The 72,089-nt window shown below is 35.7% G+C and overlaps 4 protein-coding genes and 1 long non-coding RNA gene across 18 annotated transcripts; 3 read left to right on the top strand and 2 right to left on the bottom strand.

The window, feature by feature from the left end:
* The first annotated feature begins 24,058 nt into the window (after nt 1-24,058).
* On the top strand, nt 24,059-28,366 carry LOC107775662 (uncharacterized). 4 transcript variants are annotated; one of them, XM_016595412.2, is made up of 3 exons: nt 24,059-24,206; nt 25,448-26,308; nt 27,672-28,366. In XM_016595412.2, exons 2-3 carry the CDS (start codon nt 25,566-25,568, stop codon nt 28,153-28,155), a joined length of 1,227 nt encoding a protein of 408 aa, XP_016450898.2. In that variant the 5' UTR covers nt 24,059-24,206; nt 25,448-25,565; the 3' UTR covers nt 28,156-28,366. The 4 variants fall into 4 exon arrangements, with proteins under 4 accessions (XP_016450898.2, XP_016450901.2, XP_016450900.2 ...); XM_016595415.2 differs by lacking the exon at nt 24,059-24,206 and adding an exon at nt 24,246-24,282; XM_016595414.2 differs by lacking the exon at nt 24,059-24,206 and adding an exon at nt 24,298-24,708.
* Nucleotides 28,367-29,835: 1,469 nt separating this feature from the next.
* Nucleotides 29,836-36,774, top strand: LOC107775659 (uncharacterized). The gene is made up of 10 exons (XM_016595411.2): nt 29,836-30,154; nt 30,252-30,429; nt 30,676-30,758; nt 31,139-31,239; nt 34,128-34,223; nt 34,454-34,507; nt 34,610-34,758; nt 34,892-35,009; nt 35,973-36,060; nt 36,265-36,774. The coding sequence occupies exons 1-10, from the start codon at nt 30,037-30,039 to the stop codon at nt 36,453-36,455; spliced, it is 1,176 nt and encodes a 391-aa protein (XP_016450897.1). The 5' UTR covers nt 29,836-30,036; the 3' UTR covers nt 36,456-36,774.
* LOC107775660 (uncharacterized) lies at nt 32,034-38,460 on the bottom strand. 6 transcript variants are annotated; one of them, XR_012707053.1, is made up of 6 exons: nt 38,217-38,457; nt 37,409-37,531; nt 34,584-34,768; nt 34,025-34,194; nt 33,661-33,905; nt 32,034-32,539 (listed from the first exon to the last, which is right to left on the bottom strand). It is a non-coding gene; the product is annotated as an uncharacterized LOC107775660 (long non-coding RNA). The 6 variants fall into 6 exon arrangements; XR_012707052.1 differs by having other exon boundaries at nt 33,661-33,864; nt 38,217-38,454; XR_012707051.1 differs by having other exon boundaries at nt 33,661-34,194; nt 38,203-38,460.
* A 752-nt stretch (nt 38,461-39,212) lies between these two features.
* On the top strand, nt 39,213-41,096 carry LOC107775663 (uncharacterized). Of its 2 annotated transcripts, XM_075248596.1 has the most exons (5): nt 39,219-39,364; nt 39,830-40,030; nt 40,541-40,613; nt 40,700-40,755; nt 40,850-41,096. In XM_075248596.1, the coding sequence occupies exons 2-5, from the start codon at nt 39,957-39,959 to the stop codon at nt 40,959-40,961; spliced, it is 315 nt and encodes a 104-aa protein (XP_075104697.1). In that variant the 5' UTR covers nt 39,219-39,364; nt 39,830-39,956; the 3' UTR covers nt 40,962-41,096. The 2 variants fall into 2 exon arrangements, with proteins under 2 accessions (XP_016450902.2, XP_075104697.1); XM_016595416.2 differs by lacking the exon at nt 39,830-40,030 and having other exon boundaries at nt 39,213-39,364.
* Nucleotides 41,097-41,546: 450 nt separating this feature from the next.
* Nucleotides 41,547-45,506, bottom strand: LOC107775658 (protein ABIL2). Of its 5 annotated transcripts, none has more exons than XM_016595407.1 (10): nt 44,987-45,506; nt 44,258-44,388; nt 43,922-44,004; nt 43,683-43,833; nt 42,950-43,049; nt 42,747-42,839; nt 42,611-42,653; nt 42,440-42,528; nt 42,167-42,312; nt 41,547-41,994 (listed from the first exon to the last, which is right to left on the bottom strand). In XM_016595407.1, the coding sequence occupies exons 2-10, from the start codon at nt 44,360-44,362 to the stop codon at nt 41,830-41,832; spliced, it is 975 nt and encodes a 324-aa protein (XP_016450893.1). In that variant the 5' UTR covers nt 44,363-44,388; nt 44,987-45,506; the 3' UTR covers nt 41,547-41,829. The 5 variants fall into 5 exon arrangements, with proteins under 5 accessions (XP_016450893.1, XP_016450896.1, XP_016450894.1 ...); XM_016595410.1 differs by having other exon boundaries at nt 42,167-42,309; XM_016595408.2 differs by having other exon boundaries at nt 44,998-45,398.
* Between the last annotated feature and the right edge of the window lie 26,583 nt (nt 45,507-72,089).

Genomic DNA, 72,089 nt, shown 5'->3' with positions numbered 1-72,089 from the left:
TATTTGTTTCCTATTATTTTGTATATTATATTGCACAGGTTATTAGACTAGTGAGTGTCTTGACTGTACCTCGTCTCTACTCCATTGAGGTTAGTCTTGATACTTACTAGGCACCGCTGTGGTGTGCTTACTCTACACTTATGCACATTTTTGTGCAGAGCCAGGTATTGAAGATAACGGACTTGAGTAGAGTTAAAGCGGGATCGTAAGGATTCAAGGTAGAGCTGCTTGGTCGTAGCAGTTCCTTGGAGTCCTTTCATTTCATTGTACTGTTAACTTGTAATCAAACAGTATTGTATATTCGTTCCTCGTGATCATTCTATATATTCAGTTAGAGTTCGTGACTCAATACTACCAGTCTTGGGAGGTTGTATATTGTAATTATTTCCGCTGTTAGTTTTGGTTACTTATTTAATTTTAAAAAAATGGCCTAAAAATGCAATGGAAATCGGCTTACCTAGTCTTAGAGACTAGGTGCCATCACGACTCCTGTGATTGGATTTTGGGTCGTGACACTATTACTTATAGTAAGTTCTAGAATGCTCGTAAATTGTGACTCCAAATCCGGGTGGTAGTAGTTAATACAGATTTATGATATTCCGCACTTGTTATATTTCATCGTAGTTAATTATTGCTAATTACTGAGCGGAAATAAGGAATTAGTAAATAATTCTCTAACGTTGGCTTGCCTAGTAAGTGAAATGTTAGGCGCCATCACGGTCCCGTCGGTGAAAAATTTCGGGGTCGTGACATGAAGTACATGTTATTTTTAAAAACGAAATTGAAATATTGAGACACCATACAATAGAAATTATTATATTTTAAACATATTTAAAAAGTACATTAAATTAGTTTGATCAAAATAATAGGTTTTTTATTTCAAGATCACAAAGAAGAGGCAATTAATGTGTAAATTAAAAAATTTAGTAGTTGCCTTATGTACTCTTTTTGGACTAATCGTGGGAAAATATATTCTTTTATCTAGCATTAATTAGGAATCATGTGTCTCAATTACAAGCTATGGTATTAACCACTATGTCAGAGGGTATTTATTATTTAGGTTGCTAGTTAATGTGAAAAATATTAATAGCTATTATCAACTCAAGTAATTCCTTTTTAAAAAAATATTTTATCAAAAATATTATCGTGAAGTTTCAATGTTCTGGCATCGATAAATCTATATGGGTGATAGCTATAGCATGTAATTGAAAATAAATATCAAGCTAGAAAAATGCGTGACTAATATTATCCATCATAATTTAGCTAAAGGAAATAAAAGTGTTACTCAACATAATCTTTTTATCCTGATAATAATCATATTTGCTTATAGAGGATGGTGCGAGAACGTAAAATTATTCCTAATAAAATTTCAAATATAAAAGTATATGAGGACTTTTATAAAGCAGATCTCTTCCTTCCTTTATTCAAGAATTTACTTTTAAAAAAACTATTTGATAAATCTTATAATGAAAACATCTACTGTATAATTTTAAAAAATTATATTCATTGGTGTGAGGTACACGCGCAACGCGAGTACTCTATGACTAGTTATTATAAAAGTAGGAACCCAAAAGTTAAAAGTTGAATTACTGAATTACCCTTTTAAATAACCCAAATACCTTATTTAGGTATCTAAAATTAATATTAAATAATATTTAAATAAAGAAAAGAAAATTTAATTTAAAGTGCCCATTCTAAAAGTTGTGTGTTCTTTTATAGAGTAACTACAAATATTGTATCCCTTCTAAATTAATAAAACAACAAATTTATTTAAAGGGGTGTAATCCTTCAAATAATTAATCACTAATGTAACTACCGTTTACTATTTTCTAGTATTTGAATTGGATTCAATCGTTGCTACTGCTAAATTACCAAACCACCCTTTTTAAAAATACCCTATTTATTAAAAAAAATTAATTGAAGAGGTGTAATTTATTTTGAACCATTGCTACCATTGGCTAAGTTTTTAAAGTAAAGAAACGAATTTTAACCAAATAATTACAACATCTTATTTAAATTATAACCCAAAGGAGACTCGAGAAGACAAGATTTCGGACACAGAAGCTCCAAATCAAATGAATTATCAGCAAGATTCTAGGTAATTACTCTTTCTTTTATTCTTGAAGAGAAACATATATAAATTTAAGAACAACTAACAAGATCTGTAAATGGTGCAAGACTCTAAGGTGTTCTCCTCGTGTTTACTTTTACATTAGTTTTAAAATTATACTAAGTATAAGTGCTTGATTTTTTAATAAATATGTTTAGTATTACTGAACGATATACATAAATAATTATGAAAAAAATAACTAAAATAAGATATTATTGCACAAACATTAATATATTATCTGACAAAGGTATGTAAAGATTTGTTTTTTAGCTCCAATTAATAGATTTTGTAAAACTTTCATTACATAATGTATTAGTGAGTAACATTACATTAGTTTTTTAATATTAGAATAATATGAAAAGGTTTTAGACAATCTATTCTTTCACACCATATTTATCTTGATATTAAATATTCATATTTAATTTTTATACACACTATAAAGTTGAGCTCTATTTTATAATTCAACTAAATAAATAGAATATATAAGATGACAGTAATAAGAATAAAACGGATAAACATCCGGAGATCAAGTTGGAATTATTTCTAACATGCTTTTAATGCGAAACATTAATTGGCGGTTAATAGTGACATTTAAATATAATAAATCCCTTGTAAGAAGTTGAACATAAAAATCTTATAATTAAGATCAAAGAAATAGAATGATGTTATAAAATAAAAGCAATTTAGTAAAACATGAACAAGAAATGTTGTTATGAAATAAAAGCAATTTAGTAAAACATGAACAAGAAATGGAGATAGAGAGAAGGAAGGGATTTTCTTTTTCAATTGTGTATATATTCTTATTTATTACAAGGCCTTTATATAGGCATGAAAAGTGAAGAAAAATATGTCATTGAATATGTCATTAATCATAGAAATATGTCATTGAATATGTCATTAAGCATGTGAGACCATAATTTGATTTTTCTTATAACACTCCCCCTTGGATGTCCATAGATAATGTGTCTCGTTAAAACTTTATTAGAAAAAAAACCCTATGGGAAAAAATTCCAGTGAAGGAAAAAGAGTACACATGTCTAGAAATACGCCTTTTGGTTGCCTCGTTAAAAATCTTGCAAGAAAAACCTAGTGGGACAAAACCTTGTAAAGGAAAAAGAGTACAACGTATATTAACTCCCCCTGATGAGAGCATCAATTCACATCCTTGAACCTTCGCATCCCAATCTTGTACATTAGCTTCTTGAAGGTTGACGTCGGTAGAGATTTGATAAACAAATCAACCATACTATCATTTGTCACGACCCAAAATTCCACCACAGACGTCGTGATGGCACATAGTCTCTAAGACTAGGTAAGCCGATTTTTAATTACCTTTTGAATCCATTTTTTTGTAACTAACAACGGAAATAATTACAATATACAACCTCCCAAGACTGGTAGTACTGAGTCACGAACTCTAACTGAATATATGAAATGATCACGAAGACCGAATATACAATACTGTTTGATTACAAATTAACAGTACAATGAAATGAAAAGACTCCAAGGGACTGCGACGGCCAAGCAGCTCTATCTTGAATCTTTACGATCGCGCTTTAACTCTGCTCAAGTCCGATTGAACAAAAATGTACAAAAGCGTAGAGTGAGCACACCACAGCGGTGCCCAGTAAGTATCAAGACTAACCTTAATGGAGTAGAGACGAGGTACAGTCAAGACACTCACTAGTCTAATACCCCGAGCAATATAGCAGTATACAATAGTACTGAAAAATAACTAGCAATGATAACAACAACTCAACCAGTGATATAATAACAAGGCAACAAGAACATCATAATTATTGCTCATGCGAATAAGGAACACAAGTACAATCAATAAGTCAAGTCCTTCAAATATAAATCCTTCACATATTATTCTTTAAGATAAATATCTTTCGAATATACTTCTTTCAAATAAATATATTTTCAAGTAAAAGTCACTATGTGACACCTCATTTCAAATCATAAAAATTACGGGTCTCACCCACTTTCATATTTTTCACGACACCTCGTGCCCATGTCTCTATCACCATCACACGGACAACTCACATGTCAATAATAAAATCATCATATTTTTTCCCGGCATCTCATGCCCATATTATTTTCATAACTGTACGGACAACTTACGTACCAAAATATCAATGTATATAAAATCGGCAAGATCAATTAATTTTCAATAAAGTAAGGTTAAAATATTTAAATCAAGTAAGAAATCAACAAAATGATAAGTTTATTTTAGAAATCATTTGAGAGAGGAAAAATGACATTTCCTTTAAAATAAAGCATCAGATAAACTACTGATTTGGATATAAAATTTATTAAATTAAACATACTGAAAATTTTCTTTTATTTAAAACAACTCAATCATCAAAGACAAGTACCACTCAAAAATACAAATCCTCAAAGTCTCGTACGAAAAAGTCAAGGTCAACACAATACATCAAGAAATACAAAACACTTAATATTAAGTCAAATAATACATCACAAAAATACAAGAATTTACAAATTACGGAAAAAATAAAATAACCAAGGGCAAGTGCAAACATAGTCCCGAAGTAAGTGCTCAATAGGGGATCTCCTGAGGTACCGCCTCGTAGTCCTAAAATAAATATGCAACAACAATAATGCCCCCAGGCCATCACAAATCAATCCCCCGACATAGCCCCCCTTGTCTCACCACGTGTGCAATAGGAAAGTAAATGCCCTCATTGTCTCGCCACAAGTGCATAATAATGTTCCCACCTTATCTCGCCACATGCGCAAACCCACATACATACACACATATATCCACATGCGAAAATCGATATATATATATATATATAGCCCGCCTTGTCACGCCGCATGTGCATAAATCAATAGTAATAATAGCACGACAGAAACCTCGTGCAAACACCCGAACATAACTCCCATAATATAATGTGCCAATATCACATCTCATAAACTGCACCTCAAGTGTTCAAATATTACAACATAGCATAGATTGCACATCAAATGCTCAATTATTATAACTTATCACAGATTGCCCATCAAGTGCTCAAATATTACAACTTATCACAAATTGCACATCAAGTGCTCAAATATTACAAATTATCACATATTGCACATCAAGTGCTCAAATATTACAACTTATCACAAAAATCAACAATACCTTATTTTCCACAATAAGGAGCCCATGGCTCGACCATAATGTGCACAAAGAATCTTAACAAAATATCCGGAAGTGAATGGCTCAACAAAATAATATTTCACATAAAAATTAAGGTGGCAATCTCACCAAATTATCATGTAAAAATAATTTCAACAAACAAGGATCTAGGCATGACAAATAGAGGATTTAATGAGTGCCAATAATTTCCAATTTAATACATAAGGGCGTCTAAGGATTTTTTTAATCAATGAAATTTACACATATAAACCAAATACGTACTCGTCACCTCGCGTACATGGTTTTCAATTACACAAATTGCACATAAGACTCAATGCCTAAGGGGTAATTTCCCCCGCTCGAGGTTAAGCAAGACACTTACCTTTTTGAAGTTAGGTCGATATTCCAAAATAGCCTTCTTGCTTGAATTGACCTCCGTACATCCCAAATCTATCCAAATTAATTATATAACTTCATTAAAATTTATCGAAAATAATTCCGGATAATAATACGTCGACTTAAAAATTTATTCCAAAGAGACAACAAAAGTCAACGCGGGACATGCCCCTCGAAACCCGGCAAAATTTTTATGAAATCCGAACACCCATTCCGATACGAGTTCAACCATTCCAATTTTATCGAATTCTAATAACAACTCTACCTCCAAATCTTAAATTTTCGGTTTTGGAAGATTTTACAAAAATCTTGATTTTCTTCCATTAAATCCGAATTAAATGATGGATTCAAAGGCTTAATCAAGAAAATTAATCAAAACTGGATACAAATCACTTACCCCAAACACCCACGCAAGAATCTCTCCGAAAATCTCCTTCTACCGAGCTCCCAACTAGATTTTGAGTTATGAACTCAAACCCCCATTTTGGGACTTTTAATTTTGCACAGAAGTTCCTTCATCGCGTTCGCGACCATAACTTCACGTTCACGAAGCACAAAAAAATGTGCTGCCCTGTCACGACCCCACATTCCTTCCGTAGTAGGTCGTGATGTCACATAGTCTCTAAGACTAGGTAAGCCTATCAATGCGGAATAATCATAAATATCTGAAATAAATAAACCACAATTCAAATAATTACAACTCCCAAAACCCGGTAGAAATAAATTACAAACTTCTAAAAATTTATTCTCAATGTCTAAAGAAAAGTAAGGAAACAACATACAAATGATAGAAGGGGACTCCGGAGTCTGCGGACGCTGGCAGATATACCTCGAAGTCTCCATGCGCAGGTAATTTACTGACGTCTAGACTGGTAAGAAGTACCTGGATCTGCACAAAAAGATGTGCAGAAGTGTAGTATGAGTAAACCACAGCGGTACCCAGTAAGTGTCAAGCCTAATCTCGGTAGAGTAGTGATGAGGTCAGGTCAGGCCCTACTCGAGAATAGATAATGACAGGGAAAAATGTTAAAACAGTTTAATAAGATAAAATGATAATGAAAATAAATCAATTAGTATGTCACATTTAATTACACCAAATAATGGAAAATAAATACCTCGTGGAAACAAAATAAAATTTCTTTTCAACTTTAAGAAAATCACAAAAACAATCAAAGGCAACTACGGCCATAAATCAATATCAACAAGGGCACTACCGAGGTACCGCCTCGTAGTCCCAAATCATAATTAAATTCACAATATCTCATTTTTTATCTCACCGGGGGAGCCTTCACAATTTATTTTAAAGAAAATACTTTTCTCGAAATAGCATCTCGCGTTTTAGCCATCCTTATTACACTGCATGACTTCTAGTAGTTCCCCCTACTAGCCACGCGTATCAAGCCATCCTTATCTCACCGCATGCGTTTCAATACCCAAACCTTATACCACCGCATGCGTATCAATATCACAATATATCACAATTTGCACCTCAAGTGCTCAAATAATTTAACGTGCCAACATAATTCAACAACAATATTTTTCAAAATAAAGAGCTCACGGCTCATGCCAAAATAAGTCATCAATAATATGTTTCCACAATAAAGAGCTCACGGCTCCATCACAATGAGTACAAAAATCTTGCACAAATATTCAGGAATAAATAATTCAGCAAAATAATATTTTAAAATTTTTAATACGTTGCTTCAATACCAAATTTAAAATGTCAAATATTTCATATTAATAATATTTAAATTTAAGAAAATCAATTTCAAATAATGCACAGAATAAAAGGAACCAAGTTTTAACTATACAGGTAAAATAATTAGCAGGAAAAGGTCAAGCAAATTTAAAGTATACAAATCAAATCAATGATGGAAAATATAACAAGATTTAATATTTTAATTAATATGCAACAATGATCTTCACAATTTAGTCTGTGTACACATTCGTCACCTCGTGTACACGACTTTCATCACATTACAATTAATACCAATCCTAGGAGAAATTTGTCCCACACAAGGTTAGACAAGTCACTTACCTCGACTTGCTCCAATTTAACCAAGTAGTATGCTTTTTCCTCGATTTTTCGATTCCGGTCGACTCCTATCTAGTCATAATTAATTCGATACAGTCAACAAAACTTATAGAATTAATTCTGTAAGGAAATACTACATTTTTCAATAAAAATCCGAAACTAACTCAAAAATGGCCCGTGGGGCCCACGTCTCGGAATCCGGCGAAAGTTACGAAATATGAACGCTCATTCAACCACAAGTCTAACCATACCAAAATGACTAAATTCCAATAACCGTTCGACCATCAAATCCTCAAATCTATCCAAGAGGGTTTTCAAATTTTTCCAACTTAAATCATCAATTAAATGTTAAAAACAGTGATAGATTCGGGTAATCTAACAAAGATTGAGTTAAGAACACTTACCCCAACGTTTTCTCTGAAAATCTCTCAAAAATCGCCTCAATCTGAGCTCCATTCTACCTAGGCTTTTACTCATCGCGATCGCGAACATCCACACGCGATCGCGAAGCAAAAATTACCACTGCCCAAATTAACTCAAAGCGATCGCGTATATCCTCACGAGGTCGCAGAGCACAGAATTCCCAGCTCTACGCGATCGCAGTCCTCTTCACGTGTTCGTGAGTCACAATGTCTTAAAGCTACGCGATCGCATCCCGCTTCACGCGATCGCGATGCACAAAACTTAGCAGCCCTCAATTAACTTTACGTGATCGCAAACAATGCCACGCGATCGCGATGCACATCTTGCCAAACCTATGCGATTGCGGATTGACCTCACGCGATCGCGAAGAACAAAATTAAGACTGCCTGAACTAAGCCTATGCGATCGCGTCCCAATCTTCGCGATCGCGAAGAAGGTTTAAAATACCAGAAATCAGCAGCTACCAGCAGTGCCAAAATGAAGGAAAATATTCTGAATACCATCTGAAACACGCTCGAGCCCCTCGTGACCTCAACCAAATATATCAATAAGTCCTAAAACACCATACGTACTTAATCGAGTCTTCAAATCACATCCAACAACACTAAAAACACGAATCACTCATAGATTCAAGCCTAATGAACTTTGAAACTTTCAATTTCTACAAACAACATCGGAACCTATCAAATCAAATCCGATTGACCTCAAATTTTGTACGCAAGTCATAAATGACATAACAAGGCTATGAAAATTTTCAGAAATGGATTCCGACTTTGATATCAAAAAGTCAACTCCCCGGTCAAACTTCCAAACTTAAATTCCTATTTTAGCCATTTCAAGCCTAGTTTCACTACGGACCTCCAATTAAAATTCCGATCACGCTCCTAAGTCCAAAATCACCATACAGAACTGTTGGAATCATCAAAATTCTATTCCGAAGTCGTTTGCACATAATTCGACATCCGATCACTATTTCAACTTAAACTTTTTATTTTTCATCAAAATTCCATATCTCGGGCTAGGGACCTCGAAATTTGATTCCGGGCATACGCCCAAGTCCCAAATCATGATATGGACCTACTAGAACTGTCAAAATGCTGATCCGAGTCTGTTTGCTCAAAACGTTGACCAAAGTCAACTAAGTTGAGTTTTAAAGCTCAAATTCACATTTCTTTTCCATTTTTCACATAAAACATTTTCGGAAAATTGTACGAACTGCGCACGCAAGTCGAAGAATGATAAATAGTACTTTACGAGGTCTTAGAACACATAATTAATTATTAAATTTAAAGATGACATTTTGGGTCATCACATTCTCCACCTCTAAAATAAACGTTCGTCCTCTAACGGAGTTAGAAAAAGTACCTGAGCTAGTGAATAAGTGTGGATAACAACAACGCATATTATACTCGGTCTCCCAAGTTGCCTCTTCGACCGGATGACCCCTCCACTGAACCTTCACGGAAGCAATGTTCTTTAACCTCAGCTTTCGAACCTGCCTATCCAAAATGGCCACTGGTTCCTCAACATAAGATAGATCCATGTCCAACTGAACCGAACTGAAGTCTAACACATGAGACGGATCGCCGTGATATTTCCGAAGCATAGAAACATGGAATACCGGATGAACTGCAGAGAGACTAGGTGGCAGTGCAAGTTTGTAAGCCACCTCTCCAACTCTGTCAAGAATCTCAAAAGGCCCAATATACCTAGGGCTCAAACCCGGAGCAATACCCGCTCACCAACCATGAATGCAACATCACGAACCTTCCGATTTGCATAACTCTTCTGTCTAGATTAGGCTGTATGAAATCGATCCTGAATCAACTTAACCTTTTCCAAGGCATCCTGAACCAAGTATGTACCCAATAGTGTAGCCTCGCCCGGTTCGAACCAACCCACTAGAGATCGGCACCGCCTACCATACAAGGCCTCATACTAAGCCATCTGAATGCTTGACTGGTAACTGTTGTTGTAAGCAAACTCCGCAAGTGGTAAGAATTGATCACAAGCACCCCCAAAATCTATCACACATATACTCAACTCTACCCATCCGTCTGAGGGTGAAATGATGTACTCAACTCTACCCGAGTACCCAACTCACGCTGTACTGCCCTCCAAAACCATGAGGTAAACTATGTACCCCGGTCAGAGATGATAGATACTGGTACACCGTGAAGTCTTACAATCTCGCGAATTAATACCTGAGCCAGCTGCTCTGAAGAGTAAGTAGTAATCACAGGAATGGAATGAGCTGATTTGGTCAGCCTATCCACAATCACCCAAACTGTATCAAACTTTCGTTGAGTCCGTGGGAGCCCAACAATGAAATCCATAGTGATCCTCTCCCATTTCCATTCTGGAATCTCTAACTTATGAAGTAATCCACCCGGTCGCTGATGCTCATATTTCACCAAGATACATACCCCACTATGTCTTTCTTTATCCACCTCCACCAATAGTATTGTCTCAAGTCCTGATACATCTTTGCAGCACCCGGATGAATGGAGTACCGCGAACTGTGAGCCTCCTGGAGAATCAACTCACGCAAGCCATCTACATTGGGTACACAGAGCCTGCCCTGCATCCGTAGTACACTGTCATCTCCAATAGCGACTTCCTTGGCATCACCGTGCTGAACTGTATCCTTAAGGACAAGCAAATGAGGGTCATCATATTGACGCTCCCTGATATGATCATAAAGAGAAGACTGAGAAACCACACAAGCTAAAATTCGGCTCGGCTCGGAAACATCCAACAAACTGGTTGGCTAAGGCCTGAACATCCAACGCTACTCTCTGCTACCGGTAAATATGCTAAGCTGCCCAAACTCGCTGCCTTATGACTCAAGGCATCGGCCACTACGTTGGCCTTCCCATGATGATAGAGAATGGTGATATCATAATCCTTAAGCAACTCCAACCATCTCCGCTGCAGCAAATTAAGATCCTTTTGTTTAAACAGATGTTGTAGATTCCGGTGATCGGTGTAGATTTCACAATGGACATCGTACAAATAATGCCGCCAAATTTTTAAGGCATGAACAATAGCTGCTAACTCCAGGTCATGTACAAGATAATTCTTCTCATGCACCTTTAACTGTCTGGACACGTAGGCAATCACCCTACCATCTTGCATCAACATTGCGCCGAGACCAATACGCGACGCGTCATAATACACAGTATAAGACCATGTACCTATAGGTAATACCAATACTGGGGTTGTAGTCAAAGTTGTCTTGAGCTTTTGAAAGCTCTCCTCACATTCCTAGGTCCACCTGAACGGAGCACCCTTCTGGGTTAATTTGGTCATAGATGCAGCAATAGAAGAGAAACCCTTTACAAATCGGCGATAATACCCTGCCAAACCAAGAAAACTCCAAATTTCCGTAACTGAGGACGGTCTGGACCAATTTTACACTACTTAAATCTTCTTCGGATCTACCTTGATCCCCTCACATGAAACTATATGACCCAAAAATCCCACCGAATCAAGCCAGAATTCACACTTTGAGAATTTTGCATATAACTTCTTTTCTCTCAAAATCTGAAACAAAATCCTCAGGTGTTTTTCATGATCTTCCCGACTCCGAGAATACACCAGAATGACGTCAATAAACACAATGACGAAAGAATCAAGATAGGGCTAAAATACGCTATTCATTAAGTGCATAAATGTTGTTGGGGCGTTAGTCAGCCCAAAAGATATCACAAGGAACTCGTAATGACCGTACCGAGTCCTGAAAGCAGTCTTTGGGATATCTGGCTCCCGAATCTTCAATTAATGATAGCCTGAATGTAAGTCGATCTTAGAGAATACTCTAGCACCCTGGAGCTGATCAAATAGGTCATCAATACGTGGCAATGGATACATGTTCTTCACGGTAACCTTGTTCAGCTGGCGGTAATCAATACACATCTGCATAGAACCATCCTTCTTCTTCACAAATAAGACAGGAGCACCCCAAGGTGATACACTAGGACAAATGAAACCGTTATCAAGCAATTCCTGTAACTGTTCTTTTAATTCTTTCAACTCTGTTGGGCCATACGGTATGGTGGAATAGAAATGGGCTGAGTGCCCGGTAATAAATTAATGCCAAAATCAATATCCCTGTCGGGTGGCATACCCGGAAGATCCGCTGGAAATACATCGGAAAAATCCCTTACTATAGGAACTGACTCTACGGTAGGAGTATCAATACTAACATCTCTTACATAGGCCAGATATGCATCACACTCCTTCTCAACCATTCGTTGAACTTTAAGAAATGAAACAACCCTGCTAGGAACATGATCCGGGGTACCTCTCCACTCTAACCGTAGTAGACCTAGCATAGCCAACGTCACTGTCTTGGCATAACAATCAAGAATAGCGTGATAGGGCGACAACCAGTCCATACCTAAAATAATATCGAAATCCACCATACTGAGCAATAATAAATTAGCTCTGGTCTCAAAACCACTGATAACAATTAAACACGACTGATACACATGGTCCATAATAATAGATTCACCCACGGGTGTAGATACATAAATATAAAAACTCAAGGAATCATGTGATACGCCCAAATACGGGGTAAAATAAGATGACACATAAGAATAAGTGGAGCCTGGATCAAATAAGACTGATGCATCTCTATGACAGACCGGAATAATACCTGTGATAACAGAATCGGATGCAACGATATCTGTCCTAGCAGGAAGGACATAATATCTGGCTTGGCCTCCCCCTCTAGGGTGACCTCTACCTGCCCGACCTCCACATCTAGCTGGCTGTGCAGGTGGAGTGGCAACTAGTGCAGTAATCATGACCTAAGAAGCTTGAGGACCCTGTGGAATAGGTGGGGCCTGAGAAATCTGTGGAGGTGCACCCCTCCTAAATATGGGGCAATCTCTCATAATATGACGAGTGTCACCACACTCAAAACAAGCCCTCAGAGGACGTGGCTGCTGGGACTGGCTCGGGCCTGATCGACTAGACTGCCAGCTGAAAGCACCCCGTATAGGAGGTATATAAGACACTGGTGGTGCATAATATGGAACCTGAGGTCTGGGATTAGTCAGAATACCACTGGAAGCTGGAAGTACTAAATGAATAGGACGGCTCACATAAGCACTACCATGGCGGGCTGCAACTGGGGCACGAGAATTATTATATGTGCAAGAATCATCGGGGTCTCTTAGCTTCCCTCTCTTCCCTCTCCCGAGTCCGCATACCTTCCAATCTCCTAGAAATTGACACCACCTGTTGGTATGTGATGTCCATCTCTAGCTCTCGGGCTATACTGTATCTGATACTAGGGTGAAGACCCTCAATAAATCTGCGAACCCGCTCTCAAACAGTAGCAACTAAGGTTGGTGCATGCCTAGCCAAATCACTGAATCGGACCGGATATTCTGACACAGTCATAGAACCTTGGCTCAACTGCTCAAACTCTACACGCCATGCATCTCTAAGACTCTGAGGAACATACTCCCTTAAGAACATATCTGAAAATTGAGTCCAAGTAAGTGAAGCTTCCTCAGCCGGACTATCCAACTCATATGCCCGCCACCACTAGTAGGCTACTCCTCTAAACTGGAATGCCGTGAAAGAAACCCCACTGGAATCCACAATACCCATAGTACGAAGGATACGGTGACATTCCTCCAGAAAGCCGTGAGCATCCTCTGAAGCTAAACCACTGAAAGTGGGAGGGTGGTACTTCTTATACCTATCGAGCCTGAGTTGCTCCCCCTCTGAAACTGCTGTCCTAATCTCAGGCCGAACTGGGACAATTGGCTGCACAGGTATAACCTCTGGGGAATGGTCAACTTGGGCCCGTGGCTCTGGAGTACGGGCAGCGGGAGTCTGCGCTCCTCCCCCAGCCTGAGATGTGTCAGGAGCAAGTGGAATTAATCTTGCCTGAGCTAAAGTGCCAAACATGCTCAAAAACTGGGCTAGAGTCTCCTGAAGTGCAGGAGTAATAACAGGCGTCTCAGGTGCCTGCTCTCCAACTAGAGCTACTGGTGGCTCTGGTGCAGCAGCTCGTGCAGGTGCTCTGGCTACACCACGTGGTCTTCCTCGGCCTCTAACTCGGCCTCTGCCCCGTCCCCGGCCTCTTGCGGCTCCAACAGGAGGCGCGAGTGTCTGATCATCAGATCCAGTTGCACGTGTCCTCACCATCTATGAGAGAATAAAAAGACAATTATTTAGAACTTTGAAATCAACAAAGGCGCACGATAAGGAATCAAAGAAGTGAATATTTCCTAACAGTTCCATAGCCTCTCAAATATAAGTACATACGTCTCCATACCGATCCGCAAGACTCTACTAAACCTGCTTGTGACTCATAATACCTATGAACCTAGTGCTCTGATACCAATTTGTCACGACCCCAGATTCCCTCCGTAGTAGGTAGTGATGGCACCTAGTCTCTAAGACTAGGTAAGCCTATTAATACGGAATAAAATATCTAAAATAAATAAACCACAATTCAAATAATTACAACTCCCAAAACCCGGTAGAAATAAGTCACAAGCTTCTAAAAATTTATTCTCAATATCTCTATGTATCAAGGTCTAAGGAAAAGTAAGAAAACAACATAAAAATGATAGAAGGGGACTTCGGAGTCTGCGGACGCTTGCAGATATACCTCGAACTCTCCGTGCGCATGTAACTCACTGACGTCTAGACTTGTAAGATATACCTCGATCTGCACAAAAAGATGTGCAGAAGCGTAGTATGAGTATACCACAGCGGTACCCAGTAAGTGCCAAGCCTAACCTCGGTAGAGTAGTGACGAGGTCAGGTCAGGCCCTACTCGAGAATAGATAATGACAGGGGAAAATGTTTAAACAGTTTAATAAGATAAAATGATAATGGAAATGAATCAATTAGTATGTCACATTTAATTACACCAAATAATGGCAAATAAATACCTCATGGAAACAAAATAAAATTTCTTTTCAACTTTAAGAAAATCACAATAAAAATCAAAGGCAACTACGGCCATAAATCAATATCAACAAGGGCACTACCGAGGTACCGCCTCGTAGTCCCAAATCATAATTAAATTCACAATATCTCATTTCCTTATCTCACCGCGGGAGCCTTCATAACTTATTTTAAAGAAAATAATTTTCCCAAAATAGCATCCCGCGTTTTAGCCATCCTTATTACACCGCATGACTTCAAGTAGTTCCCCCTACTAGCCACGCGTATCAAGTCACCCTTATCTCACTGTATGAGTTTCAATACCCAAACCTCATACCACCGCATGCGTATCAATATCACAATATATCACAATTTGCACCTCAAGTGCTCAAATAATTTAACGTGCCAACATAATTCAACAACAATGTTTTCCAAAATAAAGAACTCACGGCTCATGCCAAAATAAGTCATCAATAATATGTTTCCACAATAAAGAGCTCACGGCTCCATCACAATGAGTACAAAAATCTTACACAAATATTCAGGAATAAATAATTCAGCAAAATAATATTTTAAAATCTTTAATACGTTGCTTCAATACCAAATATAAAATGTCAAATATTTCATATTAATAATATTTAAATTTAATAAAATCAATTTCAAATAATGCACAGAATAAAAGGAATCGAGTTTCAACTAAACAGGAAAAATAATTAGCAAGAAAAGGTCAAGCAAATTTAAAGTATACAAATCAAATCAATGATGAAAAATATAACAAGATTTAATAAATTAATTAATATGTAACAGTGATCTTCACAATTTAGTCCGTGTACACACTCGTCACCTCATGTACACGACTTTCATCACATTACAATTAATACCAATCCTAGGGAAAATTTGCCCCACACAAGGTTAGACAAGTCACTTACTTAGACTTGCTCCAATTTAACCAAGTAGTATGCTTTTTCCTCGATTTTCCGATTTCGGTCGACTCGTATCTAGTCATAATTAATGCGATACAGTCAACAAAACTTATAGAATTAATTCTGTAAGAAAATACTATATTTTTCAATAAAAATCCGAAATTAACTCAAAAAGGGCTTGTGGGGCCCACGTCACGAAATCCGGTGAAAGTTATGAAATATGAATGCCCATTCAACCACGAGTCTAACCATACCAAAATGACTAAATTCCAATAACAGTTCGACCCTCAAATCCTCAAATTTATCCAAGAGGGTTTTTAAATTTTTCCAACTTAAATCATCAATTAAATGTTAAAAACAGTGATAGGTTCGGGTAATCTAACAAAGATTGAGTTAAGAACACTTACCCCAATGTTTTCTCTGAAAATCTCTCAAAAATTGCCTCAATCCGAGCTCCATTCTGCCCAGGCTTTTACTCATCGCGATCGCGAACATCCACACGCGATCGCGAAGCAAAAATTACCACTGCCCAAATTAACTCTACGCGATCGCGTATATCCTCACGCGGTCGCAGAGCACAGAATTCCCAGCTCTACGCGATCGCAGTCCTCTTCACGCGTTCGTGAGTCACAATGTCTTAAAGCTACGCGATCGCAAACAATGCCACGCGATCGCGATGCATATCTTGCCAAACCTATGCGATCGTGGTTGACCTCACGCGATCGCGAAGAACAAAATTAACACTGCCTCAACTAAGCCTATGCGATCGCATCCCAATCTTCGCGATCGCGAAGAAGGTTTAAAATACCAGAAATCAGCAGCTACCAACAGTGCCAAAATGAAGGAAAATACTCCGAATACCATCCAAAACAGGCCCATGCCCCTCGGGACCTCAACCAAATATACCAACAAGTCCTAAAACACCATACAGACTTAGTCGAGTCTTCAAATCACATCCAACAATAGGGCTGCTTATCGGGCAGATTGGGCGGTTATTTACTTTTAACGGTTTGGCTTATCGGTTATCGGCTTTTAAATGTATAATCCGCTAGCCACCCAATAAGATATCGGGCAGATTGGTATCGGTTTAGCTCTTATCGGGTGGTTTATCGAATTATTTGTTGACCGCTGTGACTTAAAATAAAATTCCTATGCTCAGCAGACTATATTCCAGTCTATAGAATATAGCACCTAAGAAGAGAGATAAATAGAAGAAATATAGAGCTACATTCCAGCGTATTTCCCAGTAGAATCATCTCTGGGGATGAGCCTATTAACAACTTATAACTATCAGAAGAAATAGAAGAAAATACTGAGTATAACACATGACATCAAAATTATCTAATAGTAACTAACTGGAATAGTAAATTATAACTAAATGTCTAATAGTAAATTAGTAATAGATAGAGTACCGGTGTGATATATATATATATATATATATATATATATATATATATATATATATATATATATATATATATATATATTCTTAACGGGTTAACGGATTATCCGTTAAGAAAATTGAATAATCCGCCCCCAAATCGATAAGCCGTTAATAAAAAAAATTCAATCCGTTCCCCGTCCGTTAAATCGTTAAACCGATACCAATAAGCCATTAAGCTTCGATTTCGGTTCGATTTTCGGTTTCGATTCGGTTTTGAACACCCCTATCCAACAATACTAAAAACACGAATCACTCATAGATTCAAGCCTAATGAACTTTGAAACTTTTAATTTCTACTAACAACACCGGATCCTATCAAATCAAGTCCGATTGACCTCAAATTTTATAGGCAAGTCATAAATGACATAACGAGGCTATGAAAATTTTCAGAAATGGATTCCGACTCTGATATCAAAAAGTCAACTCCCCGGTCAAACTTCCAAACTTAAATTTCTATTTTAGCCATTTCAAGCCTAGTTTCACTACGGACTTCCAATTAAAATTTCAATCACGCTCCTAAGTCCAAAATCACCATACGGAGCTGTTGGAATCATCAAAATTCTATTCCGGGGCCGTTTGCACATAATTCGACATCCGGTCACTATTTGAACTTAAATTTTTTATTTTTCATCAAAATTCTATATCTCGGGCTAGGGACCTCGGAATTTGATTCTGGGCATATGCCCAAGTCCCAAATCACGATACGGACCTACCAGAACTGTCAAAATACTGATCCAAGTCCGTTTGCTCAAAACTTTGACCAAAGTCAACTCAATTGAGTTTTAAAGCTCAAATTCACATTTTGTTTTTCACATAAAAACTTTTCGAAAAATTTTACGGAATGCGCACGCAAGTCGAAGAATGATAAATAGTGCTTTACGAGCTCTTACAACACATAATTAATTATTAAATTTAAAGATGACATTTTGGGTCATCACATGCCTAGATTCCTTCTCCGCGTTCGCGATATCCTCATCGCGTTCGCGATGCCTTCCGACCTCTGCCTTACGCATTCATGAGACACGAGTCGCGTTCGCAAACTCCTCGTCACATTCACGATGACCAGCTGACCAACTCCTTCGCGTTCGCGTTCGCGAAGGCCAAACGACCCCAAACCCCAATCTTCCTTTCTTCTTCGCGTTCGCGTTGCCTGGGCCGCGTTCGTGAAGGCTTGCCCTACTCCTTCTTCTCATTCGCGTCAACAGCTTCGCGTTCTAGAAGGCCAAACCATCAGTCCCTCAAATTCCTCTTCGCGAACGCGGGACTCCCTTCGCGTTCGTGAAGAAGGAAACCAAACTTCAGCAACAACAGTCCAAACAGCTCCAATTTGGTCCGAAACTACCCCGAACCCCTCGGGACCCCGTCCAATCACACCAACATGTCCCATAACATATTACGAACCTGCTCAAAGCCTCAAATCACATTAAACAACATCGAAATGACGATTCGCACCCCAAATCAAAATTTATGAACTTTGAACTTTCAAAATTCTATAACTTGTGCCGAAATACATCATATCAATCCGGAATGACTTCAAATTTTGCACACAAGTCATAAATGACATAACAGACCTATTCAAATTTCCAGAATCGGATTCCGACCTTGATATTAAAAAGTCACCCCCCTCCCCCAACCCCCGGGTCAAACTTTCCAAAAATTCAACTTTCGGCATTTCAAGCTTAATTCCACTACGGACCTCCAAATAATTTTCCGAACACGCTCCTAAGTACAAAATCACCATATGGAGCTATTGACATCATCAAAATTCCACTCCGGAGTCATTTTCTCAGAAGTCAACTCTTCGGTCAACTCTTTCCATATTAAGGATTGTTCTTTTAATTTAATTCCGAATCTTTAGTAAATCAAATTCGACCACACCCTCGGGTCATAATACCAATTGCGAAGCTGCTCGAAACCTTAAGTCACTAAACGGGGTGTAAATTCTTAAAACGACAAGTCGGGTCGTTACATCATTTGAACGAATCTGTTGCACATTGATATCGCCATTATTTTGAAGATCATGTATGAAAAATAACTTTGGTGAAATGTTCTTTGTCCTATCTCCTTCTATGAATCCTCCATTCAATTGGGCTATGTATGTTGTATTGTCTTCATACAAAATTGTGGGTAGTTTATCATACTTCAAACCATATTTGTCTCTAATAAGATGTATTATAGACCTCAACCATACACATTCTCGACTTACTTCATGAATAAAAATTATCTCAGCATGATTAGATGAAGTAGACATGATTGATTTCTTAGTCAATCGCCAAGATATGGCAGTGCCTCCCCATGTAAACATATTTCCATAAAATAATCTCATACCGATAGTCCCTTTTAGATACCGCAATATGTGTTTGACTCCATTCCAATGTCTCCTTGTAGGAGCAGAGCTATATCTTGCTAAGACATTAACTAAAAAAGTTATGTCATGCCTTGTAGTGTTAGAAAGATACATTAGTGCACCAATTGCACTAAGATATGGTACTTTAGGACCAAGAAGCTCTTCATTATTTTCACGAGGTCAGAATGAATCTTTATTTATATCGAGTGATCTCACAACCACCGGGGTACTCAATGGATGTGCTTTATCCATATAGAATCGCTTTAAAATCTTTTCAGTGTATGCTGATTGATGGATAAAAATTCCATCTTTCATATACTCAATTTTTATACCAAGACAAATTTTTGTCTTTCCAAGATCTTTCATTTCAAATTCTTTCTTAAACAATCTACTGCTTTAGGAAGCTCCCCAAGAGTTCCAATGATATTTAAATCATCAACATACACGACGGTTATAACAAATTCAGATCCACATTTTTTATAAAGACACAAGGACAAATTAAATCATCCGTATATCTTTCTTTCAACAGGTACTCGCTCAGGTGATTATACCACATGCGCCCTGATTGTTTCAATCCGTATAAGGGTTTTTGAAGCTTTATTTAATAAATTTCTTGGAAATCTTAATATGCTTCAGAACAATTTAAATCCTTCAATGATTTCCATTATATGCATATCAAGTTTTTCATGTATTGCCAGATTAAAATCTGAAATGACTACATCCACCACAGGAGAACATGTCTCTATAATCAATGCCAGGATATTTACAAATCTTCTTGTGACACAAGTCGTCTTTACACATTTATACCTCCACTGGCTTTATAATTTCAGGTGTTGGGACTATCCGTCCAACTTCACATTCTTTTAGGTGAAATCAATTTTTATTGCTTATTTTTTATTTGGCCAATCATTTATCTGTCCAAATTTCATGACAGATTTGAGCTCAAGATCCTCGTTAATATTAATAATATTGAGCGTTATATTATATTAACAACATCGTCGACGATCATTTTATATCGGTTCTACTATTACCCAATAAAGACATAACTTATTGAGATCTCTTTATCTTATTATTTTCAGGTACCTGAGCCTCTCCCATGAGGTCTTATGAAGTGTTATGTCGTGGTGCTCTTCTAGAGCACTTGCCTCCTTATTATGACCATCTTGAATATTTGCTCCTCTCCTTCTTCAAGGAGTTTTATCTTTGGAACCGATTAGTCTATTATGCTTTATGCATGCCATGGACTCTATTCATTATGGACTTTATTTTATTTGGAGTATTAGCAGTTAGCCTTGGGTCAGCAAATATGCTTGGCAATATTTTGCAAATGAATTATCACTTGAACTTCAAGTTCACATTTTCTTGTACGAGGATCTAGATGTACTCATAATAATTCATTACATGCATTACTTTTTCAACTGCTCATTTTCTCCCCTTATTGTTGGGATCGCCAACATATATCCCTAGCGTTATTTGGGAATCCATCTTTGTGCATTGTGGTGGAATAATTAAATCATATAACACATTCATATTTCTATATGAAAATTATTTGGTTCCTGACCCTGAACCAATTGTGATAAGGAGAACTTATCATAACTTGGCTAGATGCGTACAAGTGTTATTGTATATTAAATAATACATCACATACCAAATTTTATTTTGGCAGTTTTGTTCTTATAACCAATAGTTTAGATATAATTGGAGGCATACAATTTCTGCTAAACCAACTTGGATTTAAACTAATATTATCAAGATAAATCATCATAATTTATATTCTGAAATTGTGCTTTAATAATTTGAGCAATCAATCTTGCAAAAGCCAAACTGCAAGCTGATAACAAATGCATATGTGACCATAGAATAGATGCATCTATTAAAATCATATAATAGTAAACGGTTCACATGGAAGGTGACTGGCCCATATATTTATCACCTTTTATTCGTTCCATAATTCAAGGGATTCAATCTCAACCTTAACTGGTATATCATGAGAATAAGCAGCAGAAGAGAATTCTTGAAGAATCTTATATTTCTTCAATATATGCCAATGTAATTCTCAATTATTTTTTCGGATCATAATTGAACCGAGTTGGTCAACTGGTCATGCCAACTAATATTTATTTCAGTAAACCTCTAGTTTACTTGTGGCTTGTAATTGCATCATCATGCTTATACTTGTGTAGTACAAATAGAAAGAAAATCGGGTAACCTTTCATATTTACCCGTTATGATTATAAAAATATGAAGATATTCAATATTTCTTTCATTTATAATCTCAATATGTCAACCACTTTAACTTATATATTTGAAACTCAAAAAGTTTCTTTTGAGACTTATTACAATATCAATGTCATGAACAATTTCACCCATCCGGGTAGTAACAAATTAGCTATTTCGGAGCTTTTAATTGATTTTGTACTACAAGATCTTTTGTCACACTATCCATATGATGAATGTCTCATTTACGGAGAAAACCATATCATAATAATTGTTATGGTCAAAATCATCATAAGCAAAATCATTTCTTGCATTAATTTTGCCTTTAATAAACTTTTATAAGGCACAACAATATATTTTTAGTGTATCACATGTACGCGACCAATGACATACTCATGTAACCACACAATAATATTTATTCTCTTTATTTCACTCAAACCTCCCTTAGAGGTGAGTTGTGTGACATTCATCCAATCATGCAATTGCATATCTTTATTCATTACTTTTATCACATATTGCCACATTCACCTTCAGGAATGAGTTTGCATTCTCAATATTTATCACAAGTCACATTTTCTTCAAAGAATGAAGTATAATCATAGCGACGTACTTTATTATTTTTTTCATACCAATTAAATGGTAAACATTGTTTTCACCTTTTGAAGGATATATTTTGAGAACCATTATTGTTCTCTCATTTTATAATTATCATAATGATGACTATTATTATTTTTTCATTTGTTACACCAATGTTCATTCGTCAAGCACTTGTCTTCATTTAGGCTTATTATGCACTGCTATCACATTCACTTCAAAAATGAAACAAATCAAGTGGGACAACCTTCATACTTTTTCATGACAAATACATTATTTTTCTTTAGTCATCATTATATCATCAATATGGTACAGTAAAACTCAAACCCAATGTCTTACCAATATAAAGGCATGTTAGGCCATAATGAATTGAAACTCAAACCCAACTCTTATCATCATGGAGCATCATGACTTGCTCTCGATGTCTTACCCGCGACTTGAACTCATCGTCTTATCCTTAACCTTTGGCACAATAGGCCATAGTGCAACTGAGACTCATCCTCGGTCCTCTAAATCTGTTACCCACAGGGCCACTTATAATGGTCATGCATAAAACCATTATATTATAACAATTTTATAAACATTAGCACTTCATCAATTATGACTATAAAACTCATTGCATGTAGTTTTGACCTCTTTAAGATAGAAATGAGATAAACTATTTCTTATAGACTGAAAAAAATCTATTATATTATGTTAAGTTAAAAATGACAAAAATATTTAAGTTATACAATTCCTGAGTACTTCAAAAGTGTGAGAACAATTTCATCGGTACTAATAACTCAAACTTTGTTACTATTATCAATGTCACTAACAAAAAATAATTAAGCACAAAAATATATCCTTAGAATAGTCACTTTTTCTATTATCTAGTAAGCTCAAAGTTATCATGCCAGGCCACTTACTAGTAAAAGTGCACACAATTATAGTGGTCATTGAGTGGTGGGACAAATATTTATTAAAATTATAATTACCGATTTCCTTTCCTTTTTAATCAAAATATTGGATGCAATAGAGGAACTATTACTAGCGTAACATAAGCCATAACCCCAAGAATACATGTAACTGACACAAGATCATACTCAGAAAGATTCAATTACCTATTAGTTTTTCTAAACTTTAATAATTTAGACAAGGTCAAGAATGAAAGTTATTAGGAAATTAAATTGTCAACTCAAAAGACTTAAAAAAACAACAACAAAAGTAATGGAGGAGTAAACTTGGAGCACAGCATACTCTCTTTCAAGTCCAACCTCACACTTACCTGCTTTTGTACTTACTAGTTATAGTAGTTATTCTTTTCTTATTTTATTAATCAGAACATGAACATGGGCGGAAGAAGAACCAAACTCAAATATTAATGGTTTATAACGTGTTATAAAATAAAAGTAATTTAGTAAAATATGAACAAGAAATGTTGTTATGAAATAAAAGCAATTTAGTAAAATATGAATAAGAAATAAAGAAAATTTTCTTTTTCAATTGTGTATATATTTTTATCTATTACAAAGTATTTATATAGGCACGAAAAGTTTAAAAAAAATATGTCGTTAAATAATATGTGATTAAATATTGAGAACATTATGAAGGAAAAGCACCGTAATTTGATTTTTCAACAAATGACTGTTTTTCTTTCCTTCGAAGCATCTCCAAGCAGGTACTTTCTCTTCACTATTTCTTCAACTGTGTTTCATGCTCTGTTCCACTGTTTTTCCTTTCTGATTTATTAGAAGGTCTAATCTTAATTGTTCATAGATTAATCATGAATATAATAAAACTATTTGTATTCACTTTTCTTTGATCCGTACAAAACTGTCGGTTATTTATGTATAACTAGATAAAGGCTGTTTGGGAATTTTCGCTTTAACATATAGGAACAGAAAAATTGAATATTTCTTTGTGTTTTTTTGGATTAGCGATCATGTATAATTTTGAGGTGTAAAGAGATGATATGATTTTGTGACGATTATATGAAGTTAGTTGATTATAGGTGTATTCTTTAAGACTTGATCTGACATGTTTATTAGAAACTTTCAAGGGGTAAAGAAATGGAGCAGATCAAAGTTTGTTATGCGTTGACTGGGTAATTAAGCAGTATGGAGTTCATATGGCTTGTCGTTTACCTTGACTACAGTGGCGGAGCCACCTTAGGCTAAGGGGTATCAGTTTTCGGAAAATTACACTGCGTAGCTAGGTTAAAATTTTATTTTTATGTATATATACTATATGTTGAATCCCCTTTAACTTATTCGTGTGTTTACTTCTGTAAATTCCTGGCTTTGCCACTGCTCTGTTGTTATCTTATTTGAATACTTTAGCTGGCTAAATTCGATATCTGGGTATAATATTTTCCTCTCTGAATTTTTTCTGTCAGTTTTGATATCATGGTCCTCATAGAGGCTTGACCAAAGGAATGTTTCACTATCACAAAGTGATTTCTGAATGCTTTTTAGATGTGCTTCAATTTGTAGAAGGATTAGTAATACAGAGAATTCTTTCCCCTCATCTGGTAGTATGGTGAATTGAATTTTTGTCTAACTAAACTTACCTTGGTAGTACGATTAAACAAATGAAGCATTAGTGCTTTACACATGAGATTCTTTTCTAGCGATTGTGTTTTGGGAAGTAAACATCCAATTTCTTGTACAGTTTGCTGGAAAGCTGTATGTAGAGTGAAACATAAATCATTTGAATATCTCTGCTTAGAAAGAGTAGTTTCAGCAGTTGTAAAAAGCCAAAAAGTTTCAATTGATAAGTGAAGCTTCTTCTGGTTCTCAATTCAGATTTTTGTTTTATAACCTATTAATCTATAGTATAATTTATTTCTTCTCAATGCTCGGGTTTGACATCTATCCGTTTCATTGCTTTCGTAATTATATTCTTCTGTTGCTTATTCAGGATTGCAAAGAAGGGATGATAAGGTTAAAGCTGCTATTTTTGGGCCATATGAGGGTGAACTGCCAACTGTTCATTCTCTAGAGATTAAAAGATAGCCGCAATATTCTCTCTATTCCTGATGTCTTCTGCAGAATTAGGGTCCGGCCACAATTCTAGAAATGCAAAAAGAGTGTCACATGATGTTTCAAGCTGCATGGATTCTGAACTTCATGAGTGTGGGAAATATAATTCACATGAATTCACAAGCGTGGTAGAGTCGGAGCTTAAAGTGTTGAGCTCAGAGAGTGTTAATATTCTGAAATTATACGGAGAAAACCAATTGATCGAGGAGTTCTATTCTCAAACATATTGTGATGATGATGCAAAGCTAGACCAACAGCTCAAAGGCTATTATCCTTCTTCATATAGTTACAAAGATAGACCATTAGAGATGCTCCCAAATGTAGGAGGTGATGGTTCACAGAAAACACCAGTAAAGATGGATACTGGAGGATTTCTGGACTTTGATTATTACAGCCACCTTGATCCTGGAGACACCAAGAAGGATTTTTCTAAACTGGACTTTGAATGGATTGGAGTTGAGAAGGCTGAACCGTGGTGGCGCACAGCTGATAAGGAGTTAGCTGCCTCAGGTTCTCTCAAGTCATCTGGCTGTATTGGAAATTCTAATCTTTCATGGCCTCAGTTTTTGGAAGGTAAGTCATATACTAGTTCTCAATGTTCCGGCCAGGTTAGTGTCGGAGAGAAGGAATTTCTGGATACTCGTGACTGTTATTCGGGACAACATCCTTCACAAAGCCAATACAAGAGATTGTGTGTTGGCAAAGGGTGCTCGACACATGGTTCAAGACAGCCAGTAAGGTATTTATCCAACTATCGCTAGCTACTACCTTTTCTGGTTGAAGAGCTAGCTACTATCTTTCTTCACCACAGTGTTCTTTTTAACATATGTATACTTTGTCCCATTTTGTATGACTTGGGAAGACTTCCACAGAGGTTGAAGAAAAAATGTAAGTTAGGAGTTTTTATGTGTGAGTTGTAATGGTTGTGAGAGTGTTAAGGTGACATCAAATTCAAAATAATATGGAACAGTATGATTAGATATTAATTAGAATTGGTGATCTTTATTATTTAAGTAAAGAGATCATACTTTTAGGATGGATCAAAGTAAAAATGGATCAAATGGACTAGGATGGAGGAGGTCTACGGTAGAGAAAACTAATTTAGTGCATCAAATTTGTAACAAGATGTGGCACGCGAAAAAAGGAGTGGAAGAAAGCAAGTTTATTCTGTTGTATGGAGGAGAAATATTTTCCTCCTTTTGTGTTTTAACTGAGAATAAACCTGAAATATGGATATTCAAAGTTAAAGGATGTCCGTGGAGTAAATTAGACTCAAAATATGGATAGCATACTAAATTAGATTTCAGAACTCAACTTGTTGAAATTTCATCTACATGAGTGCAGATGAAGTCGAATCCCCAACTCTTTTCCTCTTTGGAATCTTATCTCAGTTATGTTAACTTAGGTTTATCTTTGCATATTTTTCTCGAAGATATCAACGACTTTATTCATCGCCTTTTACTTGTAAATTATTGTGCTTGTTAGTGTCATTCTGCTCTTACCAAATTTTATCTTATCGAAGACCTAATAAGAAGTTACTGATTCTCTTTTCTTTCCTCTTGTTTGTACAAATGGAACAAGGAAAAGGAAAAAAATAAGAGTTTGGTATCCTTTCCATTCTTTTCTGCACTTTCCACCCACTTTGATATGCTGGTTTGGGCTTGGCAGGTGTTGTGTAACGATGAATCCTGGAGAGTTTATAACAAATCTCTCTTACTTATATTTTCTTTCAAGAACCTAGTAATCTAGTATTGCAGAATCTCTTCGTTTCGAGTTAATGAATAAAGGATGTCCTTCGGTTTTTGAAGTTCTTCGTAGTTCTGAGTTTTCTGCAATATCGTGGAACTCCATAAACAATTGCCCAGCATTCTATCATATCTATGAAGTCTTTCCTTGACATATTATTTCACAAAACTCAAGTGTTCTAGTTAAAGTTATAACACCAATCCTACATTTTGAATGTTTGAAACATCATGTTCATATGTATGCCTGGACCGACAATGATGTTTGTAAATGCTAAGAAAATTGTTGTTCACCTCGCTTCCTTCTCATTCTCATTTTCCAATTATTAACAACACTAACGTGTATCATTTTAATCCCAGTGGTGATGACAATTTAAGTACTGCCAAAGTACCCTTGGACGAAACTCAACCAGGATCAAGCGATCTCAGCAAAGCTCAGCTGTTAGAAGCACTATGCCATTCTCAAACCCGTGCAAGAGAGGCTGAACAATTGGCACAGCAAGCCTACAACGAGAAGGAACACGTGATCAAGCTATTCTTCAGACAGGCTTCTCACCTCTTTGCTTACAGGCAGTGGCTTCACATTTTGCAGCTTGAAGCTCTGTGTCTCCAGCTCCGGAACAAAGACGGGCGAAATTCCACCAACTTTTCGCCTTTCTTACCGTTGGTCCCAATCAAAGGCAGGAAACTGAAAAAATGTAGATGTAAGCCTATTAAGAGGAAGCCAGCAAAGGATAAATGCAAGATAAACAAGTCTGCTGTAGCTTTTGCCTTGGGTTTGAGTCTTGCTGGTGCAGGTTTGCTACTTGGTTGGACCATGGGATGGCTATTTCCTGTTCTCTAAACCATCTCTTGTTTAAACATTCATCACAACATTCACTCTGTTCCACGGAAATTCGCTAAATTCATGTATGTATATTCCATGTCTTTTCATATCAGATTACGTCGGAGATATATTCTTCTAGTAGGTAGCATTGTACATTATGTAAATATAAAAAACTACACCTCAATCCCCCAATGGAATTTTGTAAATATAGTTGGGCTAATTTCTTGTATATATGTTCTGCGTGTTTTATTATTCTATAGTGGATAGGATTCTGCAGTTTCTGTAAATATATTTGGGCTAGCTTTGAAGGGGAGCTTAGTACAATTGTAAAAGTTGTTGCGATGTCATCAGGAGATTAGAGGTTCCGCCGTTGCTGTAACTATATTTGGGCTAGAGCTTTGGTGCAATTGTAAAAGTTGATGTCATGTGATAAGGAGGTTATGAGTTCAAGCTGCAGAAACAGCCTGTCGCAGAAATGCAAGGTGAGGCTGCGTACATAAGATGATAAGACCCAATATGATCCGGCTCGTTTACAGACCCGTGCATAGCGGAAGCTTATTGCACTGAGTTGCCCTTTATATTTGGGAGCTTATTGCATTGGGCTGTCCTTTATATTCGGACTAGCTTTATATAGTGATTAAAAAGTTTTGAGACGCCATCTTATGTATGTTCATTTCCAAGTCCCATAAGCTGTTTTATTCAATGTATTATGTGTTAAAATTGGTAACTTCATTCCTTTTGTCACTAAGCATTTTTTTGGGGGCCTTATTAAGGGGAAAAATGAAAAGAGGAAATTGTGTGGATAAAGGTCCTTATTTTGTCTAGATGCAATCGTGTGTGTGCTGAATCAGCTCTTTAAACATCAAATTTCCTCTCAGCCACGAACTTATCTGTTGTGTTGGAAAAAACATGCCCTTTAAACTTGAATATCCTAGTTGTCCCTTTATCCTTTTTAATTCTTGTAAAATTGTAAACAAGGGGAAAAAAGAAAAAGAAAAAAAACGTTAAATCTGTGTTGCACGTGACTCGTGAGAATAAAAAAGGTGAAAGTTAAAAAAGGGGCATATCTAGGGGGGGGGGGGCGTTAAGAATTTGCAACGTTCATTATCAAGCATTTAATTAATTAATTAATTAAAAAGAAAAATATTGTCTAATATTAACGATTACGTTGAAAAGGAAATGGTCACCAAAATTAAAGTACAGCTCAACTACTCCTTCAATAACCATCTAGAATGTCTATATTTATGAAAATGTTTATTTGTATTCTGTGTTTTCGTTTAAGTAAATCAACTTATTATGATTCAAGTGGTAAATAAGATAAAAATATATGCTTATTAATATTAATTAAATGATAAAAACGTATGTATAAACTTATATAGTATATTTATTTGTTTGATATAAACATTAGGCGCGGAAGAATTAGTTTTCGTTTATTTATTTAATTTTGCCTAATATTATTGGGTTACTCTGCCTCAAAATCAAGACCATTTCTTCCAGAATTTCACACTACGCTTCGCCAAAGCGATTTCTTTGACTTTGATTTTTTCTAACGCAAGCTGAGCTACTCAAAGCCGACCGTCCATGCTGCTTTTTGATCCACCGCTCCTTATCTGCCACGTGTTCACTCGGCCCCACTCAATCTCCAAATAATTAGAAACAAAAATTTATAAAAAAAGAAGTAAAAAACCAATAACGAGTAGCCTAAGGATTGTCAATGGAGGTTTATTTAAAGGAAAAAGCCACATTATACAAAAAACAAACTCTTGTTCCCATTTCCTAATTCTTCATTCTGTATTTCTCATTCATAAATATTCCAACAAAACTTTCTTCTCTAATTTTTTTACTTCTTTTTTCCTGAAAAAGGCATTTTAGAGGCTTGATTTGTTGAATAGGCCAAACATGCCTTTCTGTGAAATCAGCAAATACCAGAACGGTGTGGATGCAACTGGCAACAATGGAACCAAGATTTTTTATAGAACTTATGGTCAAGGCCCGGTCAAAGTTCTCTTAATTATTGGTATTCTTCGTTTTCCTCTGCATTTTTTTTTTGATGTTTTTCCTATTTGGACTTTTTATGGTTTGTTTCTGAATTTTTGTGTTTTGAATGATAAAAGGATTGGCTGGGACGCATACTTCATGGGCCCCACAGATCAAGGCGCTCACCGGAACGATTACTCCGAATGATGATGAATCGCCAGCGGCCGGTGATCGGAGCTCCGGTATAGAGGTCTGTGCTTTTGACAATCGTGGAATGGGCTTAAGCTCCGTCCCCACTAAAAAATCAGAGTACACGTAAGTCCCCATATAACCACAATTTTTAATTACCTTTATTCAGCTATTTTTAGCAATAAAATAGGAAAAATGGTAACTTTTAGATTATTATCGAATATTTGCAGCTAATAGGAGCAGTTCAAGAATGAATTTAGTCCTTTTGTGGGGCTACAATTAGACATATGAGGAGACATTTTAACTATTTTTCTGTTTTTAGGTAAAAACTAAAGTTAAGTAGCTGATACGTTAAATTAATGTTGGGTGCAGCACAAGGATTATGGCAAAAGATGCAATTGCTATAATGGATCACTTGGGGTGGGAAAAAGCACACGTCTTTGGCCATTCAATGGGTAAGTTTCTGACTCTGTCCTCTTTGGTTGGCATTTTTGACTTTGTCCATCTCTATTATTGACTTTGTACAACTTTAATTAAATTTGATTTTGAAATAGAGATTTCGATCTTAAGTGTGCAGTATATAGAAAAAAGATGCAATTTCTATACTGGTAGCATAATATGAGTATTTCCAGTTCATCTTTCAAGTAGTTTAAGCCATTTCAAATTATAGGAAGTGATCTTTGCAGTTTCAGCTTGACAACATGGCTGCTTAACAACTTGAATAAAATGTGGAACATCATATTTGAGAATCAAGTTCATCCTGTAGCTGGGAAAATGCTTATGTGATCAATGTGCTAACTTTTATGCTTGCTTGTACTTTTTTTCAATCATTCAGGAGCGATGATAGCTTGCAGATTGGCTGCATTGGTGCCTAGGAGAGTTTTATCTTTGGCTTTACTGAATGTCACAGGAGGAGGCTATGAATGTATTCCCAGGGTAAGATTTTCTCTTCAACTATCGGTCATTAAGCATATTGTTCAAGAGTTAAATGGTATGGATATACCTGAATGTATTTTTGCTCTTCCTTAGCATTGCCAGCCCCTTCCATGTAAGACATTATAAAAATCAGCTTACTGAAAATAAAAGAATAGATGCATTCTGGTAATTATGAAGACTTGAGGGCATTCTTGCATTTTCAGTTTTTTCCACTATACCTGGCATCGATGGTCATGTTATGAAAGTAACAACAACAACAAAAACCAGTGTAATCCCACAAGTGGGGTCTTGGGAGGGTAGTGTGTATGCAACCTTACCCCTGCCTTGAGAAAGTAGAAATGTTATTTCCGATAGACCCTCGGCTCAAGGAAAGATGAAAAAGAAGCAATAGCACATGCTATGAAACTAGCTAGGTGGAATTTGCACACTGCAAACTAGTCAGGGACACATCGCTTCGTCAAAACAAAACCCTTTTTTTTCCTTGGCTGCCACAGGTGACATCATTGATTCCCCTCTATCTGAGTGAAGAACACCCTATGTTGTTCTGATCAGAGATTACAGAGTGTATATCTGACCAGTCTTCTTTTCCTCCTAGCTTATCCATTTCCTCTCTTAATTCATTTTATGATCACTTTTATTTTAATAACAGTGTAGTGACGATAAAATAGAGAAGTGCTAACCTTGCCTATGGTGGTCGTCAAGATAATTCCAGGAATAGTATGCGGTAGGCCCATTTGAAGCGAAAAACGAGAATTGAAGCACACTTTGAAATGAAATGCACAATTTACGAAAAATTTAAAAATTTTAACATATGGTATGAATTTATTACTATAAGAATTGAATTGCTACTAAAATAACATTTCAGCATCCAAATATACAATAATGTCAATATTAATCCAGCTCTCTAAAGTTGAGATCCAAAAGCCTGCTACTTCTCATTGGGATCACTTGGCGCGTCAATGTTTGGCGTGCAAACTTCTTGGAAACGCATGACTTGACCCAGGAAGCGATAACCTCTCGCTTCGCACAGCTTAGTCGGTTTAGGCGGCCAAGTGCTGGCTTTTAATAACACTGGTATGTGGGTCTTGAACAAACCACAGAAAGAATTTTCTCTCTGGGGGAATACATGTGGATGCCTTTGTCTACCACATGTACGTTGCTTGTGTGTACTCTAAAAGATAACTTTTTGGTTGGACTTCTGGTGCAGTGATGCTCTAAGCTTGCTTAAACAAGAACTTGAAGCTCCTAACGCAATTTTATCTTTGTTTGATTCTTTTCTCGGAATAATACTTGTGTATCCCTGAAATAAGAAACATGATCAAATTGAAAATGGAAATTCTATAAAACTTGCACTATCCTGAAGTCCCGTTTGCACTAGGTAAATCAACATGTAGGCTTGAACACTCAGATGCAGCATTCAGAATTTGCAACTTCTGTGCAGAGTGAATAAGTTCTTAACCAACGAATTGTAAGGCACAGACTCAAACTTCTTACTTAACACTTGCTCCTAACATTTACAAAACTAACTGTAAATGCATGATGGCGTCACCAATTGTCTCATGATTTACTGCTGGATGATGCTTATGTCACAATACACAGTTATTTTGGTGCTTATAAGGTCTCTCCTGTACATACTTATCCAAAAACTATACATAATGATAAGAAATAAGGTGTGATACATAAATCTTAAAGAATGTATCCATCAGTATGTGGCATAGAGGGCACCCAAGGGTGTGGCCTAGTGGTTAATGAACCCGGAGTAGAACCATGAGGTTTTAGGTTCAAATCCCAGGGAGGCAAAAAATACTAGGTAATTTCTTCATCTGCCCAAGGCTTGGTGGGCAGAGTTACCTGGTATCTATGCTGGTGGGAGGAGTAGGTACCCAGTGGAATAGTCGAAGTGTGCCGAAGCTGCCCCAGACACCAGTATGATAAAAAAGAGCATGTGGCATAGTGGAACATTGACATTTTGTATGATCTCAATAGGAAAAATCACAGATTTCACTTTTTGTGGAATATTCTTATCTTGTCCAATCGTGTGTGTTCGTGTGTGTGGGTGTGAGAGAGGCAGAGATGCTAGTGTATGATCTCAATAGGAAAAATCACAGATTTCACTTTTTGTGGAATATTCTTATCTTGTCCAATCGTGTGTGTTCGTGTGTGTATGCGCGTGTGTGTGGGTGTGAGAGAGGCAGAGATGCTAGTGTGTTTGAGAAAGGAGGAAATGCTGTGCTGGTTTTTACGGTAACAATCAGTAGCATATATGATACCCCCCTGCAATTGAATTAATTAGCACTACAGTACTGTAGTAGCAATCCCACGTTCGAGGAAAGGCGGATCTTGCATGCTCATATTTTCACATGAGATATATAAATATCAGAAATATGGCATATATTTGTAGATTAGGTAATCCTACTCTACCTCTACTTCATGCTCTCAAAGGGCTCAGGAGATACTCAACCCCTTAATCCAGTGAAATGCTGCATGTCAACCTGCTGCTTTGGTAGTTTGGCAGGGGGTACAGCCATCCAATATAGTTCCTAGTCCCACCAACTTTTCTGGATGGCATCATAGAATAGTCAAGCAGTTGACTATCCAATATAGTTCCTAGTCCCACCAACTTTTCTGGATGGCATCATAGAATAGTCAAGCAGTTGATCTGAAGACTAAAGAAATATTCAACATGTTGGCATAGTTAAAATAAATTACTGTGTTGAATAAGATCCTGTAAAATTAATGAGTCTGCTAATTGCATTAAATGGATGTGAGCTAAATTATGTTGTACCTTAAAACACAATGCTTCCTCTGTCCGCTGCTCATTACATACTTGAGTCAAACAAAGCGTTATTGTGTTTGTTCTCGTGCTCATATGGTCTTTCTTGCTGCAGCTCGATCGTCAAACTCTATCTATTGCAGTCCGCTTTTTGAAGGCAAAAACTCCTGAGCAGAGGGCTGCTGTTGATTTAGACACCCACTACTCAAAGGTTGATTAATTGTTCATTTAATAGTGCTGACAAATAAGAGGCTTCACTTCCTTCCTTCTCAAAAGTTGCATGAACATGCCATGTGTAAACACGGTTTCATGTGCATTATTTTTTATAAAATTGCTGATTGAGTTGGTTGATTATGACTAGATATCAAATTTAATGAGATATCATTTCTCATGGCCAAGGAATGATTTGTAACTAACATATCTGTGTTTTTTACTTTACAGGAATACCTCGAGGAATATGTGGGAACTAAAACCCGAAGAGCAATATTATATCAAGTGAGTGACCTAAACACATAATGTTCTAGATGTTTCTTCGGCATCTTTTATTTTGTAAAGATACTAAGGTGCTTACTAGGATCTTTTTTTTGGGTGTGGCAGGAATACATCAAAGGCATATCAGCATCCGGGATGCAGTCAAATTGTGGATTTGATGGGCAGATAAATGCTTGCTGGACTCATAAGATATCGCGGACTGATCTTGAATCTATCTGCTCTGCTGGGTTCCTCATATCTGTTATTCACGGCAGGTATATTTATCTGTAATTCGAAGGCATTATCCACTACAGATATAATCTCGAACAGCCAGAGATATTATTTAGATGTAAATCAGTATTTTTTTGAAAGGTTATCTAGATATAAATCAGTATTTCATCTGCGTAGGGACGACGTCATTGCTCAATTATGCCATGCGAAGAGTCTTGCAAAGAAATTATATCCGTATGCTAGAATGGTAGAGCTTCCTGGAGGACATCTTGTTAGTCATGAAAGGACAGAAGAGGTATAATTTTATGTATTTATTATTCTAATACAGAACCATAGGCGCTCTGCGTGTCATGTTAAAGTTATGTACTAAGATGTAGGTCAAAAAAGTGTCTGATTCTATCTAAGATATTGTGAATTTGCTCTAAAGAGCCGGCGGGATGGGTTACTCTTACTAGAACTATTGATCTGCAACTTTCTAGTGATTCCGAGGATCATTTGGCTGGTGTAAAAATCAATTACCTGGCGCTTGAAGGAGTCACTAATAGGCCAAAATCAATCTTTTGGTGGAGTCACTAATAGGACATTCCGAAATGCATAATACGTTATGAGATTCTCAAAGTTTTTGTACTCTCTGTGGCTTTAAATGATTTGACTATCTGTGAACACCACATAAATACCAAATTTCTTTAACCCACCCAACTCGCCCGTAATAAAACCCTACTCGGCCTACGTTTTAAACGGGTTGAAAATGGGTCAACCCATACTAGAATCCTTTCAAGCACACTGGACACTACAATCTGACAATTCTTATAAGTGTTCAGGTATCTGAGTATTTTTATTGCATTTGGTTTTTTAGCAAATGAGAGGGTATTTTATACAATGCAGACTGTTTGGATCTAGCAATTCTTTCTCTTTTCACTTTTGTTTTCAGAGCTAGGGCCTTGTAGTGTCATGCAGAACATCAATGAATGTTTCGACAGCATTCAACTTGTCGGTTCTTGAAAAAGATAAAATAAATAGGAGAATCAAACATTCACATGGATATCATGATCAAATGAAAGCATTATGTTGCACTTCTGGATTTAAGAGTCAATTAGCAGTTTGTCTCTATAAATATGTTTGCTGACCTGGTTTCGTTACAGTGCTAAGCATAATACAAAATTTTAGATATGTCCAATCTATTGGCATTTGTGTGGCTGTAGTCATATAAAGCTGATTGTTAATGGAAGAAGTATATGACGATTTTTTAAAAATTTAGGTCAATGACGCACTTCTTGAGTTGATCAAGGCATCCGCAAGTAAGATTAGCCCATATGATTGGACAAATTTGCCCAAGAAAAGCACTGGTAAGTACTGATATCTGTTTCTTTTACCTACTGTTCTAAGAAAAAGGCTGCATTGTGAAACTAGTCTATTTGGGGTAGCGGGAGATAAGAGGAAAATGTGTATCTCCGTAGGATATATAAACTTATATGAATCACTAATTCCCATAATTTGTTTAAGCTTATTGGTTAAGTTGCATCCCTCTAATAGTTGGTTGTCTTTGTCAGGATGGAGTATAACCCCACTTACAAGAAAAAGTTCTCCAGCGGGAAGCAATGTGTCTGTCATGGTTGACATTGTAGCAAGGCTCCAGATCTTCTTGGTGTTCTTTTTTGGCTTGTTTATGTTGGCATTTGAGTTTATGCGAAGAGGTGTAAGTCGTCTAAAACCAGTAAGAGTAAGCGCAGCCCTCACATGAAGCTATGGTGGCGAATTCAGTCCAATGGTAACTTAACCGGTGAAACCGAAAGGATGGGATAATTAATCTTAATCCGTGTTTCAAGATGACGATGAATTAACTGTACAGTGTCTCACATACAAGAATCACGTCACAGGAGGAAGGTTAAAAAAGCGAAACTACACTGTGCTGACAAAAGGATCAGCAAAAGGAATTACAGCCCTTGCTACCTTTAATTTTGTAGTTGGTTAAGGGCATAGAGCATTTTCTGAATTTCGTTGTATTGACAACTGCAAATCATTATTCCTTTTATTAATGATAATTATCCTTTTTCAATGAATCACCCAAGAAAAACTGCAGACTTCAAGCAAAAAGTTAGTGAAGATCCAAGACCCAAGTCTCAAAATCTTCAACGCTTCAATGATTCTCAGCAATCAGCATGCAATATCACATAAATTTTTAAACAGCAACATACTTTCTGACCAGATTGTTTTAACTTTTACTATTACAAAGAGGGTAAAAACGCAAAGGATGTCATTTTCATTTTCTAGTTACAGCTAGTCAGATAGGGTTCTTGTTCCATGTCTCAGCAAACTTGTAGCTTTTTGGCCAATTTGCAAAAATCAGTTTATTTTGAAAAGTATTTTTTTTCAAAAGTACTTTTGGTGAGAAACAGTTTGTAATTGTTTAATTAATTAGAAAAACACTAGTGTTTGACCAAGCTTTTAAAAATTGTTTCTAAGCGTATTTTTCTCAAAAGTGCTTTTGGAGAGAGGCTACCTTTTTTCTGCTTCTCCAAAACTGGTTTTGTTTATCCTCAAAAGCACTTCTTTTTACTGTTAACCACCAAAAACTAGCATGTCTACGTAATTCATCCGACGAAATCAATAAATCTAAACTACCAAACAAGAATCTTTTAAAAAAGGAACAAGGACCAAGGTAAAACAAACAAGAAAACAAGGACATAAGCTAACCTGAAATGGTTCACAGTACTTTCCTCTCTTCTCTTTCAATTTTCATCACGCCAGGGAAACATCCTTCTGCAGGCTTAATCCTTTCCATCGAGTAATAAATCCCACCTTTAATTATTAATCCAGCTGCTAAGTAGAAAAAGAATGAATACTGTTAAGCTTATCACCAAATTTGTGAGTTATAAAAAAAAATACTGTACATCTTTTAGTCAAGGCTTCAAAGGTTGATAGAGAATTTTGCATGGTCCCTTTAATTTAAAACTGAGAGAACCCCATAACATGTATTATAGGAACCTATCCAAATATTGATTCCTAAAACGATTACCTCAACACCAAAATGAAACGTTAACATGAACTCATTACTCATATACTATGAAACAACAATATGGTTTCTCCCATAAGTGGAGTTTTTTAGCCAAATAACATCAAGTGCAGTATTTAATGGTAAAACAAAAGGCAATCACTTTGACTTATCTTTATTTCTCTCTATTCTCTAAGTATGGTTCTCACTTCTCAATCCCCTCAAAAGCTCCACTTCTATTTCCCTTTCCATTAACAACATGCAGTAAATAACAATCTCACAAGTAGAAGAATCAGGCTAGAAGGAACAAACAGCCACAACATACAACTAGGAAAGAAATGGAACTTAATTTTTGAAATGGGATAAACTAGAAAAGAATATTGAGAAAGAAGTAATTAACTCAATAAAGTTACTGGATACCCGTATAAAATAGTCGAGTTGCACGTAAATAGAAAAATAACTAACAACACACAGAGGGAGAAAGAAAGAGACTTGCCTATCTTACTTTACCTTGTTCTTTGTAGAAGATGAAAATATTAATTAGCAGAGGAGAGATATGCATCAACACATGGTTTTTTTAGTAGAGAAAGTATAGCAAGGGGTTACAGAAAATGAATGAAAGAGTATAAATAAAGATGCTTAGGTTGGCGTCTGAATTATACCCTTTTGATTCCAATTTTATTTTTGGAAAATCAATAATAACGAGGCAGATAAGCCAACAGTTGGTAATATACCATTGGAATATTCTTGTGCAACTTACACATAGATTTCTGGCCAGACACAATTAATACCATCCAAATCGCTTGTTTAGCTTTTACCAGAGACTCTTAATGGTGGCATAATTCCCCTGATTACTTGTTCCAATGATTCAATTATACATTAACACACGCCACTATTTTTTACATTATCTTTCCTTCTTTTTACTTTTTTATTTATTATTTATTGTTTGCGTCCTATTTTAGACAAGTTACGCAACATTATTTTAATATTAGCTATAAAAAAGTATGATTTCGCAATGGTTCTTGTCTTCAACTCTATCCACTTGTCTACCAAATAAATACTAACAAACAGTGATGGGGCTCGTATTCTTTTGTAACGGAAAGATTCTCTATCAACTAAAGGCATATTGATTAATTTAGTGCTCCTGTTTAATAGTTTCATAACATTAATTTGGTTGTCTTGTTTAATAATTGTGCAATACACATACATATGATTCTTTGTCTTAAATTGAATACAAGTTTATTTGGTCTTAAAAACCGGTATTTTTATGAGTTCTAAAAAAAAAACACATACATAAGTTTATTGTGCAATACACATACATATGATTCTTTAAAAAAAAAAATTAAGGTTACATAGTTATGCATACTGAATATATATAGAGTAAACGTGACTTTTTTGGAAACTAGAATAATAACCATTAAAAATCGACAAAATTAACTAACCTTATTCATAGTAATTCGCTTGGTAAAGGATAACGTAACGAATATCTTTTAAACCATATATAAGAAATTTTGTAATCCATTTCGCGGGTCGGATTTCTGAACTTGTACTTTGTTCCCCTAAAACCTCCCAAAAGTCCAAAACCCTAATTGGTCAACAATCTTCATCTCTGTCCAGGAAGTGATGGATGGTGTGGCGGCTCAATGGGACTTCAACTGGTAGTTTCTCTTCTCTCTTTATCCTATAGTTCCTCTTACCACCAACAAAGAAATCTTAGTTTACATATTATTATGTATATTAAAAGGATATACCTATGCTCTTGCCAGTTTTTCTTGGTTTCGCCACTCATTTGAACATACCCTTATGGTTTTATTTGTTCCTTTATTAGAAAGATTTCTCCTTTTCTGCTGTTTTCTTCTAACTTCCCTTTTTTTGGGGGTGGGGGGTTTACCTGGTTTTCATGTAATGGGGCATGGCTGAACTATCTGGCTTTCTTTTTTCAGAGGATGGGGGGAACAGAGTAGTATATATATTGCATATATGAATAATATGCTGGTCTTATTAAAGGAAACACATCACTATATCAACAAGTAATGTCACACAGATGTCCCCCATAGTGTATAATAGCTTTGTATCAACGCTATTGGAATGAACTCTAAGCTTCGTCTAACAATCTAATGCAGCTGATTTTTTCCTTCATGTCTCGGTTGGCCACTACTGTCAAAATTTGCACTCGTCCAGTTCTAATTTCACATAAGGTCGCCAGCTTTTAGTGGAGAATTGTGTCTTCATTTTCAGTAGAGGTATCTAATGCTTTGTAAAGTGGTTAATGGACCAAATGCGATTCTAAATCTATTTCATTGGACGTGGAGCTTTCGTATAATGTATGTACTTGCTCGGACTTGCTTCTTTCCAAGATACATAATTCCCGTATCCCATTGTTTGACTACTAAGTTAGTCCTCTGAATTTGCTTACCGTCCTTGTTCCGCTCTTCCTTTTTCTTATCCATTCCTTTTGGACCTTTCTACTTCTTTACAAGCCTTTCAAAAGATGGATATGCTAAGAATATATCTTTCCTTAAACTCAAGAATCTGAACAGAATGTAGAGGATGTAGAGACTTTTTTTTGAAATTTTTGAAGCCTTGTAAGATGAACATGGCCTTTTGTAATTGTAAATATGACTGCCGATACTAACTTGGTGCTGATGAATATACATGTTACCTTTCTCAAAAAGAATCTGAACTGAAGAACAGAGTAGCAAACTTTTGACATCTATCTTATTACTAGAAATAATGAGTTTTACTCTATGTTGATGCACTTTTAATTTGTATTCCGATGAAACGGAGTGATGCTGTTTCTTCTTATCTAACTTTATGAGGTGTACTTTCTGCAGCAACTTGGAAGTAGATCTTGGATCTGAAGAAAATGCTCACATTGTATATACTGCGTTGGCTGTTGATAAAGAGGTAAAATGATTCTGAGTTTTTTATGCGTTGTAGCATTTATTCCGATCCCAACTTGTGCTTCAACTCTGTACAATTAAAAATTGCAGTTGCAGCCAGATAAAGTGAAGAGGCATATGTCTGTATCTAATGGGAAGCTTTCAGTGTAAGCACTTGTTTCTACTAATACACTTGCTATTTCTTTCTTAAATTCTGCATCATTAAGTTTTCAGAAACTTTTCTTGATGCTTGCTTTACAGGCATTTTGAGGCTGTTGAAGCAATATTTCTTCGTGCATCGTTTAGTGCATTTGTAGATGTACTCACACTCGCAACAAAGACTATTGAAGAATTTGGTCCAAAGAAGGAATAGAGACCTCTACTGAATATTGTTGGACATTGTTCATTTTATTCAATGTGCTATAGAAAGAAAGCCATTTGCTGTTGTAATTGAATGTGGGATAACACCCCCCCCCCCCCAAAAGTAATCTAAATTTTCAGATTGTCTTCATCTGGTCGATCTTTATCATGTACTTTTCTGGAACTGCAAGAGGCCCTAAACGGAGTAGTGTTTAATTTTGGCCTTAACAAAGATGCTCAAGCAACTTCTTGCAGCTCAAAATCTCGTGATAAAATATAGTAGTATGTATACCCTGTGGCTTAAAGTAAATTTCAGATTATATTCGCTTGCGTTTGCAATTAATATTTAGAATGTTAGAGAGTTTATCAGATATTTTAAATCCATTATGGAAGTCGGATAAAGGTTAAAGATTGCAAAAATGACAGAAAGAATGACAAAGGATAGGCTAGTTTGTCACCTTCATCTTTTACAAAATTGTTATTCCAAAAAAACAACTATCAAAACACAACTTCAACATCCACAATTTCTTATTCTTTTTTTTCAGCTGCAACTTGAAATAATTTTCTTCTTCAACTTCAATTCAAATTTTATCCAAAAGGCTATAAAATCCAGGCTATATTACTTTATAATCTTTCAAGACCATGTCCAGGATAACTTGTAATCACTTGCGTTTACAAACTGCCAATACATTGCCAAAATTTAATATACAATTGAGGAAAAGTAAGCAGCGTACTAACAACAAAGCATGTGCTCCACAGTCCGTATACAATTGGAGAAAGGTAAGCACTAGTGTATATAGCAATAAGCCATGTTCCTTGTTTCCTGCTACAAATGGCTATCACACCTCCTTTTCGTCACATTTTTCTTTGAACCTGTACTGTTAATATTCATCTATGTATGTATATAGCGTTTCATCTTTCTTTGATTTGCGTCGGCTGAGCAAAGATTTAAGCAGACGTTTACTTTTGCTGGTGTGCTGCTCGGTGTCTTTGGTGTTTATATCGTCCACATGAAGCCGCATTGAAGCAGATTTTGCAGGGTAATGCTAAAACACAATTTAACAGTTAAAAACCCTGAAAATCAACTATGAACAACACAGCTCGCAGAGCAGGGTGGAGGAGCACAATGTTACCAAAGCACTTCAAAACTAATTAAGATTAGACCTGAATATTAACAGATTAAACAAATGTAAAATATATAGAGGACAAAGTAATTACCCGTCTCCCATTGGAGGGGTTTGGAGTAGTAGATCGACTTTTATTCGGGGTGGTTGGCCTAGAACTTTTGGGGGTAGTCGGTCGACTAGCAAGAGATGCAGTTCGTAAAAGAGGAAACCGATGTGGTGAAACTGTTCGCTTGTCTGCTGGTACATTAGCGCCCAAAGGTACAACAAGAAGAAGAAAAAATTAATTACAAGCACCACTGAGAAAGAGAAGTTGGAAAATTATAAGCATGAAGTATTATAATGCAAGAAAATGACTTGAAGATACCTAATTCCTTTTTTGGTGTTGTCCCGGAGAATGAAAAATTTCCATATTGCTGGAGAAGTCGTGGAGAAGGTGCCGGAGAGTATCCTTTCCTGCAGTATATGAATCTTTGCATGGTCATGAATGGTAAAACATAATAGGAGCTGGATAAGATAAACAGCAAGAAAAATTTACCCAGCTGCAGATGGTGGAGTCTCTCTAATTGTTGCTCGCACAGCTACATGAAAAGAAACCCGCTCAGGTCATTTCATTTTTCACAAAGAATCTTAGTGGAAACTCAACACTGAAGGCAAAAAGCATAATATACTACCATTTCTAAATTGATTCCAATTATCTTCATCATCAAGACTACATCCTTGGTACTTTAACTTGGTGAGATTAGCGCCATGCACCGTCTCCCCAACTGAAAGGTAATTTTCAAATATAGCCGAATGTCCTCAGACTTGAGAGTGACAAATACTGCTTTAAGGAACAGATTTGAAAGATATACTCATGAGATGTAATCATAATTACCTGGTAATATATATCGCTTGTGATACTTGGGAGTATGAATAACCAATGACTGCTGTGACAGGCCCTCATGATCAATGTACTCCTGGCATGTTTTTAATCTCTACAAGAAAATCAGGTAACACGAATAAGAGGAGAGATATCACAAATTACATTCTCACTACCAAGTACAAAGACTCATAGCTAGCTTCCCTATTTGGTTGTGTGTATAATCTTCTTGATGAAAGTGTGTGTTTGTGCATTCACTTCAGCTACAAAACATTAACTAGACACAGAATTCTTCGGACAGAAAAATATAAGAAAATTGCACACCGCCAACTGCCAAGCATTTGATATGTCCAAGCATTGGCTCTTCAGAGGGTGTTAGCATCTTGCAGTCTTTAAAAGATTATCAATGAACAACATTTCTTCAACCAAATGGAACTCGGTAAGTATCTTGACTTCGATTATGGAGTTCATTCAATTAACCTATCTATAAGAAGTATTGTTGTTATAAGATCTTCATATGTTTGTGCAGGGAGGAGGAGAGAAGAGCGAACAAGAACATAACTAAAGGCAAAAAGGTATTTTTCAAAAAACAGTTGAATATATGACATTAGAAAGAGGATTAGTCACTCATATGCTGTTACATAGTGGTCACTTTTTTGTGCAAAGCACCATGGTTTATCCTATCAGAATTCTTTTAACGATGGTATTCATAAAGTTTTGATATCCGAAAAAAATAGGAGGTTATTACCTGCTCAATGCAAGATAGACGCAGCTCTGTTCCAGATACTTCATCAACTTTTTCATCCAAGAGATCACTGACCTTATATGTCACAGAGCCCAAATGATCCACAGTGTTCACAAGGGCTTTAATGGCATAATCTTTCAATGTATTTACCACACTGTATGAAGAGAAATATGTCAGAGGCAACACGAAAAAAGACATGGAAAATAGAATTGAGCTTTCCAGCAAGTCGACAGATAACTCACACTTCTTTTTGCTCGTCATTAGAATAAGACAATTCAAAATATTCAGCTGCTGAGTAAAGTTGTTTTCTCAGATTCTTTAAATCCTGAAGAAACAAAATGCAAGATCCATAGCAAAATTTTTAAACACCAAGTCAACTTCCAAATTCTTAAACATTGGGCAGAAGAAAATTCAATATGCAACTTCCAAATTCGTAAACATTGGAATCAAATGCTAGGGATGAAAACTAAAGGTAGTCATTTCTACCGCTATCTCGACCAAGAGGCATTAGCTTCCATATTTCCAAGATCCTATTAAAAGAAAAATACCAATTTTCAGCAGAGGAAGAGAGGAGGTACCTTAAGACTATCAGAAAAGAGCATACTTTGATGCATAGAAACCTCATCAAAGTTGGCTGGCTCTCTCGGAAAAGTCATTGTAGCTGGTGAATTTAGTGTCTCCATTGAGTTGCTGGTAACCAGTTCTTATCCTGTAACAACCGTGATGCAACATTTAAAAGAAAAGGAAAGGAAAAGGCTCTAAAAAAAAGCTAGTAATTGTTTGCCAATGCATCCTTTAAATTTACCTCTGCAACTATTACTATTAGTTAAGCTAGGATCCTTTCAGAAAAACACATACTACTACAGTCCTAAAAAGCAGCTAATGAATCAATCAAAAACAAGCTTACAGTTCACACCAGACAGATACAATAAGAAAATCAAGAAACAATTATGTCAGGATAATATCTCTGCAACTATCCTAGAATAATTAAATCCTTAAATTTTGAGCCCTGAAGCTTCAAAAAGGCCAGTTTTGTCTGAAACTTAACAATTACGCTCTCAGTTGTTCAGAACAAACTCACACATATCAGCACCCAATGTAATAGACACTTCAAACAAGTAAAAAACATGAAAAGCTGCAAACTTTGAGTTAAAATGAGAACCCCATAAATCTACAAGATATATAAACTTGCAAAGAAATAAAGAAGTGGTCACATGGCCAAATTTGAAAATCTTTCTTTCATTTTCTGAGCAACCAAATCAAGCAAACCCCACAAACAGAACTAAAATAGTAACAAAGAACCTAACCTGGAAATTACTTTTATGCTAGTAGAGCTATGAAACCGACACCAAGTTCCACATTGAACAACATGAGTTTGTTAAAAGAGAAATGGGGAAATAAATAGGCCCATTTATTTAATGAAAGAGACCAAATTTGGTTGGTACCAAGAATTTGATTAAACCAAAGGAAAAGGACAAAAAATTATTGTGTTAGATGATTTGTGGGTTATTTGAGAGGATTGATAATGGCAAAGCAGTAGAAGTGGTGAAGAAGATGGGGACAGCCGTGCATCAAGGGGGGCACGTCTTAGAAATTAGAATTCAAAAGGTGGGAGAGAGGGTTTTGAGAGAATATAATTAGAATGTGTACTGGTTTAGGAAGCACAAAAAAGAAATGTGGCCATTCTTGCAAAACCCAAAATTCCTCTTTCTAATCATTGCTACAACGTTTGCTTGCTTTTGTTTAGTGGATCATGTCGTCTCTTCTCTACTGTACTATTCTTGGCATCAATATTTTTTTTAGGTAAATTAGCATTTGACCCTTTTCTTCTCTACCATGCTTCGAATTACTGTCATTAACCAGGATGTCACGGGTAAGGAACGAAAATAACCCCTTACAAAAATACAAGCAAAGATGGTGTACGATAGATTCTTGTGGTCCGGTCATTTTCTGGATCCCGCGCATACCGAGAGCTTAGTGCACCGGACTACCCGTGCCCTTTTCTTCTCTACTTTGCTCGAATTACCTTTACAACAACAACCCAGTATAATCTCACTAGTGGGGTCTGAGAGGGTAGTATGTACGCAGACTTTATCACTACCCTGGGGTAGAGAGGTTGTTTCCAATAGACCATCGGCTCCCTCCTTCCAAGAACTCCCCACATTGCTCTTGGGTGACTCGAACTCACAACCTCTTGGTTGAAAGTAAAGGGTGCTTACCACTAGAGCAACTCACTCTTGAATTACCTTTATTCATTGCATTTCAATATCGGACTATATTACATAGGAGATTTGAGATCGATTTTTCTCACCAGTAACCAGTGCGCAACCGAATGGCAGCAACTACGGGTTTTTCTAAAAAATTTCCAAGAAATATTGGACTATATTTGATTGGACACAATTTAAAAAAGAAAGAAGAATTTATATAAAAGTTTGTCTTAGACATGTTATAGAATCTATGTGGCTATAAAAGTATGTTATCAAGGAAAAATAAAAAGGTAAAGTTCAATTGTTTGTTAATAAAAAAATTATTTTTTAAACGAATTGATATGAAAAAAGTTCTGCATAAAATGTAACAAAAGGGAGTATTATTTTTTAACTACAGAATATATTGTCTTTGTATTTTTGGAATGAGATTTAGTATTTTTTTTTTTTTGGTGATACATAGGTACTAAGCTTTGAAGAAAATGGCAATCATGTCTTCATATTTCATTTGGTTATTTTTTGTCATAATCTTTGAGGTTTCAATCCATTGGAAAAAAGCTAGTAATGTAATAGATTAGTTGACTAGATTGGAATTTTGGCGTGCAGAAGTGAAGCATCCACATAATCTCTAATGGAGTAATTAGTAGTAGTAATTCTCCGTCTCAAATTATCCGTTTTATTTCTCTTTTACATCTCTCTTAAAAAAATATTAACTAAATTAAGTTTTAAATATTTTATCCTTATTTATGATATAATCTCTATTCATTGAATATATACTCTATTTACGTGTTATCTCCATCTTCAAGAACTATTACAATTAAGGGTAGCAGTTGAGTTTACCACATACTTTAGGCATACACTTGACAAGATTTAGATGTTCTGGGGTCTACCATCCAACCTATTTCCTCTGCTTTTTGATTTTTTGAGAAAAAATATTGCACTTATTGAGATGAGTTATAAGATGGAAAGAAATTGAAAATAATTCCATTTCTTTAAAAACTTAAACCCTTTTAGCGAGCCGAAGCATTTGTTTCCAATTTATTACGTTCCAATAATGTAAGTACAACTTATATATAACTTAGTTATCTCTTATTTATCGAAAAAGCGATTTAATTTTTGAAATTTAACATGAAAGTTTTGATGAAATTGATATTCTAATCGACTAGATATGCTTTTTTAAAATCTTTTTCGTATAATATATTTTTGACCCATAAGCATAACTAGATATGATGTATACAGTCGATAAAAGTAAAACTTTATGTTTTTTTCTAGAATATCTACGACTTGATCCAAAATAATTAGAAAGAACTCTTTAACTAGTTAAAATGCGACTCACATTTAGTACCATTGTCCATAATTTGTTTCGCAACTTAATCATTGAGGAAAGAATCATCGAATTATAGAAACATTGCATCGATCTCTTTGTTCGTTTATGTTGAAAAAGATAAAGAAATGAGCACTCACTATCCGGAAAATACATAGGCAATGGGTGAACTAAAATGCCATACTTCCGATTATGTATATAGTGTTCCACAAATTTGATAATATGTGAACTAAATTAATATGTGATTTACTCAAAGTTTGTTTAAATAATAATGTGAATCGAGTCCTGTGCTAAATAAACTACATAAAGGGGACATGAATGTTACAGTCTTTTTAGTAAACAAATCAATGCCGTGAATGGTGGAGGTCCCACAAGAAAGACTCAAAGACTGTACTGATTGGCTTTTCTTTCTCACGCCACCAAACCCACAAGTCAAAACTCGCAACAAATTTCGTGTTTTTTTTCTAGCGGAGCCCGTTTGGTCGAGTCGCCAAAAACCGCTGATTTTAAAAAGTATTTTTTTTAAAATTATATTTTTTAAAATTATTTTTGAAAAAAAAATAGTTTATATTTGACCAATTTATTTATGAAGTACTTTTTGTAATATTTGATAAATAAATTGTATTTGACCAATCTTTTTAAAAAGTATTTTTGAGTGTCAAATTACCAAAAAGGATAGTATCAAGGTTTTATAATATTTTTAAAGAGAAAAATGAACTTAAATATTTATCGTAAGAGACTTTTATTATTTTTTATTTTATTTAATTAAAATATAGAGTAAACATACATATTAAAGATTTAAGTCAATATAACATGGAGTATATAGTATAACACAGATATAATATTATCTAGTATAATTACTTATTGTCATCATTCAGTATGAATTAGAATTCTATTCCACAAATTACTATATGTTGGTAATTCACCATGAAATAATAAGCAAAGTCACTAGCACATGATAAAATTTCTCAATAATTTCATCTCTAATTCTATCATACAATGCTTCCATATTAGTAGATGACTTGCCTTGCATTTCTAAAGGAATACCGGAAGGCTCGTCTCTTTACTCAATCTTTGCAGTAATGTCGTCATTAGCATAATAGTTGAATTCCGTATCGGTAGAAGAATGTCGTCGGATTAAATTATGTACAACTATGGTAGTTATAACAATATGATTATGAGTGTCAAACTTGAAAAGTTAAGTATGTTTAAATTCAAATTCAGAAAGAGTAACTAATTATTAATAACACATAATGCATAATTGATGGTAGGCTATAATCTCGTGTTTTAGTCGCTTATTGCACTTTAATTTACTGCACTTTTATTGTGTTAGAGCTTTAATCGATAGTATTTTGTACTTATTGTGTGTTTTATGCCTTGTATGAGTGATTCCGAGCTATGAAGATGTTATGGAATGAATTTGAATGATTTGGAGCTTTTAAGTCTAAGTAAAAGCCCAAGGAATTAAGCTGAGATCGTGCTTCAGGGTCGAGGACCAAGTCTGGATGTCAAAACGCAAGAAAATTTCGTACTCTGAGAAAACCTCACTAGTGTGGCGCGTGGGGTGCCGCGGCTGCCCATTTTCCTGCTGTCTGTCAGAAATCAACTCTCTGAATTTTCCCACTAATGTCTCACATGGCGCGTCGCCCCATGCAGTGCGCCTATGCAAATTTTAGAGAGTGAAAATCCTATTTTGACTAGAAAAAGGTAATTTTGTCTGGGCCCCGACCCTACTTGGTATAAATACATGAAAAAAATATTATTTCCTATACTTTCGACATATTTTAGACCTAAGGAAGCCAGGGAGGAGTTGGGGGAGCAAAAGCACAAGGATTTCATCTTCCTTCCTCACTCAAGACCCGAGTTTGGTTTGAATTTATGTTTTCCTATACTTTTATTATATTTGTGATGAATTGCTCCATATCTATGGAGTAGTTCTCTTTAGGGTTTGATGGATTTGGTGTATTGATGACTTTTTATGGATTATAACTCTAGTTTTATGTATTGAAGCGCTTTTGGATGATTTAATTATCGCATATATATTCACTAGTTCATGTAATTGAGAGATGCATAACTTGTGATATCTTTGCATTATATTGTTGGGTTAGTTCATTAATTCTTCTTAGTAATCGAAAGAGGCTAGTTGAATCATTAATTAAATCTAGTTAGGAGAATAATCGAGAGAGGTTCTGTAACGACCCGACCGGTCGTTTTGAGCCCTAGCGCGTCGTTCGCCGGTTTGAGGCCCTGAGCAGCTTCACTTCAGGTATTATGACTTGTACGCGTAGTCGGAATTTAATTTTGGGAAGTTCAGAGTTGATTTTGAAAGAAAATTCTCATTTCGAAAGCTTTAAGTTGGAAGAATTGACTAAGGTTGGATTTTTGAGTAAACGACCTCAGAATCGGGATTGGAAGGTTCCAGCAGGTTTGTATGTTAATAAGTGTACGGGTCATAATTATAAGTGATGTGAGGTATAAGGAGAGCCCTAATTCTAAGTCAAGTTGAAAATTACAACCTATCAAATGAAAGATCTTTGAGTCTAGTTTCTAACGCTTTAAATCGTTCGTCGTTTCAATATTTCTACAAGGAGTTATGGACGTTTTAGTAAAAGGTGTCCAGCAGGGGAAAACTTGTAATACGAGGTACAACCTGCACAGTACAAGGTACAACTCGCTAAAGCACCTGTGCCTATATAAGGCAGTCACGGGCAGCAGCCATTTTTGGGTATTTTCTTGAGCTAGAGATTGGTTCTTTCATGGTGGATTCGACCTTGGGGACTACTTAAGAATACAAGGTGAGTTTTTTTTTGTGTGGATATTTTAAGTTAATAACATCGTATTAACACTAGTATTAACATCCTTCAATCTTTGAAATCACTAGAAATCTTTCAAGTTGTTCAAGAACACCAAAATTTTCAAATATTGGAATTTTAAGAAAAAGCTTCAAGAAGGTAATACTAATGCTTCAAGCTCATTTCTAATGAGTCGGTGAGAGTAATTCTAATATTTGTGTCAAGTTGTTATAGTTGGATAATTGATTTCATAAATCCTAGTTCATGGCATGAATAATGTTCTTGAGAAAATGAGGAAAAGATAAATAGTGTTCTTAGAAATGAAATTAAAGGATACAATGAACCTATGGAATCATTTTCTAGCTTAGTTGGAAGTATTCAACTAAGTAATCACCAAATTGAATGTTTTGAAAATGTTGGTTAAGGAAGACAATGAATAGTAATTTGGCGGTTGTTGGAGAATTAATGTAGTATCATTGATGACTTCAAATGGGTATTAAATTATAAGAGTGGAGTTGAATGTGCTAGTAAGTGAACCTATTAGACGATTTGAGCCGGAAGCTTGTAGCCAACTTGTGAGCTATAAATGGATATTGATAAATATTTTTGAGTCATATTTTGATTGTAATTGGGATTGTAATTGTAGATATCAATTTGTTGGTGGTGTATGAGCATTTTACTCAATGTTACGATGACGGAGGAGGACTAAAAGCTTGTGAATGTTAATAAAGCGAAAGCGAGTTTTGGAGCGTTGGGCATCGGTCGAGTTGTTTGAAAGGCTTGGGAGCCGGATATGAAATTTCGGAATGAGGTAAGTCTCTTGTCTAATCTTGTGAGGGAGAATTTACCCCATAGGTGATTAAATTAATATTCGTTGCTAAATGTGGGGGCTACATACGTACGGGGTGACGAGAGTACGTGTGTAGCTACTATTAATGCTAAAGTCTGGGTAGTTTAAGACTCAAAGTATGAATTACTTGTGTAAATTGTATCTTTTATTTAATTTAATTATTTGATATATATTGTGAATTGTTAGGGAAAGATATTAAAAGATGAAAATCTCATATGCTTAATTTTCTGTTTAAAATTAGTTAATTGTTAAAAGAAATTGTTCATCCTCTCGAATTGATCTTATAATAAATATACTCTCATTCCGGAGGTACATAAGAAAATGTCCTCCTTTCTTGTGGAGCGGGTCGAACGCCTCGACAGGATAGATGCATCTATGGATCGCGCCGCACGTCCCTCGACAGTGTACACGACACTCTGGATCGGGTCGTACGACCTCGACAGAAATGGTGCCTAATAATAATAATTACACGATACCTTGATATTTTAATTGCAGTTTGTGAATTTAATTAATAGATTGGAAGTTGTTGCATTTGAAAGAATTTAATTATTTCTGCTGGTTAAATAAAAATCATTGTTAACTCTTTGAATCATGTTGATTTAAATATTCCTATTTTTATTTTATTTATTATTATTGACCCTTAGTGAGTGTCAACGTCGACCATCTCGCCTCTACCTCTTCGAGATTAGGGTCGATACTTATTGGGTATACGTTGTTTATGTACTCATACTACACTTGCTGCACATTTTATTGTGCACGTACATATATGTCTAACGGCCTTGTGGGCGCAGAGATGCGGTTAAAATTATGGGAACATAGGTGAGCTGCATTCTGTATTACTATCCGCAGCCAACAGAGTCTCCTTCAGAGTTATTATATTTTTCCTGTCTAATTTGTATTCCGGACAGATGCTGTATTTTATTTTAACTCCCTAGTAAATGCTCATGCACTTGTGACACCGGGTTTTGGGAATGGTTATAAATTGTTTAGAAATTTAGTTACTAAAAATATTTATCATTTACTCTACGAGTTTTATCATTATTATTTCACTGAAGAAATTTTGATTTTAAAAATACTAAAATGGGTAATTAAGTTAAGTATGTATTGATGGCTTGCCTGACAGCGGTGTCCGGCGCTATCACGGCCTTTAATGGATTTTGGGTCGTGACAGGTTCTTCTAAAGACCAATCCACTACGCATTCTTACATATCTTCACGTGCTTAAATTAGTTCATCTCGTGAGGTTGTGACTTAATCGAGAGAGAAGTTTCTACTAAATGTTTGAACTAATAATTGAGTGAATTCAAGAGACTCAGTTAAACATTAGAAATGAATTATCTAGAGTTAGATCCCAAATAATTATCTTGCACTTATCCTATCGACCCCTAGTTTCTCCCACTGATAACTTCCTTACTTACCTTTGTTGCGATAATCATTAGTCAATAACTTTAGATTCTTAGTTAATTTTAGTTATTAATCATATAAATCTCAATTGTTGATTCTCCTAGATATCAACCAAGTTAGAAACTAAGAAAATACTGTTTAACTACAATCCATGTGGATACGATATTATACTATACTATCTTTGACTAGCGAGCATAATTTAAGTGTGTGTTTCGAGCTCGTCAAATTTTGGCGCCGTTGTCGGGGATTGGCAATTAATAGTGTTTGAAATAGTTTTTGGTTCTAATTCAGGAATTATGTTTTAGTTTTTTTTTTAGTTTTTTTCCCTTTTTTATTTTATTTTCTTTATTAGTTAACTTCTTTTCAAGATTTGTTTTGTAGTACCTAACAAGTTGAAGAAGATACTGTAGATTTTGAACTCTAAATGTTGTGAAGATGGAGTACAACGAGCCTACGAAAATGGTTGAAAAGTTAGCAACTGAACATTATCAGCGGTCTGCTATGTGTTTTAAATGTGGTGGAAATCATCTATGGTTTGACTGTCAAGCAGGTATGTATTCTTTCTATGGTTCGTATTTTGAGCCGTCTCACTCTGTTTCTAGTTCGTACAGGTATGAGGATTCATATGGGCACAATTCTGACTCTGGTTGGGATGAATACCCTTATCATGACTAAATGAAAGCAAAGTGAGACAACCACCTCAAGAGGAGAATGGTAGTTTAAAAGAGCTTATGTATAAGTTCATGAATAGTGTTGAAGAAAGATTTACACAAAATCAAAAAGGACTTATACAAATTGTTGAAGCCATTAAGAGCCTAACAACGCAAGTGAGTAAAATTGTAAATATACTTTCAGAAAGCTCATTGTATTGTGATAGTGAATATATGGAGGAGATGTCTCGTGAGAATGAGTTTACCCAAGAGAATGAGCATCTAAAAAGAGAGCTTTCCACTCTGCAAGGGGACTATGATTCAACTTAGATGATTGAAAATAAGGTTTTGGTTGACTGTGAATAATGGAGGAAGAGTTCGAACCCCTATCCACTTTTCCACATTTACAACCGTCAGTAGAAGAGAATGAGAAACAAATGATCTTGGACATGCCACAAGAATATTCACATGAACTTTCTTCTTTATTTTCTTATTCTAACATTGATCATGTGGATTTTATTTTTGGGGATTTACAGGAATATACATAGATAGATCCTGTGAAAGAATGCAGAAATAAGTTAAGGATCATCATGAACGAGCAATTCACCGATCAAGATGAGGATAAGAAAGAAAGAAAAGAGCGGGTCTTTGAGGTATCCTCAGAAGAATTGGGCTTAATGAGCTTCACAAAAAATCTCAAGGAGCGAAAACGAGGAAATAATTCAGAATTAAGGGTGGAATTCATAAGTTTTCGAAAAAGAAGAAAATTCAGGGAAGTTTCCTTTACCTCTTACTTTTTAATTATGTGACACGGGGACATGCCACAACTTAAAGTGCGTGGTGGAGGATATTTGTATGTATGTATGTATGTATGTATGTATGTATATTAGTTTTCTTTTTGCTAGTATGTATGTATGTATGTATGTATGTATGTATGTATGTATGTATGTATGTATGTATGTATGTATGTATGTATGTATGTATGTATGTATGTATGTATGTATGTATGTATGTATGTATGTATGTATGTATGTATGTATGTATGTATGTATGTATGTATGTATGTATGTATGTATGTATGTATGTATGTATGTATGTATGTATGTATGTATGTATGTATGTATGTATGTATGTAGGATATTTGTATGTATGTATGTATGTATCTATATATGTATGTATATTAGTCTTAGGTTTTGCTTGTTAGATTTAGTAGTTTGATAGAAGAAAAAAAACATAAAAATGTTAAATTTTTTGATTTTTCCCGACGATGGATATCATATCGACAGGTTTCTTGAGGGATTAAAATCGAAAGAAAAAGACAAAAAGATTTTCTTTTGTTGTTAGTGTAATAATTTTTCCTTAGTTTTTCTTTGTGTCGCAGTTCTTTTTCAAGGGTTTTGTTTGAATCAGGTGTAGTTAGTTTTTATTTTGTAGAGTAGTAGGAAACCTTATGCTGTGATTTGTATTGAAAGCAATATCTCTTAACTTTATTATGTCTTGAGAATAGTGAGTGCTTTAGTTGTCACGCTTAAGCTCATTTTTTTATTTTTGTATAAGTACCTTAAATTGTTTGATCTTAACTTTGCTTAACTGCTTTGACTAAAGTGTCTTGATGAGTCCAATCCTGAGTGAGTTATGTGCCATGTGTATGTGAGATTTTGTGTTATTCTGTGTATTGCATTTGATGTCTAGAGCTTGCCCCGTCTGTTTGCAAAGCGAAATAGTAGTTTTATTCAGTCTTGGAAGTGATATAGGCATTTCTTTGTTGAGCCAGTTATAAGCTATTACCCACCTAATTGCTATGTATCTTAGTTAATCCCTTTGAGCCTGTAATCCTGTTTCTTTGGCAACCACATTATAAGCCCTAATCATTTATTTGAATTGACTATCTATTTGAATCATGTACTTCTCGTGAGCACTTAAATTTGTTATGAAGTTTGTAAAAGTTGAAGTGTAGGGTGGTTGGTTTGGCTTTTGAGTGGAACTAGTAAAATAAGAAGAAATGTGCATTGTTTTAAAAAAGTAAGAGCCATTGGAATTGAATAAGAAAAGAAAAAGGAAAAAATGTTGTATTGTTGTAAAAAAAAATCCTTGATAGTGATAACTCTTGATGTATTTGTGCTTAAATAAGTTGGGAGTTGACGTATATTGATGTGAAGGTGGAGTTTTGATTTGACATAAGTTTGGGGTTTTGAACAATGTAGTGTATTAATTAAAGTGCTTAGGGAGGTGTAGTAACTCTTATATCTAAATGTATCCTACCCGCCCATCAGCCTACATTATAACCAATTAAAGTCCTACTTGATCCTTGACTGAATGAGCTCAATTAGTAGAGTAGTACACTACGGGCAAGCCTATGGTATGTCTTTTGTGGCATATAAATATTTTTTCAGAGAGTGAGCGAATTCTTTCTATCTCGAGTTCCTAATTGTTCTTAAATTTTATTGTGTGTGGAACTACTCTCTATTGTTGTGTGAGGGCACTTAATTCGTAAAGAAAAGGTAATATCGTTGACCTCTGTTTTAGAGTAAGTGAGCGAGTTGTGAATAATGCGTGGTGTTTTTGAGTCAAATCTTGAGGCAAAGATGTTACGTTAGAGTGCTTAATGTGTTTTAAATATTTATGGTATGATAAGTTATGAGAGTTGTTTAAAAAGGTCGTGTCTATATAGAAGTGTAGTTTGATTGCTCGAGGACGAGCAATGGTTTAAGTGTGAGGTGTTGATGGTAGGCTATAATCTTTTTTTGTCGCTTATTGCACTCTAATTTACTGTACTTTTATTGTGTTTGAACTTTAATCGCTAGTGTTTTGTACTTATTGTGTGTTTTATGCCTTGTAGAAGTGATTCCGAGCTATATAGATGTTATGGAATGAATTTGAGTGATTTGGAGCTTTGAAATCTGAGTAAAAGCTCAAGGGATTAATCCTAGATCGTGTTCGGGGGTCGAGGACCAAGTCTGGACGTCAAAACGCAAAAAAAATCTGTACTCTGAGAAAACCTCACTAGTGCGGCGTGTTGGGCGACGTGGCTGCCCATTTTCCTGCTGTCTGTCAGAAATTAACTCTTTGAATTTCTCCACTAATGCCCCGCGTGGCGCATCTCCCCATGCGGAGCGCCTGTGCAAATTTTACAGAGTAAAAATTCTATTTCGGCTAGGAGAAGGTGATTTCGTTTGGGCCCGACCCTACTTGGTATAAATACATGAAAAAATGTTATTTCCTAGACTTTTGACATACTCTAGACCTAAGGAAGCCAAGGAGGAGTTGGAGGAGAAAAAACACAAAGATTTCATCATTCCTCCTCACTCAAGACCCGGGTTTGGTTTAAATTTATGTTTTCCTATACTTTTATTATATTTGTGATGAATTGCTCCATATCTATGGAGTAGTTCTCTTTAGGGTTTGATGGATTTGGTGTATTGATGATTGTTTGTGGATTATAACTCTAGTTTTATGTATTGAAGCGCTTTTGGATGATTTAATTGTTGCATATATATTCACTAGTTCATGTAATCGAGAGAGGCATAACTTGTGATATCTTTGCATTATATTGTTGGGTGAGTTCATTAATTATTCTTAGTAATCGAAAGAGGCTAGTTGAATCATTGATTAAACCCAGTTAGGAGAATAATCGAGAGAGGTTCTTCTAAAGACCAATCCACTACGCATTCTTGCATATCTTCACGTGCTTAAATTGGTTCATCTCGTGAGGTTGTGACTTAATCGAGAGAGAAGTTTCTACTAAACGTTTGAACTAATAATTGAGTGAATTCGAGAGACTCACTTAAACATTAGGAGTGAATTATCTAGAGTTAGATCCCAAATAATTATCTTGCACCTATCCTATCAACCCCTAGTTTCTCCCACTGATAACTTCCTTACTTACCTTTGTTGCGATAATCATTAGTCAATAGCTTTAGATTCTTAGTTAATTTTAGTTATTAATCATATAAATCTCAATTGTTGATTCTCCTGGATAGCAATCAAGCTAGAAACTAAGAAAATACTGTTTAACTGCAATCCTTGTGGATACAATATTATATTATACTATACTATCTTTGACTAGCGAGCATAATTTAAGTGTGTGTTTCGAGCTCGTCAGTAATTTAATTTTTTAAAAATTTTAATTCAAAAAGAAACTTATTATTACCTAACCTAACTAACTTTGTCCTAAGTTTTCAAGTGGCCTATTGTAAAATTGTAAATTGGCTTAATGTGGATGCTTTTTCTTCTTCTTTTAATAATATATAGATTATGCGATACAATTATAAATTTATTACCTATTTGTAGGTAATTTTTACAAATTATATTTGATAACTGTTTTAAAGATTCAGGAATTAATATCCTATAACAGCAGAAATTATAAATGATTATTTATAGGAAGAGAATTGATAATCCAAAGAAGGATGTAGATAATTTGCTTTAGTGTGAAAAAAAAAAGAAGACAATTTAGAAAGTTACAAGACATTACACAAAGAAAACTTCAAAAACAAGAAAAGTCAAAAAAGGATTTGGAAAGTTACAATATATATATATATATATATATATATATATATATATATATATATATATATATATATATATATATATGATATCTCTAATTTTAAAAGAATGGTAGAAACTAGAAACAAAAAAGAAAAGAAAAAGCTTAAATCGGTAAGGGATAATTTTAAAAATATAAACTTATGGTCCTACAATTTTGTCTTGAATAAATTAATTTTTTTGCTTCTGTTTCTACTTCTTGGAAGAAGCTAGAATTTTCTGCTTCTTCCCAAAAGCAGAAAAATTGCTTCTGTTGTTGGCCAAAAATATTTCTCCGTCTTGGCCAAACAACTTAAATTTTTTAAAAAGTACTTTTGACCTCCTAGACACTTGGCCAAATAAGCTCTTATAACCGTAATATTCAAGTAGCTTATGACCACTTTAATTAGTGGGCATTTGGACATAAGAATTGTAAAATTTCAAAAAACGTGAAATTTTTTCAAGTGAAAATAGTATTTGAAAATTAGAGTTGTGTTTGGACATGAATATAATTTTGGGTTATTTTTAAATTTTTGTGAGTGATTTAAGTGAAAATTTTGAAACATAACTTTTTGGAGTTTTTAAAATTTTTAAAAAATTCCAAAATTCATTTTCAAATGAAAATTGAAAATTTTATGGTCAAACACTAATTTCGAAAAAAAAAAATCGAACAAAAGTGAAAAACATTTCATGCCCAAATGGGCTCTAAGTTTGGCAAGGTATTTGCTATCTTCTATTTGCAAGCACAGAATTTCCTATGCTTTCTTTTTATACCCTCTATCCCAATTTGACTAATGGCGGAAGGAATTACTAAAAAAGCAGGGTGAGAAAGGCAGTTGATTATATAATAAGCAATGTTATTTTCTATATTTATGCTCAATATATAGTAAAAAAGTCGATACAACAATACCAGGCAATACCGTTTGGGCAAGGTGTATCCGCCCTCACTCCGAGAGAATAAATGTATTTTCAGCTTATTTTTTCTCTCTCGTGTTTTTAGATCTATCTTGTCTTCTATTATTACATTCCAATCATCATGGTTTTATACGTACTAGCCGGTGCATTTAGATGTCGGCATATGAAATATAACTAAATTATCTCGAACGACCTTTTTCCGTGCTACACACTCATCTTTCATAAGAATGTCATTTCAGTACACATTAAGGTAACTGTAAATATATTAAAAAACGTAAACCCAAAAAAGGAAAAAAAGAAGAAGAGAATTTGGCACACCATGACAACTACCAACACGTTTTGATAATATTTTATGCGAGGAATAGATTTTGCAATTTAAGCTCCAAAAAATTGGTACACATAGCCAAATTCCCCCAAACTGACGAGAGATAATAGGAAAATATGAGGATTCTCATCCTAATTTGATGCCTGAAAGATATATCTCTATCCAAAAAGTAAAAACAAAGATGAAAAAAATAGGAAAAACATATTTCAGATTTCTTTTTCTCCTCTCTTCTTCTTCTGCCTTTTTTTTTGGTTGGATTGAACGGGTATGAGGATTCCCATTCGATATTTACCTAGCTTAGATGTAAATTCTAGTACTAATGAATTTCTCTCTTCTTCTCTTTTTTTTTAAGAGGCAGATTCCAATTTTCTTCTTTTTCCCTCTTTTTTTTTTTAATTGTAAAAAAGAAAATACATGTGTTTGAGGTGGTTTACATCTATGTATATTACCATATATACCTGTGTGTATATCATGTTGTATACTGTGATATACAATGTTAAATTTGACAACATAATGTTAAATCTAAATGAAATTGTTCTGATTTGATTTTAAGAGGGCAAAATTCATTCTGAATAAAATTATTTAAATTTTGTCCTTGATCAAAGAAGGAAAATAAAATTTTGATATAACAGGTTTAAAGCAAATTTTAAAATATAAAATAATAAATATAATCATAGGAATAAATAAATTTTGGTATACATTTTAATATACAAAGAAGGAAAATAAATTTTTGATATACACAAAGAAGGAAAATAAACTTGTAATATCCATGTTGCTCTACACATATTCGATATGTCATATACTATGATATACAAGCAATACAATTATTTTTGTTGTCATATAGATGGATGTAGAGACAATAATAAAATTAAAATAATTATATTTATAATTTTATATTTTAGATATATAAAGAAGAAAAAATTTAATATATGATATACACAAGGAAAGAAAATAAAATTGTGATATACACATTCTTGTTGTGATATACATTTATTGGCTATGCCAATTGTCACACCTCTTTTTGTTCCACCCAACCCTATTACGAGGTTGAGTTAGAAAAGTTTTTTCAATTAAAGTGACGTTTTGAAAAGAGATTATTTATTATTTGGAGTCGCCACTTGGAATTGAGTTTTGGTGTTCCAAGTCACCTTTTATTTCAATCCCTTATCAAACGGAAGATTTGACTCCTTATTTATGGTCTACGAAAACAGAAGACTGAGTAAGGAATTTTGTTGACCGAGGGGAAGGTGTGAGGCATCCCTCGAGTCCCGTGGTTCTAGCACGGTCGCTTTATTGACTCATGTCCGACTTAAATCAATTCTTGGCTATTCTTGTATTTTATTGGTTATGGCTTGTCTATTACCACTTCACTTAATTTATTATATTTTATTAATTATTTTGACCTAGATGTGGTATGCACACAAGGTATTTATTTATTTTGGATGTTAAACCAAGGTACGAGAATATACACATGGTTAAAACACAATTATTTTAATTTTAAAGGTATCGAGACGCGGGAATACGCACATGATCCTTTTATTATTTAAGCATATCAATCCAAGGTGCTGGTATGAATACATGGACTAATATTTAAAATGCGTCTAAAGCTTTTCTAACATATTTATGATTGTTCCATTTCTAAGTTTGAGATTATTGTGAAGTACAAAAAGATTTAAATTAAAATTATTGGAGGACATGGTATAGTTTAACTACTTTATTTAATTACGTTTTACATGGATTAACTTGGTAAGACTAAGAATATAAAGTATGGATCAACTCTAGTATTTTCTAAAGGGGTTAAAGAGTTCAAAATTATTTTTAAACCTAAAATCAAGTCCAAATTCGTTTTTAACCTTAGACCCAAACTTCACTTCATTCTTTTTTAAGTGTCCAGCAACACCCAACAGCCCAAATAACTTGAGGATCCAAACTTTGTGTGTCTAAAACTACTTATCAACGCTTTAGAATTGAGATCAAATTATATAATACTTCATGACTAATCAAAAACAAGACAAATTAATTTATAAATAAACAAAGACAACATGATAAACTAGAAGTAGAATAACATAGCACCTCATCCAATTAAACCCATGTGCATCGGCTCATATTTACCAAATTCTTGTCACAACAAATTCACTAAATAATATTACTTTAAAACACTCAGCCTTTTACATCAAAATCTCTCATATCGAACTACTTCGGAACAACTAATTTTTCTAATGGATATTCAAGATTAGAAAGGATCTTAGCAAGTAAGTCAAAGTAAAGAAATCATGGATAAATCATGTAAGTCAGAGATGTCAGAATTGCATTAAACTTATCAAAAATCAATTGGCATGAGTATTCACAGCAACTTAAGAACGCAAAAGGGAGGAAAAGAACCTCAACAACGACTTCCTCGACATCGAAACAAACTAACAAGAACACTTTTGAACCAAAATCCAAAATTCGACGAGAACTTTAAAGCGCGAATCTTGAACGGAAAATTCCCAACTTTGTGTGCTTTGTGAGAACAGAATGGAACTTGAGATTGAGTTTGTCCTCCTCCCCCCTCTTGCTCTCAATCTCGTTCTCCTCCTTAAATAGGAGAAATATTGATGCTTTTTACCTCTTAAAAATGCTAAAAGTCCGTCTCCCCCCTCCCCCCCCCAGCTCCTTGTGTGAGTTGTGGATTATGTATCATGTGTATGTGCAGACGATCGTATGTGTGTGCACGCAATATTAGGTGAGACGTGAGAGACGTGAGTGAAATGGGGAAGGAAGTGACGGAGGAGTCATGGATGAGTAACATAACTTTTGAAGTTAAAATTGTTACAAACTTTTTTAAAAAATCACGTGAGTAGTTGTTGCTTCTTCTTCTTTTTTTTTTGGTTTATTTTCTTTTATTAATAGAATTCAAATAAATATTAAGACAAAAATATTAATTAACTAACTCTAGACTAACCATATATAAGAAAGATTCTATAACTTACTTATTAAAATTTTAATTAAAAGAAATCATATATTTTTTGTAATCATTTTCTCTTTACAAATAGAAAAAAATATGTTATATATATATATATAAATATATATATATATATATATATATATATATATATATATATATATATATATATATTAATTAAACAAAGAATAGACTAACCATATATAAGAAAGATTCTATAACTTACTTATTAAAATTCTAATTAAAAGAAATCATATATTTTTTGTAAATTTTCATTTTCTCTTTACAAATAGAAATAAAATATGTTCTATAAGTGTGTGTATATATATATATATATATGTGTGTGTGTGTGTGTGTGTGTGTGTGTGTGTGTGTGTGTATTAAGATTAGACCTAAAGAAAATATTTACACTAAAATAGTATATAATTTGGGTGTGATAAAAAATTAGTTGTTCACAACATGCCCCTCTTTGCTTGAAAACATGAAGAGTTTTCATTCAAAGAAAATGAACAAGGTGACTGATTTTTGATCCCACTATTATTTAAAAAGGAAAAGAAGATAAAGAAAAAGATGCGATCGAGCCTTGGTTTTAAGCAGCCTACATATCCCGGGTTATAGGAGAATCAGGTCACGTGTAGTTCAAGTGGAAGAAGAGTGATGGAGTACGCTTAGAGGGAGAGTCGAGTGAAGTTTCGTCGAGGTTCCGATCCGCGATTCCTACTATTACATCAAAATGAAAAGAAAAATTACATACTCTTAAAATCTAAGAGTTACAAAATTCCTATCTAAATGCCATCTGGAGTCTTGTCTTGATTCTTAACTTGATTTCCCTATTGAACTTTAGACTGAACTTCAAGCTCTCGATGTAACAAATCAAGAAATATTCTCACAGCTTGTTTCTTGATCCGATGATGAGAAGATGGATCTTGAGACCCTATGTCTCTGCATGCATTATGTCAAAGTTGGTTCGGCTGGTATTGGGATCAAACATTCCACTTTCTCTTGCGACAGCTGGAATCTTATTTTTGCACATCCAATCCGTACTTTGCAGAAAAAATTGCAAGCCATCAAAAACAAACAAAACGAACAAAAATTTTCTGTCCCAATTTGCACTAGGAAATTTTTTGTGAGTTATTGAAGACACATTAAACTATCTTTGCTATTGCAGAATAAAGAATTGAAAAAAACATGGGTATCTTTTTTTTTTTTTTTTTGAATAATAGAGATGTCGTATCCTATGTTAATAAGAAGGAAGGCAACCAGGGGATGTCGTACCCAGTGTTGACAATAAAATGCAACCAGAGGATGTAGTACCCTTTGTTGGCAAAAAGATGAGGCTCGTGGCACTCTAAGATACTACTAGGGAATGTCGTACCTTATGTTGGCAAAAAGTAATGCAGCCAGGGGAAGTAGTACCATGTGTTGGAAATAAGATTAAGCTCGTAGCACTCTGGGATGCTACTAGGGAATGTCGTACCCTATGTTTGCAACAACAAATGCAATCAAGGGATGTAGTACCTTGCGTTGGCAATAAGGTGAGGCTCTTGGCTCTTTAAGACGCTACTAGGGAATGACGTACCCTATATTGGCAATAAAATGAGGGCCTTGTCACTCTGGGATGCTACTAGAAAATGTCGTACCCTATTTTGCAACAAGAAATGCAACCAGGGGATGTAATAACGTGTGTTGGCAATAAGGTGAGGATCTTGGCACTCTGGGATGCCACTAGGGAATGTCGTACCCTATGTTTGCAACAAGAAATGCAACCTAGGGATGTAGTACCCTGTGTTGGCAATACGATGATGCTTGTGGCACTCTGGGGTGCTACTGGGGAATGTCGTACCCTATGTTTGTAACAAGAAATAAGGTGAGACTCTTGGCACTCTAGGATGCTACTAGAGAATGTCGTACCCTATGTTTGCAACAAGAAATGCAGCCAGTGCATGTAGTACCCTGTGTTGGTAATAAGATGAGGCTCGTGGAACTCTAGGATGCTACTAGGGAATGTCGTACCCTATGTTAGCAGAAAGGAATGCAACCAGGGAATGTAGTACCCTATATTAGCAATAAGACGAGGCTTGTGGCACTCTAGGATACTATTAGGGAATGTCGTACCCTATTTTGGCAGAAAGTAATGCAACCAGGGGATGTAGTACCCTGTGTTGAAGATAGGGTATTGGTTCCCTAAAATGAAACTAAAAATAAAATGATTACATGTATATTGGAAGAAAATCAAGGATTTGAGAATTTCACTTGGTGGTGTTCATCTTTTCATGAACTGTTTCCTACAACTGTTCTGTTCCTGTTCTAAACAAAGAAAGAATTGTTAGTTTTAAAATGGAGGTCAGTTTGTGGCCTTGATTATTTCGATCTCTTGATCTTGGCTCATCTTCGTCTCAACTGCAACTGATTATTTCCTGAATACCAACTCCATTTCTGACCCCGGAGTAACTTTGGCATTTCCAAACTTTGCCATGACGGTTGGTCATGTGAGACTTAACCTTTTTCAACTTTATTTTGCCTTTGTGGGCATTTTGCTTTTGGCTTCTTTCAAAGTTTTCCATTTCAAAGCATCGGCCAATCATGGCCAGTCGGGGTCGACTTGATGCCCTTGCCAAGGCTGGGCGCCTTTTGAATATATCAGCTCGCTTCAAACGAGAACCTTGTAAATCGGTCTTGCCGTCATTTCTTTGCCTTATTTTTTAAACAAAGTTAGACCGAAAGGGATTAAAAGAAATATAAAACAATGGAATAGAGAATGAGTTTAAAATAAAAGGTGTCCCTTTCGGGGAACAGAAATACGGACTTATATGGGAGTACATGCAGACTTCAATGAACATGACATGCCTTTTGGACTGGATGCCTGATTTGTGTAAACTATCCGACTCTTAGAAACTCATCACAACTTTTGACTTGAAACTGAAAAATCTTGCTCAGGACTGTGTTGATGCCATGGCTATGTGATTCCTCTTTTCGATCAACAATGCCCTTTGCGGGTTTTCACTAGCTGATCTTTCTCATTTCTTTTCTCGCCATCGCCTTATAGTGCCCTTTGCGGGTTTTCACTAACAAGACTCTCTCATTTTTATTTTCTCTACTCACCATCGCCCTACAGTGCCCATGAGGGTTTTCACCAATAGGACTCTCTCATTTTATTTCTCTAATTTGGTTGCATCCGATCCTAGTAATCGTATCCTCCAACTCTTGAACATTCTCGCCAATTGAGGAAGGACTTGAAAGTATTTGGGTAAAAATAATTTGGATTGAATTACAACTTTGGAACCTTTCGGGCAAAATCATCACCGAACCATTGTGACATCTGCCCCAGTTTCACTTTTGGGGGAATTTGGATTTTTGTTTTGGTGTGACTGAACCCCAGAGAGAGGCTGCCTACGTATCTTTTCAGAATCAAGTCGAACGTAGTTCAATAAACATGAACTTGTTTTGGACTTTTTTTTATATATTTTTTTATTTTTTTAATTTTTAAAATCATTTTTTATTTTATTTTTCAATCCCTTTCTTTTCCTTTTCTTTCTCATTACATACAAGGTTCCAAAGAAGGTCGCCAAGGAAAAAGTATCTGGCTCAAAGGGTTAGCAAAGGGTTAATAGTATACCTTTAACTATCTGGATACATAGGCAATCACCCTACCGTCTTGCATTAGCACTGTGCCGAGACCAATACGCGATGTATCAGAATATCCAGTATAGGATCCTGAACCTGTAGGCAACACTAATTCTGGGGTTGTAGTCAAAGCTGTCTTGAGCCTCTAAAAGCTCTCTTCACACTCATCCGACCACCTAAACAGATCACCTTTCTAGGTCAATTTAGTCAAAGGCAATGCAATAGAAGAGAAACCCTCCACAAAGCGACGATAATAACCGGCTAAGCCAGGAAAAACTCAGAATCTCAGTAGCTGAAGATGGATTGGGCCAACTCTGAGTTGCTTCTATTTTCTTAGGATCCACCTTAATTCCTTCATTGGACACTATGTGCCCCAAGAATGCCACCGAACTAAGCCAGAATTTACACATAGAGAATTTGGCATACAATCTCTCATCTCTCAGCATCTACAATACAATACCCAAGTGTTGTGCATGCTCCTCCTGGCTACGTGGGTACACCAGGAGATCATCAATTAATACTACGACAAATGAATCAAGATATCAGCCCAAAAGACATCAGGAGAAATTTACAGTGGCCATAAAGAGCCCTGAATACCGTTTTTAGAATATCTGAATCCCGAATTTTTAAAAGGTGATACCCAGATCTCAAATCAATTTTGGGGAACACCCTCACTCATTGAAGCTGGTCAAATAAGTCATCAATACGCGGCAAAAGATATTTATTCGTGATTATAACTTTGTTCAACTGCCTGTAATCGATGCACATCTGCAATGACCCGGTCAGTCATTTTGAGTATTACAACCCTATTTTTCTATTTACTGTTCAATTTATGCTTTACAGTTGTCTTATAACTTACCGAGTTAGTTGGTTCGGGTCTGGAAGAATTTCAGAGCGAATTGAGACACTTAGTCTCATAATTGAAAACTTAAGTTGGAAAAGCTTACCAGCTATTGATTTATATGTAAATGATCCCGAATTTAATTTTTGATGGTTCTGTTAGCTCTGTTGGGTGATTTTGGACTTAGGAGCATGTCCGGATTATGATTTGGAGGTCTATAGTGGAATTAAGCTTAAAATGGCGAAAGTTGAATTTTGGAAAGTTTGACCGGGGGGTTGATCTTTTGATATCGGGGTCAGAATCCGATTCTGGAAATTGGAATAGGTTCGTTATGTCATTTATGACTTGTGTGCAAAATATGAGGTCAATCGGACGTGATTTTATTGGTTCCGGCGTTGTTTGTAGAAATTGGAAGTTTCAAAATTCATTAGACTTGAATCTATGTGTGATTCGTGTTTTTAGCATTGTGTGATGTGATTTGAGGTTTCGACTAAGTTCGTATCATATTTTAGGACTTGATGGTATATTTGGTTGAGGTCCCGGGGGTCTCGGGTGAGTTTCAGATGGTTAAATGGAGCAAATTTGGACTTAAGGAAAAGCTGGAAATTTTGGCCTTCTGGTGCAATCACACCTACGATGAAATGGTTGTAGGTGCTTTACCGCAGGTGCGGTTGGAGTTGTGCAGAAGCAGAAAAATGGGTTGGCCTGGGCTGCATCGCAGGTGTGTGACTACCTCCGCATCTGCGAGCCAAACACCGCAGATGCGAAGTGAAGGGAGGCACCAGAGTCCGCAGAAGCAGACTAATTTTTGCTGAAGCGATTCCGCAGAATCAAAAATTTTTCCACAGGTGCAATGGCAACCGCAGGAACGAAGGAAAATCTCGCACCCGCGAGATCGCAGGTGCGGCTAAGCTGGTCGCAGGTGCAAAAACCCCTGGTCAGAACAAAAATAAAAGGGTCCGAGAATTTTTGTCATTTTGGACATTTCCAAAATGAGTTAAAGCGATTTTTGAGCGATAATCAGTGTTTTAAAAGGCGTGGGCGTAAGGCGAGGCATTTTACATATGCCTCAGCGGGGCGTAAGCCCCGAGGCACGGAGCGTAAGCCCCATAGGTATTTAATTTTTAATATTTTATAAAATAATATAATGACCGTAAATATTTATAAATAGGTAAAATTTCATAAAAATTGAAGAAAATTATATATATGTGTGCTCCATCCCCACAAAAAACTAATCAAAATAATTTATTATACGCTACTTACAAGCACAAGTAATTTGAGTCTAAAAGAATAAAGTTTTCTATATGGAGGAACAAAAAGGATGATTAACCTGCAATTTGAACTTTGAATTTGCTGCTATGAAGAAGAATGTAGTTCTCTTTGTATTTGTAAAAAAAATTAAATATTGGTTGCTTTTGGGAGATACTTGCAGACTAGCGGACAAGATAAAAAATTGGGAAAATCATGAATTAGGGCTTATATCAATAAAAAAGGTCTTGACTTTTAAATTTAATAGTTTTGAGTTCCTTTTTAAACCTTTTGAGTAATTACCAAACTGACTTTTGAGAATTTGGGTATTATATGAAGGACTAATTCAACAAATTTTGTTTTAATTTGAAAAAGTCTCTGGGGCTTACTCCTCACTAAAAACACGTGCCTCGAACACCCGGGCGTACGCCCCAAATTGCTGGGCGTACGCCTCTTGAGACTTTCGCCCCACGCCATCGCCCTAGGGCTCGCCCCAGAAGCGCCTTTTAAAACAATGGCAATAATTCACGGGAAAACTTGAGGTAGGTCCCTTATGATTATTCCTACTTCTTAATATTGAATTATCATCGAATAATTCGATTAGATTACATGCTTTTGAGGTGTAAATCGGGGATTTGGACCTAGTGATTTGAAAATAAGATTTGAAGATTTGAGGGTTGAGTTGATGTCGGAATTTGGTAAAATTGGTATGGTTAGACTCGTGGTTGAATGGACTTTCAGATTTTGTAACTTTTGTCGGGTTCCGAGATGTAGGCCCCAAGGGTGATTTATGATTTAAATTTTGGATTTTGTTGGAGAATTAGCATTTTCCAATGGAATTAATTCCAATAATTTGTATCGAATGAATCAAATTAATTATGACTAGATTCGAGGCGTTTGGAGACCGATTCGCGAGGCAAAGGCATAGCGGAGTAAAGGCACGACTTGAGGTAAGTAACACTTCTAAAGTTGGTTCTGAGGGTATGAATCCCCGAATTTGGAGTTATATAAATTGTTTGGAGATGACACACATGATAGTTGACGAGCGTGTGGATGTGCACCATTTAAATTGTGACTTGAATAAATTCTGTGAAGTTGTAAGAATTAAATAATCATGTTATTATCTGAACGTTTTCCACGTGTTAGGAAAAATTGAGTTGAGACTAATATTAAAGATCATGATTGGGCTATGTGCCGATATATTGGGACCCACAGGGTCGTGTTGCTGTTGAATTTAATTGTTTTAAAATGTACATTTCATACTCAGTCATGTTCATCCATTATGAGGATTTTTATGGTATCGAGGTTGCTCGCCTACTGCAGGCCATATTGGCGTTATATATATTATTATTATATGGAACGGGGTTGCCCGCCTGCAGCAGGCCTTATATGCTTTATTATAATATAGATCGGGGCTGCCCCGCCTGCAAAAGGCCTTACAGGCTTTATTATTATATGGATCTGGATTGCCCTCCTGCAGTAGGCCATATCGTCTTTATATCACGCTTGGGCTGAAGGAGCCCCTCTGGAGTCTGTACACACCCCCAATGAGCGTGGATGATTATATATTCGGGATGGACTTGCCTTACTTATTTATATTGTGATGAATTTCCCTGGACATGGATCTTGTCCGTATCATTTACATTTAGGGATGAATTTCCTAGGGCTGGATTGGGCTTATACGGTATTGAGTGACTGACAGTCAGTCGATATGTATATATACACGGTATGGAATATACCTGGTCTAGATTGGCCATAAACAGTACAGAGTGACCGAATAATTAGTGATCGTGAGTAGACGAGGTTTTTCACTGAGATGTCATATTCCTCATATCATGCTGTATTGATCTATATTACTTGTACCGAGTTTAACTGTTGAACTTGAAAGCATGCCTACCTTTCTGTACTGTTATTTCTATATTGGACTATACCTGCAGAGCTCATCACTACTTTCAGCCCAGAGGCTAGTCGTGTTACTGATTGAGTTGGTTGTACTCATACTACACTTTGCACCCCGTGTGCAGATCTAGGTGCTTTCGAACACAGCGACTATTAAATCTCAGAATGCTATCAGTTGGAGATTATCAAGGTAGCTGCATGGAGTTTGTTGACCTTGACTCTCTTTCTTTCAGATATTGTACCGTTCTATACTTTCAGACAGTGTTTTTATTAGTCAGACTTTGTATTCATTTAGATGCTTTATACTCAGTGACACCGGGTTTTTGGAGTATTTATATCTGTATTTTTGAGATTTCTTCTGCTGAATTTAAATATTATGGTTTCAAACTTAAATGATATGGTGGTTTATTGAGATTGTTGGCTTGCCTAGTATTGAGATAGGTGCCATCACGACAGGTGAAATTTTGGGTCGTGACAAGGTGGTATCAGAGCTCTACGTTACATAGGTCTCACGAGTCATGAGCAGGTTTAGTAGAGTCTTGCAGATCGGTATGGAGACGTATGTACTTATCTTCGAGAGGCTGCCAAACCCTTAGGTAAATTTCACTTCCTTGTATTCTATCATGCGGAATTGATTCAGCTTGAAACATAACTCTTCGAATTCCTTCCATGCATTCGTGTGCGCATGTGAGCGCTCAGTATCAGTTGTACATCACTGGCTTATGATTCCATGAATGAGGTTCGAGATGTGTATTATGTGTTTTGGTGATGGGCCAGTCTGGAGGACTTGAGGTCAGGTTTCGACCACAACTTAAGCTCAGAAGTTTCGGTTGTGAGAACTTGTGCGTTTGGACTTATGCGACCGGTAGTATCCCTATGAGTTGAAATTTGTGGCTCGATGAGCGGTCAAATGGTAATATGATGAGTATGATGTGATTGCGGGATGTGTTCAGATGGGTTGAATGTGATGAATAAAGTTTACTTGTGACTCAAAATTTTGCTATTAGCTACTTGATTTCTGTCTCGATTTGACGTATGGTTTCGAGTTGTGAGTGTATTGAAGGATTGATGTCTTGTTTATGAGTTTGGACTCAGGAAGATTAAGTAATTATGGTTGTGAAAGGGTATAGCAAGATTCCAATTTGAGGCTAAGCATGTGGGTTATCTCCTGCAGAGTAATCTACGTAGGTATGTTCCTTATAATGCTGAGTGGAGAGTTTCGTTTTTACCAGCGAGGTGTATGTGTTGAGATTTGAAATTGAATCTGGTTGAGAAAGTTTACTTGACTGTCACGAGAATGAAGGCAAGCTTAGCAGATGAATTGAGGTAATTTATGATTTGTTTTACCTGAGCTTGTGAATAATTTTTGTTTAAGTGACTGCGAGATTATGACAATAGTAGAGTATGTGTATGGAAAGCTATTAGACATTTTGTTATATGGCTTTGAGCCAAGTAGGGGAGTCTGCTATCTACGATTTGATTGCACAGTTATGTGTTGTATTGGATTTGGTCTGAGGCATACTGGTGAATCAGTTATGACTTATAGAGGTTGAGATCGAGGATGACTCGAATAAGGAAAATTCTTAATACGGGTTACATTGCACTTTATGAAAATATGAAAATCATGGAATGATTAAGTTGTTATTTTGAAAAATGTTGTTATTTTGAAAAATGTAGTGTGCACTTCTGATATTTGCATTTGATGGTGCCTGGACTTGTGGTAATTCTGTATGACTACAAATTCTACATTTTAGTATAAGAAGGGAAAGAGGAACAATTTTAAATTCACATAAGGTCCTTCAGAGTGAGTGTCTCGGTTGTGTTGCTTTGTGGTACTTGAGAAGAATATAGTGGCTTATGGGCCTTAGAGAGGTGTCGTTTTATCTTAGGATGCCTTGAAGTGAGCTTTGGGTAAGGATCGTAGTATTCTGACAAAGATAAGTGTTAACTTGAGGGTAATTCAGAAGAAATTCAGAGAAAATAGGACAACTGGGTAGTAGGCTAGACCAGTATGGTAATGGTATGCTCTGTTCTTTTAGGTAATTATGATGTGGTGAGGCTCTACAAATTGTTTGTTAGCAATATTCTTGGGTTTGGTGACATGCGTGGCTTGGTCTAGTTAGAGAAATTTAGTTCTGATAGTTGATTATGTGCAAATGGATTTCAAAATGTTCTTGATGGTTTCTACCATGGTTTGAACCAGATATTTTCTACCGATGTGGGGAACGTGTTGTGTATTGTGACTTCCTCCTGGAAAGAAAGCAAGAGAAAGGTTCCTAACTTACATGGTATATAATTTGCTAGTTACCGAGAGTTAATAATGGGATTATTATTCTTGTTACATGATGGCATGATATATGTGGTGTGTTGTGCGGGATTAAGATTTACATGTCCAAGGTGGCAGTTCAGTCTTGAAGGGAAGGTCCTGAATATTTGGACAACATGGTCAATTTCAGATATTTAGATAAATGTTATAACTGCTCGATAATTCTTGAGAAGGGTGCGCATTTCAGAAGGGCACATTGTGTTTTGACTTACGGATGTTCATTGGTATTGCGGTACTCACCTGGTTGATAGACTGCTAATATTCAAATTATTGCTCTGTGGCACAAAAGAAAGTATTCCTCGTCGGATGATCGTGCATGTAAGATGTGTTAGTCATTCGAGTGTTGGAGTTCAGACCAATTACGGTGATTTATGTGTTCTATGAATTTGTAGACTGGGAGTTCTCAGAAGCATATTATTTCAAGGTTGCGACCTGTTTGAGGTGAGTATCTTATTTAGACTCGGTGGATGTACTAGTTGCGTTAATTATTTGTGATAGCTACGCGATATGAGTGCGCATATATGTGAGGTTTGAGCCCATATGC

This window comes from Nicotiana tabacum, unplaced genomic scaffold, assembly GCF_000715075.1.
Source record: "Nicotiana tabacum cultivar K326 unplaced genomic scaffold, ASM71507v2 Un00002, whole genome shotgun sequence".
In the NCBI taxonomy this organism is placed as follows: Eukaryota; Viridiplantae; Streptophyta; class Magnoliopsida; order Solanales; family Solanaceae; genus Nicotiana; species Nicotiana tabacum.
Note: the sequence above shows the minus strand (reverse complement) of the source record. Positions and strands in the feature narration are given on the sequence as shown.

Bases quoted from the DNA above. Each gene is read 5' to 3' on its own strand.
- LOC107775658 (XM_016595407.1), bottom strand. From the start codon at position 44,362: ATGGAGACACTAAATTCACCAGCTACAATGACTTTTCCGAGAGAGCCA. The intron at 42,313-42,439 runs GTATCTTCAAGT...CTAATGTACCAG, and splicing joins AACACCAAAAAAGGAATTAG to CAGACAAGCGAACAGTTTCA. The intron at 41,995-42,166 runs GTAATTACTTTG...ATTGTGTTTTAG, and splicing joins ACCCCTCCAATGGGAGACGG to CATTACCCTGCAAAATCTGC.
- LOC107775659 (XM_016595411.2), top strand. From the start codon at position 30,037: ATGCCTTTCTGTGAAATCAGCAAATACCAGAACGGTGTGGATGCAACT. The intron at 30,759-31,138 runs GTAAGTTTCTGA...TCAATCATTCAG, and splicing joins CGTCTTTGGCCATTCAATGG to GAGCGATGATAGCTTGCAGA. The intron at 36,061-36,264 runs GTAAGTACTGAT...TGTCTTTGTCAG, and splicing joins TTTGCCCAAGAAAAGCACTG to GATGGAGTATAACCCCACTT.
- LOC107775662 (XM_016595412.2), top strand. From the start codon at position 25,566: ATGTCTTCTGCAGAATTAGGGTCCGGCCACAATTCTAGAAATGCAAAA. The intron at 26,309-27,671 runs GTATTTATCCAA...TTTTAATCCCAG, and splicing joins GGTTCAAGACAGCCAGTAAG to TGGTGATGACAATTTAAGTA.
- LOC107775663 (XM_075248596.1), top strand. From the start codon at position 39,957: ATGCTTTGTAAAGTGGTTAATGGACCAAATGCGATTCTAAATCTATTT. The intron at 40,614-40,699 runs GTAAAATGATTC...TAAAAATTGCAG, and splicing joins CGTTGGCTGTTGATAAAGAG to TTGCAGCCAGATAAAGTGAA. The intron at 40,756-40,849 runs GTAAGCACTTGT...CTTGCTTTACAG, and splicing joins TCTAATGGGAAGCTTTCAGT to GCATTTTGAGGCTGTTGAAG.